The sequence below is a fragment of the Carex rostrata genome, chromosome 12 (genome assembly GCF_964058835.1).
Source record: "Carex rostrata chromosome 12, lpCarRost1.2, whole genome shotgun sequence".
NCBI lineage: Eukaryota > Viridiplantae > Streptophyta > Magnoliopsida > Poales > Cyperaceae > Carex > Carex rostrata.
The window spans coordinates 5,332,080-5,383,724 of record NC_135929.1 but is presented as its reverse complement, the minus strand read 5'-3'; the positions used below and the strand labels follow the sequence as shown (position 1 = coordinate 5,383,724).

The following is a 51,645-nucleotide window of genomic DNA, read 5'->3' as shown; positions in this document are numbered from 1 at the left end:
TGAATGATAGAAGGAGTGCATTGTACCTGATGAAGTCAATTGTTTGAAACCTGAAGAATTCAAAAGTCAAAACACATATTTTATAGGTGCTTGCAGTTGTGATTTCTCAGGTACAATGCACGTCGTTTTGTCCAGAAATCCAAAAGAACAGTTGTCAACTCCTCCAAGAAATTAAATTTGGTTTAGTTTAAAGATAAACTAATAATATACTTACTTGGAAGGGAAAATAAATTGGGGATAATATAAACAAGTGGCAATAAGGATAAGCTCAGTCTATTATATTTAAGTCAAAGTCTTCTCTCTGCCTTCGCCTGCCGAAATTTTTTGTGTTACCACCTCATTAATTCAGAATTAATCAATCACCATTCAAATTTATGAAATTCAAAAGTTACTACTCATGCGCTTTTAATCCGCACATTAAATTTGACTGGTGCGCACTCTGAGGGAGGGCACCAGTTTGGTGCGCCACTGAAGAGGGGCACCAATTGATGCCCCAACTGAGGGTGCGCACATGTTTTATTTTTTTTTATAAAAAATTTCTAGTAGAAATGAGTAGTTGTAATCATAAAAAATCAGAATAAATACAAAGGTACATGAGAATTCCTAACTTTTAGAGACATGTTGTAAGCCTCCTCTCAAGCAATATATTTTTGTATTCCTAACTTTTTTAGTTTCCATGTTGTCAGCTAACTTATTGTATATGTACCAAAAAATTTTTTTGATAAGCACTCTCAGCTGTGGCACCAATTGGTACGTATCTCCAGTGCGAGCATCAAACTGATGCCCTCCTCCAGACTGCGCAGCAGCCAAGTTTAGTGCACAGACTGAGGGTGCGTGGTTGGTAATTTTTGAATTATGTTGATTAGAATGGTGTTTAATTAATTTCGAATTAATGAGGTGGTAACTAAAAAAAATTCAGATCCGCCTGTAAACATATTTTTCAATAATAAAAAAAATTCCACTCCGCCTGTAAACATATTTTCCAACAATAAAAAATAATTGTTTGACAAGAAGAAAATAAAAAACTAATTAAAAATCTTGATCTTCTCTGATAACTTTTAACGGAAGGATGTCATTTATCGTTTCTATTTCTTAATAAGAATCGCTTATTTTGAAGAAATTGGGCAATAGTGCATAAAATTAGCCCTTTATTTTAGAGATATCATCTATATATCTCAAAAATCTAGAAATTATGTATTTCACCCTTTAAAATTCATAATATCATATTTACTGTTCTAAATTTTAAAAACTCACAAATTTATCCAATTTATCGACTTTTATATTAAAACTCATTTTAAATTGATAAAGTACCTATTTTATCCTTTATTAAAAACAGATATATATCCAGTTTGTGTAAGAAAATGTCTGGTCTTCTAATCAATTGATTTTTGAGGACAAATGATTCATTTCTCTACTTGTGGTGTATACACAATGACATTCCCTACTTGAAATATGAATTATTTGTCCTCGGATTTCGATCAGTTGGAAGACAAAATATTTTTGTTACATGGACTACATATATTTATTTTTTAATAAGACTACAATGAGCACTTCATAAATTTAAAATGAGTCAATAAATTGGATAAATTTGTGACTTTTTGAAATCTGGAAGGGCGAATATGATATTATTAATTTTGAGAAGGAAAAGTATATAATTTTGAGGTTTGTGACAGGTAGACATGAAATCCCCTGCATTTTATGAATCACTTATGTATGACATTATACAATTTAATATTTAGCTTAAAAAATAATCAACTAAGTTATTAACAGAGAAAATTTCTATATATAAAAAAATATTTAGTCGCTGCCACAAAGTACTGAATGGACGATTTTCCTCTGGTTTTAATATTCTCTTCCGTCCATATTGATACAGTTGTAATAACTAAAAAATGGCTCCATTAATTTGTATAGCGATTAGCGAGTCATGAGCTACTGGACCATATATAATATTTTACTGGGCAATGTGCCATGCTGGCATGGCACCTAAGTGGCATGAACCTTGAAGGTTTGTGATATATATAAGGATCCATTCTATTGGTTTCATGTTATACATTTATGGGCAAGAGCTCTATATATATAATTATTTACTATATATATATATATATATATATATATATATATCTGTTTAAAGGCTTTTGAATCTGAAGACATTTGGTTAACTGTGACGATGAAGAATTACAACTTGACAGACATGGCGCTTTGGTTTGTATTTCTCGCCTCCATTTTCCTGAATAATTGCGGACTAATTAGCAGCCAGGCCGATAATGCCGGTAAGCATTTGAAAAATTGTAATTGTACTTATATTGTGTAATTAAGAATATGTGTTTAAGAACTTGCATATGGCAAAACATATGACTAATACCGTATGTAAGTCCACAGATTTATCTCCGAAGATTATGCATGCTCTTAATTAAGCAGCTACATTCTTACCTTCGACGGAACGATGAGAATAATTATTACATATGTTTAGTACTGGTGATTAATTAGTTTTAGCTGTGGCTACTTTATTAATTACTGTCGGTATTTCAACATCCACCCTGTTTAAATATTATATTTACGGTTTTAAAACAAATTGTTATAGTAATATTGTCCATGATGTTAATTTAAGTTTAGCACTTTCTCAAGCTGATTCATTACAACAAATATATATCTCAGCATATAATTGAAAAAAAAAAATTCTTCTTCTTTTTGTAGCATTATTTGTGAGCATTGACTGTGGGTTACCGGAAAACTCTACTTACAAAGATGTTAGGAGCAACCTCACCTACAGCTCCGATGAACACTACACCGATACTGGAACTAACCATAACATATCTGGTGAGTACATATTAACACCGAACCTCTCGCCACATTATTTGAATGTCAGAAGCTTTGATACCGGGATTCGAAATTGCTATACCATAAAATCCTTGGTGGTGAAGGTGAAGTACTTGGTGAGAGCGACATTCATGTACGGAAACTTTTTTTTTTTAAAAAGAGGCTATAAAGCCCGTTTCATTACTGAAACAGTTAATTACAGCAATTTCTCAGTCCATTGACAGAGAGAAAGTTCCAAAAATAACTAGCACATTGAAACAGTATAATAAATGGCATAATAGCCAGCTAACATTCACATCTAAAGACCAGAAGTACTTTAACCAAGCTAAACATAAGCCACATAACATTGGGCTGAGGGGTATATTAACTACAAAAAAGTTGAAGTAATTCTTCATTCAGAGATGCATCAGATCACCATATGTTTGCTGGAGGCATGGTGTCATCTGATACACCATAAGCAACCAGCTCCATGTTGGGTGGAATGACAGAAATGGGAATGGCATCTTCTATTATTGGCATCCAGGATTGCGCCTCTGCAGCCACTGGCGTCTTCATTTTTCCTGTCCAATATTCAATTAAAATTTTAATCTGAAAAATCAAAGCTCTAACAGTTTTAGGGTGAATATCATTAAAACAAACATCATTTCTATGTTTCCATATTATCCAACAAACCGCACTAAGTACCACTAATAAACCAGTGCATTCATTTTTAGGTAAATTTAGGGCATGATGAAAAATGTCTCCCCATGTACACCAGTTTGGTAACCAGATTTGACTTTTACCAAGATAAAACCATATCTGTTGAGCTAGGTGGCAGTTAAGAAATAAATGGTCTCTAGTTTCCTGTTCCAAGCAAAAGTGACACTGTGTGTTTCCTACCCAGCCTTTTCTAGTTAAGGTATCCTTGGTCAATATTTTTTGGTGCATGGTGAGCCACATAAAAACTCTTATTTTGGGAGGGACTGGTAATGTCCACCAAATAAGTGGGTGAGAAGACAGAACTCCCTTATTGTTGAGTAATCTATAAATGGATTGAGTGGAGAACTTCCCTGAATTTTCCCATCTCCAAAGGAGAGTATCTGGTGTGTCAGGAAGGTGTGTGGAATTCACAATGGACAGAATTTGAGCCCAATCAGCTTGGTCAAGTCCCATTAAAATCCTTCTAAATTGTACAATATTTCCTTGGGAGGCAATGACCTCAGTTAATAGTACTTTTTTATTGGTACAGAGTTGATAGACTTGATAAAATCTAGTGGCTAAAGAACAGTTTTGATACCATATATCTTCCCAAAATTTAACTGTGGAATGAATTTGACCTGGTTCAAAACTAGTGCTAACTTGACCTAAATTCTCTAATTTACTGATGGCTAGCCAAAAAGAGGAAGGATGTAAAGATGAGGCAGAACAGTATTTGGTAATAACTAGATCTTTCCATGTACTAGAGTATTGAGGATTCTTTAACTTCCACCACCATTTGAGTAACAAAGAGATATTCATTTCTCGAAGATTTAGAATGCCCATGCCTCCCAAATGTTTTGCTAAACAAGCTATAGACCATTTCATCAAAATATATTTCTTTTTAGAGTGATCACTACCTCTCCAAAGGAATTGTCTTCGGATCTTATCAATTCTATTTAAAACAGTAATGGGTATTTTAAAAACAGACAATGTATACAAGGAAATTGCTGTTAGTACTGAATTAACTAAAGTAAGTTTACCACCTAAAGAGAGTAAATGTCCTTTCCAACTAGAGAGTTTGTTTTCAATCTTATCTATCAGGAATTGCCAGTCAGCTATAGTTAATTTTTTGCTACTTAAAGGAAGGCCTAAGTATAGGAGACTATGACGGGCTTAACAAGGGTCCCATATTTGACCTTCACATTGGGGTCAACTACTGGAAAACTGTTAACATCTCTGATCCTGGAAAATTCATTATCGCTGAGGTATTGTTTGTTACTCCTGTTGATTATATCCAAGTTTGTTTGGTGAACACTGGCCTTGGAACGCCATTCATCTCTTCATTGGATTTAAGGCCGATGAAGAGCAGTCTCTACCCTTCCGCAGATTCAAGTCAGGCTCTGTCCCTTGTACGCCGGCTAGATGTAGGGCCAAGAGATACACCAATCATAAGGTATATACACAAAGCTCCCATATAATTAACGGTCAAACTTTTGACTTTTCTCTTTCAAAAATTAAGCCAAACTTCCTTGAGAGTTATCATTGAAAATAAGAGTATGCGACAATCTTTATCTTTATATATCTCACGAGAGAGTCCCAAAGATCTGAATGCATGTAATTCAATATCCACTTGGTTGAGTGAATATATGGTTGTTGAGAATCTCAATCTCTTTTGCTTATCACATATATAATATTCACAAAACTACAAATTTGTACATGTATTGATCTCACAACAAACCTCTCTTACATTACTCAGTCGCTCATGTTCCAATTTCATATCCCACAATTTTATGACCGATCCGCATTCGAGTTAGAACTCAAATCCACAATAGCAGCAGAGCCCGTGATCATGACACATTGTAAGAAATAAAAATTATAATCCTCTTTATATGCATGATTGCGATATAGCTAGCTCCTTTACAAACTCAAATGACTCCACGTTCACTTTAAACCTTGCGCCATTTTTCTGCAATGAAACTTAATTTTTTTACTAAGCCAATGCATGCAACCTTGTACAAATTATTATTACCCATGAGCATCCTACCACTCGTAGGCTCATAGCTCTCAAATCAAATCCTATTTGGATTCATATGTTGATAAATTTATGTATCAATAACCCAATAATTTTTGTTATTAATATTGGTGTTTATCACACAAAGAGTATCAATTATGTCATACTCAAACACATTGGTCTCGTCATAAGAAGTACATTTTCTATAATTTTTTTGTTTATTCTTAAACTTGAAACAATCAGCCTTAATGTGTCACTTCTTCGTACAATTATTAAACACATATTATTATACTAATAATTTGAAAATGCCCTTATATCTTCTTTATTTGACTTCTTATACCTACCCCTATCCACAACAAAACCAACACTTTAATTTTCTTTTCAACATTAGCCATCTTATGCAACTTAACTTACAAATTGCTCTTAACATCTTCAAGGATAATCTTGTTTTTACTATAAATCATCATGTCTCTACAAGACTTATATGATACAGGCAATGAGTAAAACAATGGAGTTTGATCATCATCATCCATATTAGTACATATCTCCAACGGTGGCTTAACAAAACAGTAAAATCAGCAACCACCGTTGGATCAGCAATTTTCAAAGTAGCTTAATAAATAGTAAAAAAATTCAGAAAAATGTAAAATTTGGTCCTTAAGCACATATTAATATGGAGAACAAGATGAACAGTTCGGATCGACGTTTTGGATTTTAAAATTTCAAATTTGGACCGTATGCATATCGAGCCATATACATACGAATGCACATTAGTCACTCTCTCTCTCTCTCTCTCTCTCTATATATATATATATATAGAGAGAGAGAGAGAGAGAGAGAGGAGGGATCGGATGACACCGTGCATTTTCAAAGTCCAAACAGTCGATCAAAACCGTTCAACTTGTTGGATATGTTCAAATGTGCTTGCAGATCAAATTTTATATTTTTCTGAATTTTTTTACTATTAAGATGGGTACAAAAATTCAATGGTCTGAATATAGCGATTTTGTTAAATACTTAATAAATAGTAAAAAAATTCCAAAAAATGTAAAATTTGATCTGTAAGCCCATTTTAACATATCCATTATGTTGAACGGTTTGGATTGACTGTTTGGACTTTGAAAACTTTGAAAATGCACGATGTTATCCGATGTCACCAAAAAAGGGTGTCATCTGATCCCTCCTCATATATATATATAGTAAGGCTACCATACATTGCAATGCATAGGCATTTTTGTGCATTGGACTATAAATCACTGGATTCAAAGTCCAAATGATTGATCCAAACCGTTCATCTTGTTCTCCATATTAATATGTGTTTGGAGACCAAATTTTACATTTTTTGAAAAAAAATGTACTATTTATCAAGCCACTTTGAAAATCGCTAATCCAACGGTGCTGTTTGATTTTAATGTTACCGTTGGGTCAGCGATTTTCAAAGTGGCTTGATAAATAGTAAAAAAATTTCAAAAAATGTAAAATTTGGTCTCCAAACACATATTAATATGGAGAACAAGATGAACGGTTTGAATCGATCATTTGGACTTTTAATCCGATGATTTATAATTCAATGCACAAAAATGCCTATGCATTGCAATGTATGGTAGCCCTTAGTCTCTCCCCCCCTCTCTCTATATATATATAGTCTAAAATATTTAGAAACAATTTTGAGTTTTAAGATAACTCTTCAAAATATACTTTCAATAATATCCCAACAAAATTACAAAAGTAAATATGTCTAATTCTCTACTTACTTAAATTTTCCCTTTAAAAAAAAAAAAAAAACACAGGTACCCAGACGATCCCCATGACAGGATGTGGGAGCCATATATGGATCAACATCCCGGATGGGATAGAGATCAGCACTCCCTCACCCATCAAGAACTTGACCAATGACAGCTTTGAGGTACCTTCTCATGTCATGCAGACGGCCGCAACACCTGTCAACTCCTCAGTGCTCAATCTTCGCTGGGTAGTCGATCCGCTTGCCAAAAACCCCGGCTACTTGGTCAATCTCCACTTCTCCGAGCTTATAAACCTCACCAAAAATGCAAAACGCGAGTTTAACATTACACTGGACAATACGTGGTACTATGAATCGTACTCTCCACCTTATCTATACCCGGAGGTACTTTATAATTCCATACCATTGAATGGGTCCGGGGAGCATAATGTCACGCTCATAGCCACTGTGAACTCTACTCTGCCGCCGATCCTCAATGCGTTTGAGTTGTTTATTGTGCTGTCAGTTTCTGATGTTCCAACTGATAGTGCGGATGGTAAGGTTCTTACTTTCTTGCATAATTTGATTTTCATTTTAATTTGTTGACGGACCTATTGAATAATACATGTGATTTATTCCTATGTACACCAGTTAGTGCGATAAATGCAATTAAGTCAAGATATCAGATAAAGAGAAATTGGAATGGTGATCCTTGTGCTCCCAAGACCTTCGCATGGGATGGTTTGAATTGTAATTATGTTATCTTTGTCTCTCCAAGGATAACAACTCTGTAAGTTCCTTTTCTTTTCTCAATATTCTAATATATAAAATGTTATTCCTTTCCTTTTCTTTAACAATGACATCCAATTTTAAAATTAAGAAATACACCAAGTTTTGCAATTAAATATTCTTTGTAAAATTTACCTTCCGGTAATTCAATCATTTCCACAAAGCTCGCAGCGATTAATAGCTCAATTAAACCTTAGTTGTACAAATAATTGCTCAATTTAAGAAAAAACATTTGGGGTCTAGGAATTAATATGATTTGGTGATATAATTGGTTTTTTTATAATTATTTAACTTTATTTACAGGAGCCTAGCATCAAGTGGATTGACTGGTGAAATAACAAATGCCTTTGCCAACCTAAAGCAGCTCCAGACCTTGTAAGCACAGATCATATATGTACATTGCTTGTATCATCCTTTTATTTATATATTACCTTCTTTGATCGTAGTTTTATTAAATAATTCTTATGGATAGGTACCTTACAACAAGTTTTTTATATAATATTCTGCTAACATCTTATCTTCATTTCCTTTTTTAGGGACTTATCTCATAATAATTTGACTGGGTCAATTCCTGATGTTCTGTCTCAATTACCATCACTTACTCTGTTGTAAGTTTTTCTTTTTATTCTAGAAACTAAAGTCACCATTATTTGGTATTTTATTTTCTTCAAATTTCATGACTAAATCCAAATTGCTTTTCTTTAAATAGAGATTTAACTGGGAACCAACTCAGTGGGTCAATTCCATCTGGTCTCCTAAAAAAGTCACAAGATGGTTCACTTATATTGAGGTTTGTTTCAAACTTGTAAACTCAATAACTATCTTCTATATATTCTCCAACTTTTGTTTGAAATAATTTCATTCTTCAATAGAGTTGCAGATAATGCAAAACTTTGTTCTAATGGAACCTCATGCAATTTGTCCAAAAAGAAGAGCAACAATTCTAAAATAGTCATTGCTATTATAGTTTCAATTGTTGTGGTACGTGGCAATCTTAGCAGCGGTAGGGGCTTTCATCATTTACAAATTTAAAAGACAGCCAGGTACAAAAAAATAATCATTCCCATCCATACTATATAAATGTGGTTTTTGCTAAAGTTTTTTTCTGACCATGCATGTAGTTTAATTGCTTCATTGAAGCTATCTGATAGAAAAAAATGATAAACTTTGAGAGATAAGATAATTATGTCATTGAATTTTGATTGTTATTTGAAGTCTCAATACAATGACTATTTATAGACTACAAAGCCTAAAGAGCCATTGGAGTGTTTTCTAATATTATCTTCCTAGCCATTTATTAAATGTAGAGGTTTTTGTCCAAAGAGGTTTGGACTAAGTCTTATCCAAAGTCAAGTCTAAACCATTTGATTGGTGTCAAAATTCACATGACAGTTTAGATTCATGGAGCCATTTAAATTTATTATTCTAAATCTGTTTGCACGAATCTCAACACAATATCAAAAGGTCTAAGTCCGGCTTTGGATCAAATTTGATCCAAAGCCCTTTGGACAAAACCCAATTCCTTCATTAAATACCTATTTTAGCTGATTACAACAATTATTAATACAACAAATCAAATATTCTAATGAAGAAAGGTAGAATTGATATATTACCAGATTTTCAGATTTTGCTACCTGTCTCCTTATTCTTCATCTTCAACAAATTTGCTCCCCTGATGTTTCATGTAACAACATTTACTAGATCATATGTACTGATGAAGCTTTGATATGATTAATCACCAATGATAAAATCAAATTACTAACTTCATTAATTTTTTTTAAAGGTTCATCCATGAATACTATGATAAATCCGCAAAATACAGGACACTCAACTGGAACAAGTACTGTGGATACTTCTATACATTTTGAGAACCGCCAATTCACATATAATGACTTAAAGCTGATTACAAACAATTTCCAACAAGAGATTGGCAGAGGGGGATTTGGAATTGTGTATAGCGGGTTCATCGAAGGAACTCAAGTTGCGGTTAAACTGCGGCCCCAGACATCAACACAAGGGGTTAAGGAATTCATGGTGGAGGTATGAAATTTTCTGATGCTACTGTTAATTAGTAACCAAATTATAGTTTCTTTAAAACATTGAATAAAACTTTACAATACACACGTATTATGCATAAATAAGGTCCGATAAAATAATAGATAATAGATCCTTTGGAAAACCTCAGGCCTGGAAGCATAGAAAAGAGAGGGACGATGTAAGATTATATAGTCTTAGATTCTAGCTAGTAGCCTATTACATCAAAAATGATTTCAAAGTTGCGCTGATTTGATATATATATATATATATATATATCTTTTTTTCTGCTACATTTTAGATCTTGACTTGAGACCTTGTGATAATTTATTAATGAATTTTTTTAGGCACAACATTTGACGAGGATTCATCATAAAAACCTGGTATCACTTATTGGCTATTGCAAGGATGAAAATAGTTTGGCTCTTGTCCTCGAATACATCTCCAAAGGAAATTTACATGATCACTTAATTGGAGGTCTAAAGTTTATTTAGTTCATCTCATCTTGTCATTGTCACTTCCTTTCTGGAAAATAATTAGGAGATAATGATAATATTTTATTTAACAGATAGAGCTGGAGGGACCCGACTTTTAACATGGAGAGATAGGATCAGAATCGCACTTGAGTCTGCACAAGGTGCGAAGATAAATAAAATACTTAATTAGTGTATGATGGATTATTTTCTTTATTTCTGTAGTACTAAATGTAAATGATGTCGTTGGGCAGTGCACAGGAGTATAGACCTGAAGGGGACAATATGATCAACACACACTAAATGCATTGTAAATTTGTAATTTCTCACTAAATTGAATAACAATGTGCAGGGTTAGAGTACCTACACAAGGGTTGTAACCCACCACTGATTCACAGGGATGTGAAGCCAAACAACATTCTCCTAAATGCAAAATTAGAGGCCAAAATAGCTGACTTTGGCATGTCAAAAGCATTCGGCAATACAACCAACACACATGTATCGACGGATAATTTAATTGGTACACCTGGATATGTCGACCCTGAGTAAGTCACATGTCATGTCCACATAAAAAAGAAATAAAAGAACAAAACTGGACTCAGTAATTTATGGATATCTTTCAATATATATACAGGCACCACATGACATTCCGGCTAACTGAAAAAAGCGATGTGTATAGCTTTGGGGTAGTCCTATTACAGATAGTAACAGGTCAACCAGCAATTATACAAGAACCCGGACCCAAGAATGAGAGCATGCACATAATTCAATGGGTGCAGCAGATGCTTGCGAAGGGTAACATAGAGAGCATAGTGGATGCAAGAATTAAAGGAGAATATGACATCAATTCTATATGGAAAGCTGCTGATGTGGCGCTCAAGTGCACTGCACAGACGGCCCAGAGGCCAACCATGACTGAGGTTGTAATGCAGCTCAAGGAATGCATCGAGCTGGAGGCGGCAACTGGGAGAAATTACAATACCAACTTAAACTCTGGAAATAGTAGTGATGGCATACCAATGAGTATTAGCCAGAACAGCACAGAAGAGATGAAACAGAGGGTGGGAAAAGTTCCAATGGCTAGCGGCCTGGTAGCGAGATAATTTTTCATATTTCCAGTTTGATTTTTGCCTATAATTGTTACTATAAAAGTATGTAAGCATTAAGGAACATGTAGCTACGTTAATTCTTCACCTCATTTTTTGTAAATTCATGCTTGATTTCTTTTGGGGATGTACGTGTGTGTGCATTGTTTTTTACTTGAGTGTGTTAGCTCTATGAAAGATGATCTTGTGGCTACGAAAAGATAATATAGTCGAGTTTGATTGTATCTTTCAAGGAACAATACAATTATCTGTTTCTCTAAAGGTATAACAAAATTCTTGTCTTAATTTCCGTTTCCATTATAATTTCGACTTGTTATGGTATAGGCAGGGGTGGTGGTAGAATTTTAATATATGGAGGTCAATATACATATAGAGATTCATAGAACTCAACTTTTTTTCAAAACTGTTGTATGATGGGATGATCTTCTTTTCAAAAATCATGTACTATTTGTAATCAAATTTACGCATCCGTGACAATTAAATTCATATTCATTCTCCTACAGTTATTATATAAAATTATATAACGTTCAAATAGCCATTACAATGAATGTTCAAAGAATTAGCTATTACGTGGATAGCATCAACGGATCAAATATTAATTGCTATTCATGTCAATGAAATCTGTGGACTAAAAGAATAGCTATTACTGTTTATTTTTATTAATAACAATTAAAAGAATGAATGTCATTTAATTGTGTATCAATGCATCAAAGAAGTTAAGTTCTATAACTCATAAACTTTAAAAAACATTTATATAAAAATTAGTATTTATTTACATAAATTTTGAGTTTTAAAATAAATTTTCAACAGTTTGAGAATGTCCCACCGAGACAATCCATACATTGTTCTTTCCTGGTAAGTTTTGGGTACAGAGGAACAGATGCGCATCTTTGGGGCCTCATTTATTCTGGTGCTGCTACAGTTAGAGGCGGAGTTACATGGTGCATATGAGGGTCAATTAACTAACTCCTATTATTATCAGAAATTTATACTTCTTCATGATTTTCTATATATAGTTTAGTGTAAAATGTTGTGCATACCATAAATTGACCCACATAGGCATGAAAATTGTATATGATTGACTTCCATTGCTCTCGCCACAAGGCGAACATGACTACCAGCAGCGCCCCTCTCTTCTTCCTGTTGATGCCCTTTGCGATTATTGGCTGTGTTGGTGTTGGTGTTGGTGTTTCCGTGTTGGTGTTGCTGTTGGTGTTGGTGTTGTTGCCGTGAGGTCAGGTATGTCCTCCATCTGCTGGTACAAGTGGGTTGCGTACCGGCATCTGTTGAACATATGCTGTACCGAATCCACCTCCGCTTGGCATAGGACACATATGTTGACGATTGTCCAGCCTCGTATTAAGAGATTATCAATAGTTAGTAGTTTGTTCATGCTCATGAGCCATTCAAAAACCTTCATCCACGGCCGGGCTGGTATTTTCCAGATTTTGTGAATGCAAGTTTTTATTCTCGGAGCATCCTTGATTGCCTGGTATGCGATCTGTACCAAGTGTTTTATGGAGCTGCACCAACTCGAGATGATGTCATTCTTTGGATCAGTGGTTTGGTTCAGTTGGCTAATTAGATGTTGCTGCAGCATGTGAAGTTCCTGTGACTGTTGCCATAGGGTATATCTGAAAAATTATGAAATGTGTGGCTCTGTAGCGATTTGTCTATGGCATAGATGTATAAGGCCGACAGTTCTCTTTGAAGTATTCTTGCTCCCCAGTCGTGGTGCCAAAGGAATATGGTTTAGGGTTTAGGATTTTATTCATAAATTTAATCTGAATTACAAATTAAACATCTAGAGAGAGAAAAAAAATTCCAGAGGGGGCAAGATCGATCGGAACCGATAAATTACCACTAAAACTCAAAATTCAAGGGAGCAAATGCCTCCCCTGGCTCCACATGGGTCCGCCCCTGGTGCTATTAGTAATTTAGTAACTATGTCTCGGAGAAAATTCAATAGCTTAATTAAGCATCTAGAACAATGTTATTAGAACTGAACCGGATATCGACCCTGCAATACTCCGGGTCAATGATTTATTGGTCGAACCAGTGGGTCAACTGGTTCAAACGCTGATTTTTTTAATAGCACTGAATTTATTAATAAATATAAATGTTATTCTCCAAATAAAACAAAAGTATTAGCTCTTGCACTTAACTATAAAATTAACCAATTAATATATCAAATAAAAGTATAATTTGTCTAATGGCGGAGAAAAAATTCAACTACAAAGCTAAAAGAAAATTGCCAATAATTAACATGTAAAGCTTTTAATTTTTGTTCAACTGATTTTTTTATAGAATTCAATAACTAATTCTCAACTCCATATTTCTATGATAGAAAATAACCGATCCATATTAAATTGTCTGCAAATTAATTTTTTTTCTAGGAAAAAAATTAATATTATGATGACTGTCCAGGTTCAAATACATAATTATTTAGAAAAAATGTGTTGTAGCTACACAAAAGATAACATGGAGTTGCTCACATGTCTCGGAGAAAAAGGTAATTAACTATTGCATCATTTAGAGAATACTGAGCATATTAAACTGGTAAAAATTCTCGTGTGGTCTTCTGAAATCTCTGCTTGTTGCCGTACCACCCTTCCCTCAATACCGTGTGCCAGTTTACAATGCAAAATGCACAAGAAGTTATAAAAATTGGACGCCTCAATAATTAATGCATAGGTGTTATTATTTCTCTTCATAACAGAAACATTCGACACAGGATTCATGAAGCAGGCATTACATCCTCTTGACCGTACCAATAGAGGCATGGCAGGAATATCAGTTTAGTTTGACAACAATACTGTACTGGTACCAATGTAGTACCAATACTATCTTCTTGTAGCACTACATGAACATGTGATACTTGAGGGTGTCAAGCATAAGGGGGTAGCGATGCCGATGTACATGGATGCCGTTTTGGTTGCAGCTGCAGTGGGAGAATTGGGTGTGAACTTTGTGGCAGTTGCAGCCAGTGGGGTCGAGGAGGGAGAACACAAAGAGAGTGTGGGCATCGTATAGGAGGTAAAGCCGGAGAATGAGTAGAGATAATTTTGGGAGTGCGGTGCCAATACCAAAAACAGTTGTGGAAATTAAAAATACCAATGAAGGTAAAAATCTTTGTATGCTAACTTTTAAATGACAAACTGTTAACAAGAGAAATACTTACAAGACGGGGCTGTGTGGTTCACATCGAATGTGTCATGTATGCAACAGACACTCTAGAAACAAGAGACCACCTTTTTTGGCAATGCCATTTGGCTAAAAGGTTTTGGAGGGGGCTGCTGGCATCAGTTAACCTAACGGTCCCAACTAACACAACATCCATCGGGGATGCATGGTGGGAACACAGGAAGGTATTACATGGAGAGACTAGGAAGAGATGGGATGTGGTATGGGCCTCAGGAGTTTGGGAGCTGTGGAAGGAGAGAAACAGACGGATCTTCTCACAGGAGAGCAAACAAGTGTATATGTTAATTAATGAAGTCAAAATACAAGCAATTACATGGGGAGGTAATTGTTAGTAAGATATCAGATAGAGGGGCAAGGGAGACGGGCGATCATGCCCGACACTTTGCAATGTTTTTATCTATTTTGTTTACCATTTAATATAATTCTAGGGGGGTAGAAGAGTGAGTGTGTAAAAAGAGCCCTAAGGGGTGTGTAAATATTTTTCTTATCTTAATATATTGTCAGCAAGCTTCTTGCCATCTGACCTTAAAAAAAAAAGAGTAGAGATAATTTTATAGCTTCTCTAACAGAACATCCCAAATTGGGATCGAGAAGGGTGACCACGAAGAGGACACGGCTGGCTGGAGAGTGCGCGACCAGTGGGATCGAGGAGAGAGGGCATGAAGAGCGCGCAGTTGATAGGATTGAGGAGAACGACGGTGCAGATACTTTTGAATTCTCCTTTACTTTTGGCGTGAGAGAAACTTAGGGAAGACAGAAGAGTCCACGAATTAATGTATTGATACGGATATAAATCCAATTTGATTAGCGAGCATGTTAATCAAGAGAATAGCATCAGAGCAGATGCACATGAATATGGAGTTAGAGAAGGAGGAGGGTAAAATTGGAATTTATATAAAATTAATGTTAAAAATGATAAATTAGACAAATACGTGAATTATTATAATTTTGAAGGATAAATATGTAATTATTAATTTTAGATGGAGAAATGCGTAATATTGAAAGTTTTGAGAGGGATACATGAAATTCTCTCAATGAATTATAGATTAAAAGATAGAATTTGATTCTTTATTCATGACGGAAGTGAGAACCTCATCCACTTTTTCCTCCTCTATTGGTCGAAATCCATCGTTGCCTATAAGAGGCAGATACACATTTAAAATAAGGGATTAATTGAACTTCATTATTTTCAAATTTTTGTACATATATATAATTTTTTATATAATTTAAAATAAAATATTATGGATATCTCCATTCATAATATAAATTTTTTACATAATTGACTTTATTTACATTTGATCCTCATAATTTAAAAGTCTGACTTCACCTCTACTCATAATGACCTGATCGGACAAATCATTAAAGGGGGAATTTCATGTATCCCCTCAAAAACTTCAATATTACATATTTTCCCCTTAAAAGTTTGAAATATCATATTTACCCTTCAAAATTATAAAAACTCACATATTTACTCAAAATAATAAAATAATACAATTTAACACATAAATTTACCAAACAATATTTATTAATAAAAAAAGGACCATTATACACCCCTAAGTTCTCTCCGTTCTCTCTCCGTGCCTTTCAGCGCGAAACAAAATCCTCTCCAACCTAGCGCCTAATCACACTTCAATTCACTGCACCAAACAAAAACCGCTCTGATTTATTACTTGAAGTTATTGCATTAAAATTTACTTTGTTTTAATTTGAGGGGTGGAGATGGTATTAGCAGCATCGTCAATTTCAAAACGATGGAAAAAGGGAGATGAGCTCCAGCAATTGATATCCTGAATTTGATTTTTTTTTTTCTTTAAGATTTATACAACTGAATTTATAACTCAGTTACATTTTCTTCGTTACATGTGGCCTCATGGGTCAGTACACAAAGTCTGGTTGCGTTTGGCTGCAAGAATTAAAAGATCGGAAATGATGAATTTTGACACTTGGGGCTCGCTCTTCTTATCGACGTGTTGGTTGATTCGGAAGCAAAGAAATGCGACAGTTTTTTTATGGAAGAAAGCTTTCATCAAACATTTTAGCGGATGCAGCAGTTCAGGAAGGTTTTACTTTGGATTAAGCACTTCTAGGTGTTGTGCCAGTGTTGGTACCGGTAACTGGTACAATGTAGCGGTTGGATTAAAACACTGCAAGATGCCGTACCAGTGTTGGTACCGGTCACTGGTACAGGATAGTGCTTGGATTAAGCACTAAGGTGTTGTACCAGTTTTGGTACCGATCACTTGTACAGGGTAGTGTTTGGTTTGTTTTATTTATTGAAGGGGATGCTCTCATTAAGAGTTGTAAAATTGCCTTGAGGTAGTACAAATTGACAGCCATTGTCAATCTTTTAAAAAAAAAATGCAAGTTCATGTCAGAACTGATACAATTTTGCTTTATACATAGGTGTGTCACGGCAAGAGATTATAAGTGTGTCATGCATAAAAATGGAGAATTCAGGATTGAACAGATCATAATATTAACTCATTCTTGACCAAAATTCCATAATTGATTTATCTTTAGTATTACCATATTACAAATCAAGTCACTATATCAGTACCCTCCTAATACAAATCAAGTCACTATATCAGTACCCTCCTAATACAAATCAAAAGCCCCGAAAAATGCCATTGCAGTACCAACAAGTTTTTAACATACAAAATGCCAAGTATGGCCAATCGTAATCACAACCAAAAATTAAATCACATCATAACTATTAGACAATCAAACAAAATCAACTCATGGCATCACACTGCTTCGACTTCTTACTCCTACATGCTTGTGAATTTTTTCCTCGTACCCTAATAAAAAAAAGAAAAGAATGTCAGTATTTATAAGCTTGATTGTCTAAAAAATTAACCAAATAAGAACATAGACAAGTGATAACCATTTTACTAATTGATGGTTGAGAGTAACCAGATTCATATACTTGAGATGTAGTAACAAGAGGCACGTCCAAGGCATGTAATTACTTCTAAACCATGAATTATAAGCTTGATAACCTTTTACTAATTACATACTACTGTAATTACTTCTAAACCATGGAACTTTTTACTGGTACAAACGGATCGAGCCCGTCCAAGGCATGTTCCTAAAGGTACAACATGTAGATGGCAGTGGCACAAACAATGCAATAACCTAGTAATGTTCAGCAAGTATGTCCTTAAGATACAAATAACCAAATAACCGATTTCAATAAAAGAAAATGCATAAAACTAAAACTAACGTTTCAAGAAATTACTAGATAGCAGGTTATTGCATTTGTGCCAATTACATGTTTGAAAATACTTAAATTTCCAGGAAGCATATAATTAAGAAATGTCTTCCGTTCTTTCCTAATTTCCAGCAATAACCTAGTAATTTCCAATAAGCAGTGCAATAACCTGGTAATTTCCAACATATCAAGTAGTTTAGATGCCTTCCAAGATAAATTACTCAAATTTCAAAAAATCGATTTCACAAATTTCTTGATTCTAATTTCACAAGTTTCCTAATTTCAGTACTTACTCGATAGAAGATGACTCAGGCATGTTCTCCCTTCTGGGTTTCGAGGGAAAGTTGACAACCAAGTCCAGGGAATCGACACAACGCAGAGCAAACAAAAAGGAGCAATTCAAGTCTGATGCAGTATCGGAGAGGGGCAGAACAGACGAAGATAGGGGCGAGGATGTCATATGCAAGAGGAGCAATGCGCCAGGTTTTGGAGTACTTTTTGTTTGGCGCCAGGAATTGGAAGGCACAGAGAGAGAGGAGAGAACGAAGAGGGGTATAATAGTCTTTTTTTAAATTAATTAATATTGTTTGGTAAATTTAAGTGTTAAGTTTTATTATTTTATTATTTTTGAGTAAATACGTGAGTTTTTATGATTTTGAAGAGTAAATATGATATTTCAAATTTTTGAGGAGGGAATAAGTAATATTGAAGTTTTTGAGGGGATACATGAAATTCCCCCATCATTAAAATAATACAATCACCAACAAATTCAGCAAGAAGTTTCTAAGACGAAATTAACACAAGCTTGATTAAAAAATGAATTACCGTTGCGGATACTACCGTCGCTAATAGAAAAAATATCTTTATGTCGGTATACCCTCACGGATAGTTATTTTTTACCCTCGCGGATACTACCGTCACTAATAGAAAAAAAATATCTTTATTAGCTAATTGAATACTAAATAAAAAAATCAACACGACAAAAGAAATTTCGAATCTAAACATGACATACATATAAGAAATTCTATATTATCCATATAACCATAACCGTTCATGTATATGAATAAATAAATGAAAAGAAAAGAAAAAAATATAAAGCAACTAGTAAAAAATGGAGGCATCCAGTAATAAATGACCGGTGAAGAGCAATAAATAGCAAAAACAAAGAAAAAAAAGGAAAAATGAGAGGTGTGTATCACAGCTGTTGCCCACCCCTTCCTCTCTTTTATTCGGAGCCCACATATCCCAGCCAATCAGGATCATTTATTTCTTTCCTTTTTCCATGCTACACGCGGTTTATGAAAAATGAGAAGGGTAAATATCTTGGCTCATGTACTCCACATTCATACAGATGAATCGTCTCGTCTTCTCCAGAAATTTATTCGGAAACTCAACAAAAAATCACGATAAATGAAAAATCACAGAGGAGAAAAGAGAGAGGACGAAATTGACTGCCAAAACCTAATTATTTGTACAAGAAGAATGACAAATATAAACTCAACAGGGTAGGGCATTTGATTTTTTCAGGGTAGGGCAAGAGTTCAAAACTCAGTATTTCAAAATTAATTTTGAAAATTCAGGGTAGGGCAGTTGCCCTACCTGCAGTATGCTGGATCCGCCCCTGAAAGTTACCAATCTACGTATAAGAATCATAACCTAGGAAATATTGTTTAGAGGTAGTGTTGTAGGCATTAGTTCATAAAGCTAATGATTCAGGGTTAAAGACGTAGGTCTCAGAACTTTAGTCCTTACGATCTATAATATAGACATGATATAGTTAATATTATTATTAGTATTATTACTATTATTATTGATACCATTATTACTAATATTACTATTATAATTATTTTTACTATTATTATTACTACTATTTTTTTATTACTTTCTATTTTGATTTTGTGATTCTGATTAAGTTTTATTTCTGATATATCTCAATTTGTTTGAGACTAAATAATTGATTGTTGTTGTTTGAAAAAAATTTCAACCACCTGTTCGGACATCATTTTATTTGAAGATGGGATTGGATATAGTTCACACGCTTATATACTCATTTTTTTGTTATTTTGTGGGGAAACAAACATTTGATCGGATTGAATTTTTTTTTCCATCTTGTTACTGGCTGCCTCTCTCCACAAGATTATTTTTTTAATTAAGAGAAAACACTTAAAATCAATATTGGGTAATCAATTTGCTAATTTAATTTTAAATTGATTTTTCAATGATTGGATATAACAAGTTTATGAGCAAAAGTCTCATTATAAAGTAATAATTAATAAATATTATTATATTATTATTTAAGTACAATTAATAATTATTAGTAAGAATAATTGTATTGATATAAAGCAATTTAGAAAGAAAAACAATTTGTTTCACAATTATTTTTATGGTACAACCGAATACCATTTTAGTATATTCTCATAATCATTCTCGTGCATATTCTTGAGAATGAGTTCCTGCAAATTATTTTGTAAGTTTCCGTATCCATAAATTTTTATCCCGCACAATTTTGTGATATCCGAAAACATACCTTAAATGATTAGTACTCGGATTAATTACAAAAAGAACAGTTAACGTCACTATGTCAAGCCTTTTCCGACAAGTATAAGTGGATTAGAATATTAAGCGAAGAGAAAAGGTTTATGTCCACTGAGTTTTGTCCACCATCTGTCCACAAGCTTTATCCACTTGCCTTTAATAGCGATGGTCCCCACCTTCAACGGATATTCAAATCATTCGCCTATTTAAACCTTCCTGATCAGATCATGGGTTACCTTTTTTTTTAATCTCATTTCTCAAACCGTCTTCCCGATCGTGATTTCTACGGAGCTAGTCGATAACTCAAATGAAATTCAAAAAAGTTAAGCCGAGGAGCTTTTTGTTTCGTTCGCGAATCGCCAATTCAAATCCAAATGAAATTCCCGATCGCGAATCTCATTTTTGTTTCGTTCGCGTGTCTTAGTCGCAGGAACCGAGGAGATATTCACCAATAGTGAGCTGGTTCGATTTGCTTCAATCAAGTATCTCTGATCAGGGTCACAAGGGCTTCGATTAACCTAGTTCGATCTGCTTCAATCAAGCCATTCGCTCTTCATTTGTCTCTGTCCTTCATTTGCTTCAATCAAGTACTGGTTCGATTTCGGCTCGCTACTCCGAACAGTGAATGCATTGTTTCAAGCTTTGGTAAGAAATATTGTACATTTCTGATTCATTTTTCCTTTGCAATGTCGATTTTAATTGAGATTACTGACTCGATCTCGTTTTTTATACATGATCGCAATGGAACCTTCAATCATGGAGCGCGATCGAATAGAAGTTGTTTTTGTTGAAGAGCGCGGCAAAATTCAAATCTAGTAAGTCATTTCTATTGAATTTGTTGTTTTTGTTGTATGCAATAATAGATCTAGCATTTCAAATAAAATCTGGAGGAAAGAGATGATAGAGAGGCGATATGGAGTATTGATCTGTTAATTTTACTGTATTATCCCGTTAATTTTATAGTATTCATCCTGTCATTTTACAGTATTCATCTTGTGGAAATCTGGAGGAAATAGATGATAAAGAGGCGATATGGAGTATTAATCTGTTAATTTTACAGTATTGCCTTGTTAATTTTACAGTATTCATCTTGTTATTTTACAGTATTTATCTTGTGGAAATCTGAAAGAAAGAAATAATTTGTTAATTTTACAGTATTTATCTTGTAATTTTATAGTATTCATCTTGTAATTTTACAGTATTCATCTTGTAAAAATATGAAGGAAAGAGATGATAGAGAGGCTTCTTACTCATCCGAACAATGAACATAAGAGGTTTCTAATGTAAAATTTATTTGTCCATAGTTTTTTTGTTGCTATTATGCTATTCTGAATGTTGCGGTGAATATTTTTATCTTGTGTTGAACAGATGTTGTTTGTGGTGAACATATGTTGTTTTGTGATGAACATATTTTTTTGTGTGATGATGGATATATGTATAGATTTAGCAATTTTAGAGTATACATGATATTATTTTATGGTTTATATTTTGAAATTTTACAGTATACATGATTCTTTGTAGGTTGTAGTTTAAACTGAAATGTAGCATTTGTTACATTTTTATCTTACAGTATAGATGGTATTATTTTATGGTTTAGTTTTAAAAATTTTACAGTATACAAGATTCAATTGAAAATTTACAGTATTATGTGAAAATTTTACAGTATACAAGATTCAATTTTACAGTATATATTTTATAGTATACAAGATATAATTGAAAATTCTACTGTATACAATATTCAATTTTACAGTTCTGCTGATTCAATTTTACAATATACAAGATTCAATTGTAAATTTTACTGTGTAGAAGATTCAATTTTATAGTATACAAGATTCAATTGAAAATTTTACTGTATACAAGATTCAATTTTACAGTATACAAGATTCAATTTCACTGTATACAAGATTCAATTTTACAGTATACAAGATTCAACCCAGTGCGGACCCTAATAATTAACTCTAACTGTCAATAACTGCCAATAACTTCCTATAACTGTAATTTCTGAAATTACAGTTTGAAAGTACATTTATTTTGTCATGTTGTGCAAGTTGCAATCTTTTTCTAACTATCATGGGACCACTTCAAATAGTTGCTGGATGTTTTGTGATTAACTGATATGTTTTATGTGATATATTGTACAATTATACAGCATGTAGAAGTAATTTTACAGTATTCGTGCAAGTTAAAGCTGTGGACAAATGGTGGATAAAAGGCTGTGGACAATTAGACGTTTCCTTAAGCGAAAAAGTTTGACATCTTAGTTTTGGCATGTTGACAAAATTAATAGGCTCCTGGAATTTATTCCTTGCTAAGAGAAAAGAACTTTTTGGCAAAAAAAATCCAAAAAGAGGTATTCATGCACCTTGGTTCGTTGTCCGATTGAGGCACAAATGTAAAATAAGCCGTTTATTTTTCACTTTACTATTAAATAAGTGGATATAAAGGTTATTCTGAGGTTAAGTTCGTATTAGGGTTAAAAATATAGGTCACTCTTCATAAAATTCTTCATACGTATTTAATTCTCGTTGAGGACCATTTCAGGAAAGAAAAAAACATGTAATTTTGAGGTTTTAGGAAAAGAAAAAGGTAAAAGATGGTGGGTCTTCTTGCAAAATTTATAAGGTTGGTAGGTAGCAACCGGGGCCAACTTAGGAAACCGCGGTACGCGCCAACGGTGGGCGTGGCAACTGGGTTTTGCAAGGACCAAGAATAATCCGATAATACCACAGTATTATAGTACCGCGTCGCTGTCAAAGTGTTAAGGAATAAGGTTGGATAATTTATTAGACATTTAGATATTATATTATAAGTAGATATGGATAATGATAAATCTTGTCATTTCATTTCATATGCTCGTTACGTTCGCTACCTGGTCAATTGCTTATTGGTGCTTTAGCGCCTGGTATTATTGAAATTTGACCACGAACAGTACCAGACCGATTAACTCTTATCTCACTATTTGCATCGTGGGGAAGAGGGATTTCATATCAAATTAATACGGGAGTAGAATTAGGATGTTCTTAAGTTCATCAAGATTTTTAGTTAGCTTAAGTCTAAAATCCGTTAAATTGATTTTAAATGAATACCTTACGAGTGATGCATCTATATGTTAAAATTTTAAACATTCAAATTAATTTAATATAAAGTCAACTGGTCAAAATTAGATGATTAATAAATTAATTTTTGTGTATTCATTTTTTGAACTTATTTTGATCGTTTGACTTTATACTAAATTAATTCAAATGTTTACAATTTTCATATGTAGACGCATTACTCATAAGATATGCGGATTTCAACAGTTCATATTCAAAGTTGATTTGATAGATTTTAGACTTGAGTTCATTAATTAGAGCTTGGTGAACTTAAGAACACCCTAGTTCTACTCCAAATACGGTAACATAATATTTATATTTAATTCCAAACAGTTCAGAATATGCATAAATATTGGAGAGACTATGTTCTATGTGCATTAATTTCATCTTGAACTGAATTGATTTGGATCTTGATCGGACGGTCCGGATCTGAACAAAAATATTATGTTACCTCATGGGAGTGGTTATCATATCTGTCATCCGTCAAACATTAGATTTCTTTTTTAATATTATCATCCAAACGTAAAGAATCACTTTTTAATTTAGTGAAAAAAATAATATTTTGTGTATGAAATAATTTCGAAATATGATTTTTTTTAAAAATAAATATTAAACAACGGATTGATTTGAACTTCAAATTTTATTAAAATTAATAGTTCTCTCGCTACTTAACATCCCTTAAAAAAATATATAAATATACGCACCGTTTGCAGAATATTTGAAGCCTACATCCAATTATAACCATAGTTTTAAGTCATTAGAGTAGTATTCGGTACATCCTCTTTAGATCTCCTTAGATTTTTTAAATCATAAGAGACTAAGAAGTCTTAAGTTTGTTAAACACTTATTTATTTTTAAAGTTTATATTCACTTTCTTAAATTTTCTTTTGTCTATATATTTAAACTTGTTTAAATTTTTAAAGAGTCATTTTATATGACTTAAGTACATAAATCTCCTTAAAAAAGTTAAGCATCTACTTTTTTAATTTTTTGTTGTTGCTGAATATCTCTTTCTTAACAGAGTTTAAAATTTAATTCTAATCAACTTATCGAACACCCTCTAGAATATTTGAAAATTCCTTGCTTGTGAAACAAGTCAGACATCATAAAGCATGTTTATCCAAAAGAAAAATGATGCACAAGTAGTTCTGAAATGATCGACAATACGAGGATAAAGAATCAAAAGAAAAGTTGGTTTTGCGGATGCCAAAAATTCGTGCTCAAGCATCAAGTATTGTTTTGTATTCAGTGGGCACTGAGCAGAGGGCAGACGTTCGGATAATATTTCTAGAAGTTCTAAAAAAAACTGCTACATTAATATGGAAATTGTGAGAATGCCATTACAAAACCTTGAAATTGTGAGATTGCCACTACAAACTTCAAAATTGTGAAAATGTCACTATAAAACGTTTATAATTGTGAAAATGCCATTAACAGTGTATTTTTATTATATTTTTATCAAAAAATAACTGAAAAATGCTGTTTTAATATACATAATTATGTATTTCCGATTATACCCTTCATACAAAAACAGTAACACTCCAGTTGATATCGCCTCTTCAAATTAATTTTTGATAAAAATATTATAAGAATACATTGTTAATGACATTTTCACAATTATGGACGTTTTATAGTGGCATTCTCACAATTTTGAAGTTTGTAGTGGTAATCTCACAATTTCAAGGTTTTGTAGTGGCAATCTCCCAATTTTCTCTAATATGAATCCGTATCCTCTGCGTTAACTCAAAGAAATCTGTTGAGTTAATATTTCTGGACCGTCTGGTTCACTTTGAGATTCGTACGGATTAGATCCACACTAATATTAAAGGCTCTAAATTATAGACTGTAATTGGATTAGTTCCGATTAAAATCAGATTGCTGAGATAGATTAACTCAAATCAGATTGGCTCCGTCCCCACTTAGCACCTTGTTCATATTCGAAAGCTGAATTTCTAAAATAAAATATTCCATAACATTTTTAAAAAAATGACTTGTTTTCTTTGAAAACATTATAAGATTTCTAATAAAACTACATGACAATAAAAGACAATTATATCTTAATTAAAACAAACAAACAGACAAACTAGTATGCATCCTTGTTACAAGTAAAAATGTACATCAATATAATAGACAGATGTGTACATCGACACAATAAGCGTACATTTTGAGATGCGTCAAAAAAAAATTTAATAAGAATGTTTAAGCATACATTGACACTATGTATTAATCAAACAATTATTCAGTTACACAGTAAGCATACATTTTAAGTAGGCCATAAAATACTAGACTAATAATCAGCTCCATTGTTTAATTTTTTTGTCGGTGTAACTGAATAATAGGCCTACAACGGGATTTTTTATCAAAATGATAATAATTGGGCCCTAAGTTAATTAATTGAATTTGTAACAAATTATACATTAGAATTCAGAACTCAAAAAACAAGTTGTAAAATCATTATTTTAAGAAATTATGAAGAATTCAGAGGCAAGGATGCGGCGTATTCGTTGAATTTTCAACAAGGCAGTAGAAACGGTCCTTGTAGTGACTTCTCCTGAGAAGTAGGGACACAGTTACAGAGTCACTGAGCATTTCCATATATCCAACTTGAATATTAATTAACAAAAGAAAAAAGAGAAATTATCCAATCCAAATAGCTCTTTGCCAATGCCATGTACGGTGACAAACCAGAAGACCTCTGTTTTCAAAACAACAGGGTCGCATCTTAGACAACGCTATAACGCACTCTCTCGCCGTTAGATTTCGTGAGGTGCTTTTGATATCGTAACAGCGCGAATATTGACTAATTATAATCCGTTCGATCAGAAATATAATATTTCAAGCGTTTCAGGGGATACAAGCTATCAAAACAACCAGCCACACCGCTTGGACTTTTCCGAAGTCACCCCCTGATTTCTCCTTTCTCACTTTAAACCCCTACAGACTTCTCCCTCCCAAATAAATACTCGATTCCATTTTTCACTGACAATCCCTCTCTCTCTCTCTCTCTCTCTCTCTCTTTCTAGCTTACAATGGAAGCTACGTCTCCATTGGCGTCGCCAGACGCAGTCCACGTGGAAGGTGACTTCGACTCCCCGAACTCGCGCCAGGTAACGAGTAACCTCCCCTTCTCCGCCACTTGCATCAGAATCGCGCGAGATTCATACCCAAACCTCCGATCCCTTGTCTCATCGTCGACCCTTCCCGACGATGCTGTTGCTTCTAAAATCGTTGAAGGAGAATATGGTTATGTTCTAGAGGATGTGCCTCATTTCACCGATTACCTCCCCGATATGCCAGTAAGCAGCTTCATTTCAGTTTATTTTTTCGCAAATGTCCTCTGAAATTTTGATTTTGCAAGATTTCTGAATCTGAACATACTACCGAGGTCTTTCCAATTTTGTCGAGTCTCTAACTGATCTGCCACTATCCTTTCTTACGCGCGCTTGTTTTGGAGGAGTTTTCCTTTTGGCACTTTTCTAATACTAGGACCTTATGTTATGTGTACTCTCGTAGATGAGTTAAAATACACGAAGGCACTTTATTTAGCAATTGTTGTAGTACCGTATTTATTTTTCCAGAAGCAAACTTATATCAATACGGAATTCGTGCTTGTATGTCTCAATAATTCTTTTGGATCTCATCTTAGTAGTTTTGTTTGAATTAGAAACATTGCCTGAAATATGTTTAAAATGGATTTCACTAGTAGAATTATACTAACAGCAATGATTGTTTTCCTTCTTTTGCCAGACATTTACCAATCCACTACGGAACCATCCGGCCTACAAAACAGTGAAGTAAGTTTCTGTCAGCAACCTGACTTCAAATTTCCTTTTGTTATTTCTGTATTTATCAATTAAAGGTCTTGAATTGTGCGCATGATTGCCTTTTTTCCTAGAACTGTCTTTAGATCTTGGAAACAAATGAGTATGATCCCAGACAAATATGTATAGGAATAAATAATCCAAATCTTCTCGTTCCTGGCAATGCTAATTCTGCATACTAGAAGTTAGATAAAAGAAGGATAAATATGAGTACTGTAATTTTTTTTGGACCAATTATACATACCTCTGTACGCTTTCAATTGGAGTTGCAAGGTTTGATAATCTATCCTTTTTAGGCAATACTGGGTCAATGAAGAAGACTCTGTGCCTTTGCAGGTCTCCCTCTCTCTCTCCACCTGCTTCTGAATATTATAATTGGTCTATGTTTACTTATAATATTTTGGGCACTAAACTTTCTACAACCGTGGCAGATTGTTTCTCAAAAAGACTCTCCTAGAGGGGTCCACTTCCGCCGTGCTGGGCCCCGCCAGAAGGTCTCTCTCTCCCTGGCCCCCCCCCCCCCCCCCAAAGTTGTAGAATCACCCCCAGAAAATATGAAAAATGTCCTCTTTTCTACAAATTGTAGTTAGTATTTGCTTCTGCATAAATAGGGAAAATAATTAATATTTTTCTAGTTTGAATAAATTGGTATGGGGGAGGCCCCGCGGGTGTCCTCTCCTCTAGGTAGGCTGCTTCCGGTAGGGGCTCCAGACAATGTCTTTGTTTAATGGATATGTACGAGATCTTTCTTGTTTTCACAAGGAATTTCTAATATTTTCTACTGTACGGTAGAACTACTTATTTGTAGCTGAAGCTTCATCATATCAGAGCTTGATTACTCTGATTACTCCATTCATTTATAAAGCCCATTTGATGAAAACTCAAATTCAATCCAGCTAACAATTTGTTGTGACCATTAGACTTTGATTAACAAAACTTAATTAATAAATTTCATGTCTAGGTTTACTTTGAGTCTGATGAGGTGCTACCTTGCATTGTAACGTGCGGTGGCCTCTGTCCTGGCCTTAATACTGTGATTAGAGAGCTGGTGTGTGGTTTATTTCACATGTACAATGTGAACCATGTTCTTGGTATTGAGGTGACGTTCTTTATTCAATTTGCTTGCTCTAACTCTTCATCTCTTATGATCAATTTTGGACATTATTGTAGTGTTATGGATTTTCAAAACATACACATAAAAAAAGGGTATGGGCAACAGGTAAGTACTTGAATAAGGTTCCTTATATTTTTGTAGAAGCACCTTTCTAATGTAGGTGGAATCCTTCAAGTTATTTTTGAGAAACCTACTTTTGGGAAATTTTTTCTTTACTTTTTAGTAATCCTTTTGAATTCTCCAAATGTCTTCAGGACCAGAAGTAATGCTAACAGCAGAAATGGTATTCAGGAACTTAAGTGAATTAATATGAGAATTCTTGACTGTGACCAAAATTGACTGAGAATTAGGTGCAACATTTTGGGAAAGTATTATCGTTGATTTCCCTATTACTTTCTAAATTTGAGTCTCCTTTAATCTGTTGTGCAAAGTTCTGATTATCGAGCTCTTTCAGGCAGGATACAAGGGCTTCTACTCTAGAAATACTGTTGAGTTAACACCTAAAAGTGTGAATGACATACACAAAAGAGGCGGAACAGTAATTGGTACATCAAGAGGAGGTCATGATACAATAAAAATTGTTGACAACATTGAGGATCGTGGTGTTAATCAGGTAGAGTTTCAGAAGCACACATATATTAAATATGAAATTTCCACTGTGAAACCTTCAGATGAATATGATCTGTGGAAAAACATGGAAATATTTCCAAATACTCTTCAATTTTGCTCAGTGGTGAAAAGAGATAAGAGCAGGTGGGGTATGGTGGAAAGGGACAGTTTGGGCATATTTGAAAGTGAGCGCAGACTGTTTAATTTTTGGGGTGTATGTGATATCTCTGTATTATTCAAGGACTAGAGCTATTTAGCTTATATTTCTCTTAATGCAACTTGATACAGGTATACATCATTGGAGGCGATGGGACTCAAAAGGGCGCTTCTGATATCTACAAGGTACAACATGATATTTTACTAAATTCACATTATAACCTTGAAGAGTATTTTGAGAAGAGAATTTTTCCATTTTTAATTGCTTTTCCTAGGAAATACGAAGGCGTGGTCTCAAAGTTGCTGTTGTTGGGATCCCGAAGACAATTGATAATGATATAGCGGTAGGCATGCAAAATAATGAGCACAAATTTGTTTCCTTATTTTCTTCCTTTTGTTGGGATTAACTCTAATCATATTTTTATTATGTGGTTCTTCAGGTTATTGACAAGTCATTTGGGTTTGATTCGGCGGTGACAGAAGCACAGCGTGCCATTAATGCAGCTCATGTAGAGGCTGAAAGTATTGAAAACGGGATTGGGCTAGTCAAACTAATGGGTCGCTATAGTGGTTAGTTATCTTTCTGTCGTGTTTAATATTGGTATTGGAGTGACATGTCCCTCCTATTATGGTACTGCTATAAATGTGACCAAACATAATCCATCTCTCTTCTTTGGCTGTTCAGATTCAAGCCTATTTGTGTGCAAATGCATAATGGAACTTAAATAAGTTTAAATTAAGGTCAATTAAAGGTTAAATATGGATGGTTAGAGTTCTTTTAGGCATTGTTGTAACCTTTCAATAATGAAAACTCTTTTATTTTTATATGAGTTTGAAGTTTTGACATGCATTAACAATTGCACAGGGTTTCTCTCTATGTATGCCACTCTCGCCAGTCGTGACGTGGTAAGTAGCGCATCTCCAGTCTCTTTGGATTTTAAAAGATATGTGATCTAGAATTTCATGTAAATTGTTTTTTCATAATCTTCTTAGGACTGTTGCTTGATCCCAGAATCTCCATTCTATCTGGAAGGAAAAGGAGGCCTATTTGAATTCATGGAGAAACGCCTCAGGGAAAATGGCCACATGGTGCTAGTAGTTGCAGAGGGGGCAGGACAGAAGATTATTGCACAGAGTGTTCATTCTGTGGACACAATAGATGAATCAGGAAACCGCCTCCTCCTTGATATCGGCCTCTGGCTTTCTGAAAAAATCAAGGTACTTTTTTCATGGGAACTAAAGTTTTTGTCATGGTATCTTGGAAAAGGCAGCTTCTTTTTTACTTTCTCCTTTCAAGATATTTTGAATCAGGATGCAGTTTTAGGTTTTGGTAAGAATCTGTGAATTAGGAGTAACAGGCAGGACTGCAGGTGACATGTTTATTGTTTTTGAGTTTATGTGGAATGTCCTGGCAATTTAGCATTGGGATATGCAGTGTCCTGTCCGTAGACAAACCATACTTTATCATAAAGATTGGACTCGTGTTGGCCACCCTTATTGAAGAAATTGAGCTTTCTTATATTTTAATTTTTAAGTGAGGGTGATTTTTGAGTATTTTGATTCGTACTGGTTTGTATTTTGATGGGTTTGTGTATAATTGTGGGTCATGGATTGATTGTGTGATAATTTGGTTCGGACATGAGTTTCAAGCCAAACAACCAACTTAAATTGGCTTGAAGAGTCACAAAATCTGTCAGGTTCATTTGTAGTAGTCATCCCACAAGCGTTAAAAGTTTGAAACTTATTTTTTCCAAGAAAATTACAAAACTGATGAAGTAATAATTTTGAGGTTCTTCACTTAGAATTTGACAAGGGACATCAAACATTAAGATGCCAAGTATTATGAAATTGTGGGTTTTTAAAAATAACTAATACAGGAAATCAAATTATTTACATCTACAAATGAAATCTGTATTAATTCCAACTTAGTATTCATTATTTATTTTTAATGCAGGAACATTTCTCAAGGAAAAAAATTACATTGAACCTCAAGTACATAGGTAACATTAAATCTTCCTTTGGGCAATCCATCAACATTTTCAGTACCAACTGAAACTAATTGTCTATTCGTACAAATTCAATGGCAGATCCAACTTACATGATCAGGGCAATTCCTAGCAACGCGTCAGATAATGTGTACTGCACCCTCCTGGCACACAGTGCTTTACATGGGGCCATGGCTGGTTACACCGGTTTCTGTGTTGGCCAGATCAACGGCCGGCATGCATACATCCCCTTTAATGTAAGTTAATTGTTTGTTTCCGTGTCATTTAGCTCCACAAGGGATTCAGTCATTATGGTATCAGATGGGACTGGGTTAGTGTTCGCCAAACCCTTGAAAATTGTAAAATGGTTTACTATGTTAAAAAAATAAAGGTGTATTGGATAAGAGGCCAAACTATTACATTACATCAACACAAGGTACATTTGGATAGTTCACTTTGGTTTGTACTTGTTTCTTGGGGTAATAACCATACCAACAATCCTATTTACATGTTTGCTTTTGGTTCGCACCTGATGTGTTTATGCATGTTTTCACTGTTTTTCCATACTTCTGGTTACATACCCTTAACCAAAGACCATAGTAATAATTGTAGTGAGAAATAGTGTAATATAAATGTGAAGATGTGTCATGGGATTAAATTAATGATGAATGCAGAGGGTGACAAACAAGAGAAACAGGGTTTCAATACAAGACAGGATGTGGGCTCGTCTCCTCTCCTCAACCAACCAGCCAAGTTTTATGGAGAAGAAGGATGTGAAACCGGCCTCCAACAATAGGCTAAAACCGCCATCTCTTTTGAGCAAGCCGATGAATGGTGAGAAACATTAGAAGCTGATACATATGATGGTTTGTTGTTAATTTATTTTTGTTACTTTTAGTACGATAGAATGGAACCCTCTATGGGATTTTGTTCTAGTGAGATTTGTTCTACTGGTTTCTTGGTTGGTTTCATATGAAGGTATATACATGCTATATATGATCAGAAATCTTCTGTGTGTTTCTATCACAGTATGTTGCCTGTATATGATTTTGCCCATGGATTCTCTTGTGGTATTCTCAAAGTATCATTATTAGGCATCTAAGCTGGGAATTGATAAATAGCGGAAAACAAACAATAATCAACCCATGTTTGTGATGATATAATGGATGGCAGCAACTTGATTGAAATTGGAAGGTCTGAATTAGATCGAACCTGATGGCTCAGGTTGAAACTCAGCTCTTAGAAATTTTTTGGAGGGCAGGGAAGTGGGGATGCTGATCCAAGCTGTCAGTGTTTGGTTGGAGATGAAAAAATGTGTGATGAAAATTTGGACTATGTTGACCTCAAGAGTTGAACTGATCAGACCTGGATCTGATACTAAACCTGAACCCGTACCTGAACCCCAAGTCCCAGACTCCCAGTGGGTCTGCGCTGCCTGATGTGTTTAGCATACTACCCATGATCTCAAATATCATGATTATCAGGAGGTGTATCTGAACTGACGACATTTTCACAATGCTGTTTACTGATATTAAATTTCCCAATAAAAAAGTATAATGTAGTTTGCGTTCTTTTAATACTTTCAGAGATGTTGACATGAAAGGGTTTGATTGAATTTGAGATTAAGCCTGTAGACGTGGTCAGGACTAGTTCAGCTATTACCCATCGTGCTTCCTTTTTCCAAAGGAAAAGGGGAAGGAAACAAAATTATTGACAGACAAAATAAAAGGGCGGATGATAGATTGGTTATCTTTCAATATAAAAAAAAAAAAAAGAATATAAAAACTAGGTAAAAAGGTCGTTGCAAGACGTGCGTCTCTGCTTCTCCTAGCAAACAAATCGAAGTCGGCCAATAGTGACAACTAGAAAAAAAGTCTTCTCCTAGTTGGGAATTATTCCAAAATTCCAAAGGCCTACACGTAATTCCACTCACGTTTTGACATATCAAAATCAACAACAAAATTTCTCTGAACTAAATCTCTTCTTCTTTTTTCAATTTCATGTAGCTGAACCAAGCGTACAAACCTCCATTAAACTGCCCCCAAAATCTCCAAATACCCCAACAAAACCAGTTCTGATTACTGAAAACCAACAACCCCCAGAAGAGAAAAAATCACCTATTACAGATATCATTGAAGAAGCGCCGCCAGCAGTCAACACCACAGCAATCGAACTTAAAACATCTGACTCCGACCAATCACCGCCGCATGCCTCAGAGTCGGACACGCAGAGTGATACCGGGACCCGAAACTCATCACATGAGAAGAAACACAGGGTTAGATCACAGTCTCTATCATCATTTGGTCGGCATTCAATGAAACACAGGGGATCAGTAGAGTCGCCAGTGGCCACGCCGAGTTCAATGTCTTCGCCATCACAGCCTTCGACTCCAACTGGGAGAGGTGCAGAGGGGCACAAGAAGGCGAAGCAAATGTCAGGGCGGAACCCATGGAGGTGACTTTCTAAGGTTTATTACAAGTTATTTTGTTTCTATGAGAGAGCTTGATTAAATTTTTGTGTTTAGATTAAAAATTGGCCAATTGAGGAAAGTGGTGAAATGAGATTGCATTCCATGTGTAATGAGCTGTTATCATTAAATTCTTGATTTCATTAATTGTTTTTTATGTGTTAATGAAAAATATTACATTTACATGTATGTAGTATTATGTGAAACTGAATTGCGTTTGAGTCATGTTTAGTTCGTCGCATCTTTTGCTACATGAACATGCATTTTTCCATAGTAAATTGTTTAAACCAGAGGAACTAACCTAGCCATCTTCTTTCCAATGCTGATCACATTGAACAATGTTGTTATTCCAGGTTACACAGGATATTTTTGAAGCGATCACCTTCAACGAAGTAAGGCCCTCAAAATTTGTCAGTGTATATGGTACATTATATGAGAGAAACAATGGGAACATGCAATAAATTTTGAGTTTTATCTTCTTCTTTTTCATATTTTTCTGTTGGGAATTTGACATGTGAGGTGCTTGTAATCGAGTTTGCGAACCTTGTAATAATAAATAAAGATGGTACATTTTTGCGATTTTCTCGGTTGCATATTAATTCATGTCAGTTCCTACATTTTATTAAGGTAACTCTAGCAAAGATTCAATTTTAAGGTACATTTTATTTTAGCTTATATCGTTCATAATAATAGATTATTTTTAAAGAATAGATTACTGTAAAAATTAGTTTGTACTAAATAAAAAAAGTACCTTAAATATTATGCAAACAAAGTTGCCAGAAATGCAATTTTTAGTAACTAAAAATAATTTAAAGAGTACTAAATTATTTGTGAATCTCAGTTCATAAAGTTACCTAGGTAAATTCTAAACAATGTTTTTATAAATAAGACGGTTATCTTTAATCAAACAATGATTGGGACTTAATATATATCAAGCAATACGATGTCAAGCCTAGGTTTATTAAGAACGCTAATATATCTAATAATAGTACTAAGTATGCTAATAATACTAATCATAGATTTTAGTATATCTACATTACCCAGCATTTCTGCAAAATAAATATGATGAAATGCAATAACTAAATAAGAACACAAATAAATTCTTATCTTAGAAAATAACGTATATTATAACTTATAGCACTTGAAAAAAAAATGGAAGGTGAGGGCATGAGCATGGAATTCACACCGGCTGAAATCCTTTCAGAATTTTCAGTGACCCTGAAATCCCTCTCCTCTTTCTTCTTTCTCTCTCCTAAACTTTTTGGAGAGAAATTTTAGGGTTGCTAAAATTCTCTCATAATTTCAACAGGTGCGGACTCATGAGCACGAGCTAGCTACTTCTAGGGCGTACTTGTTGAGTCCTCGCTTGATTTCAGATCCTCTATATTACCTCACCATTTGAGTTTAAATTCTGTTTGTTGGATAGGGTTTAAAAAATATAACCGGTCAAATTATAAGTACGGTTACAAAATTAATAATTTAATATTCGATCTGGATCCGAACCAGAACCGATATTGTAATGCATAGGATATGGGTTTGATTTGGTTATCCGACCCATAACCGAACCCGACCCGATACCCGTATAAATACCCAATAAAACATATATTAATAACTATGAAAATACAATTTTGCATATAATCAAATCAACAAAATATCATGCCAATAATCACATTTTACATATTAATTTTTTGAATAAAATTTATTGCTATGAATATATCCTTCAATATTTGCCTTGTATATTATCCGCATAATCATGGAAATTTATTGCTCTCATTGATATGCCCTTCGTAATAAATCTAATTGAAATCAAATATCTATCATATATCTGTCTTTTTACAATAATTATTGAAATTTATATGAACAAGAACAATAATATAATTTTTATTTTGCAGCAGCTTTTAATTTATATTATAATGATTTATTATGTGAGATGTTTAAGAAATTATAATTATATTTAAATGTAAATGATTTCTCAAATGCTTGAGAATTGTGATATATACCTACTCCGAATCCGGAACCGCCCCCTATCCAAACCAGGTCCAATAATTTACAAGCAAGTTATGGATATCTATCTACCCGGAAATAAAATAATGGATCCGAAATACCTACGGGTAAATAGGTATCTGGATCCGATCCGATTTAAAACAAATAAGTATATGGATCGAAATTCGGACACGGACACTTTTAGAGTATGGGTCCAAATATAATAGTATCCGGACCACCCGACCCGATAGCACCTCTAATAATAGCTGGAATAAACAAGTATTTTGTAAATATTATTATATACATTCTTGTTATTTTTTTGTGAAAAAAATTATATATTAATTGCTATGTATGAAAATTGCTGGATGAATTTAAAACACATTGCGTGTGTCTATATAGGTTTTAAGCAATAAGGAAAACAATCAATTCATATATAGTTACACGCAAAATTGACAAATAATTCTTAGATATTATCGCGCACTCATAATTTTGTTGTGCTAAAATGAAGTGATAAATTAAATATTATTTATGCAGATATGTGATAAATATTGCGCTAAATAAAAAATACATTAATATTTAGACATCTAAATTTGTCGGAATGCATTTACAATTTTACACCATATTATGTGTCTTTATTAATGTTTTGATAAATTATGACCATGTATTTAGCCATACGACAACCAAAAATAACAAAAATCATCAAATGCATGCTTGTATTTTATTTGCGCTAGAAACAAAAAACTAGGACAAAAATGTTGTCATGATTTATCTCACATGAAATAGATAATTACATAAATATAGACATGCATTCCAAAATCACAACAAATTAAATAATAATAATGCAAAAAATAGGAAGAAACAATTTATAATTGAACACTGGAGAAAATAAAATAGACAGTAAACCATTAATAAATAGTTAATTATAAACATGTTAAAATTTCCTTACTGATTAGTCCTCAAATACATTACTTTTTTTTTTGACGCGACTGTTTTACTAAGTTTAATGTGTATTTATTATATCTCCATTCTTATATTATGTACGTAGTTGTCATGATCCGTCAACGGTTGAGATTGAAAGATGAATTTTTGAATTGAATATCAACCCTCCAATCACATAATATGTATTTTTTTGATTAAATATATCTATTTTATGTGTAGAAGTCTAAATTTAGTTGAAAACATACTCGCTACACAAACTGCTACATGGTTTGTCACAATTAAAATTGAATGAATCTTTAGCAATCTATTTTCTTATTTCTTCTTAGAGCTATCTTTTATTCTTGCAATTAAATTATTTCCTTATTTTTTTTTTTTTCTCCGTTTCAATTCTCCTCTATCACTTGGGTGGGGCAACACCAGTTGGAGGTGTGTCGAGTCTTGATTATGATTTACTGAATTTGGTTTGGACTGAAGAAAAGTTGCAGAAACATATTGATCTCATTGATCAGAATTGGGAAAGGTGATTTGTACCGACTGTTAACATGAACATTCATGTTTTATTGCACAAGCGATGGCTAATTAAGGCTCACATGCACAGTCGATTGAGTCTTGATTGCAAAATGGAAAGAACCAGCCAGGTCCAGTGCCAGCGTGCACTGATTGAAAGATTCATCTATCAGTCAAAATTGAAATTCATGGTTCCTTCAAATGATGGTTGCATTTGTAAGTTGTTGGTTCTGCGTCTCCCAAACAATGCTGTTGCATTGTAGCATGCTAACAAACTAGTTGTTCTACTAAAAGCTTAAGCACATGGAGATAAGAAATAAAAAAGATGTAGTCAAAAAACACTAAACAAAAGCATCTTCTGATGTGAAGCTCAAGAAAAAAAGCTATAGAGTACTTCAAATAAGGCAACAGAAAAGCTGCTTTGAGACACATAAGAAGGTATAAATTGCTGTCAGAGAGCCGGCATAAATCCAGTCGCATGCTAGGCTCTAACATCTTCTTCGCCTTCTTGCTGATGCTTAATCTACCTACAAGGTACCTTTGTCAAGAACTGAAGTATTATGCCATGAAAATGAGAAACTAGGATAGCAAGTTGTTGTGAAAACAAAACCCGGCCCTCTTTATGTTTTTTGCTCTCTATAGTTTCAATAATAAAAATGGAAACCATCATATCTTTTCGAATTATATTTAGGGCTACTGTATCTTTGTAAATAGATGAATAGCAGATATTGTGCTGATGTTTACATAAAAAAAAAAAGATTTTGTGCTGATGGAAACAATCATTTCTTTCCAATTTGAAGAGAAAATGAAGAATATGAAATTATCTGTAGATAAATTTCCATTGTTAAAATAATTTATATCAAGAATATATATAGAGAAAATTCTTATTTGAATCATTTAATCATATATTTTCCAATTTTGTTTCTTTACAGATTATTTCTCCTCTAAATCGTTTAATGACATTTCTTGTTTGTGAAAAAAATTAGATATTAAATTGTAATGATACTTCAATAAATTTTTTCATGTTATATTTGATCCATTTTTTTATTTGTTGTGTTTTATTTAATTGTTATTTAAATATATTTTTTCTTAATTTTATGTGAATGTCAAATAAAAATGTATCTTCATATTCTATTCAATCTTATAATATATCCCCGTTGCAACGTACGAGCAAGATGCTAGTAATTACTTATATTCCTTCTAAGTTCCAATATGATCACCATTGAAATTATTTCTATTAAATTCCCCCCGACAGTTATTTTATTTCTATTTTTTTGTAAAGTTCTACCCTTTATTCCATATCAAAGAAAGCGTCAGATTTAAATAATTTTCAACATTTTATATTTATATAACTGTATGTATATCTGTTGACTGCCAAATGACCAATTAGGTGCCACGTCAGATTCCTAAATGCAAAAATATATGCCACGCACTAAAAAAAATTAACAACCAAAGTAATGCATGAAAAGCTCCAAGTCAAATTAATAGAGAAGTCCTAAATTAATAACAGATAAAAATTGAACTAGGGGACGGTTCGATGGGCGTCATACCAAATTCTGTCCTCAACTAGTATAAACCATCCGATCAGCATCAAGAGTCGTGTTGACAAGCTTTGAGAGAATTTGAAATTGTCCTCACGAATCATAATGGAAAATTAACGGTTCCGATCAGACATCGGATAGAATTTGGTCCTGTGCCCATCAAACCGCTCCGATTCCAGATAAAAATACACAAAGAAAAATAGAAGTCCTAAATTTTCCCTGTTCGTGTCGCCGGACCTAAGCAAGTCTTTGGTTTTGTCTCGTACGATTTTTCGATCATTTATTTTCTCTCTCCTCTCTTTTTCTCCCGACCTCTCGCCGATCGCCGCCACGTTCTCCGTTCGTCGATCTCGCCTTCTCCTCGTTCCTCCGCCGATCTTCTAATCCAAGGTCAGATCCTGTCTCTCTCTCTCTCGAGCGTGGCTGCTCCCTCAATAGCCATTGTGGCACTTAGTGACGAGAGAAGGGAGGGGTTAAGCGGTTTAGGTATAAACCAAACAGATTTCACTAACGGTCGAACTTTAATTTTTCCATTTTTGATGGCTTGTGTGGTGTTTACTTCCAATATCGACTGCTAATTGCTTCCAATTTAGCATCAAAAGACAAATTCCCTTTTAAACGGGCATCAAAATAGATTAATCAGGTCATAAAACAATAAGTCCGGTAACTCTTGGTTGAAAGTACCTCTAATTATTCTGTTTCTCGTGGTTAGTTAGAGATGCATCGGGTCGGTAGTGCTGGCAATACAGCTAGTTCAACTCGGCCTCGAAAGGAGAAGCGGTTTACTTATGTACTCAATGATGCTGATGACACCAAGGTCTGTTTCTCGCAAATATACCTCCGCATAGTTAGAAATGTCTCTTGCTTATATGGTAAAACATCATGTTTTCCCCTAGAAAATAAGAAATATCCCTTCCAACCCCTGCAAGACATGGGAAGTATCTTGTTAATATTTTAATCCAAATAAATTGCATAGACTGTAACTCCTCCCCAACTTATCATTGAGGATAGGACTGAGCAAGGATTTCTCAAGTAATGGGGATGTGAAGATTACATGAACCATATTCTCCCTTTTTTGTATAGTTATATGCAGCTGCGGTCTTTTTTGTCTGTGTATGTGATATTTTAGGGGTTTATAAAGTTCAAATGCGATACTGGTACAAACATGCTACCAGCATGTATCGCTGTTTTCAATTGTATTGTCGGTACACCTGATTGTTTCCAACCTGTACTGTGTCCCCCATCAGTAGTTACTCTTTGCTTTTTCATATTTCAGCATGTAGCGATGTTAATCAAGTACAATGCTTGTCGTTTAATCGATCTGTATTTTCTTTAAATGTCAACCTTTGTGTCTTTTGAGTCTAAATTGAGTGATCTGCATATTTTCTTTCAGCATTGTGCAGGAATTAACTGCTTGGCTTATTTGAAGGCTTCTACATCTGACAGTTGTGACTATCTCTTTAGTGGAAGCCGAGATGGTACATTGAAAAGATGGGCTTTAAAGGACCAAAACCCTACCTTTTCTGGCACATTTGAGTCGCATGTTGATTGGGTATCACAATTTTTTAGTTTTTCCTTAATTTTCATGATGATTGAATAAGATTGATTTATCCTACTTTACTGGATGCAAAATAAATTAGGGGCTACTTTGGTTTAGAATGACTGCAGGAAATGGTTTAGTGAATTTTTGTTAGGATATACATTATTAATCGACACATGCAAAAATTCCTCTTTGCATGGCAATACCGAGATTAAATGGGGATGAGTTGATGTATCTACTGGTATTTTATGTTTTTTGGGATATTCTTGATATCTTTCTTAATGATGATAGCTTTTTGTTTATCCAATGTTATTATTTATAGGTAAATGATGCCATCATTGCTGGTGATAGTCTTGTCTCTTGCTCTTCAGATGCTACCATCAAGGCATTCCCCTTTTTTACCTCAGAATGAAAGAGATGAGAGGCTTTTGCTTCTTTTGTTTATTAATTTTGCTAATAGGGTACAAATTTTTCCTACAGGCGTGGAATTGCTTGTCAGATGGTGTTTGCATCAGAACCTTTCGTCAGCATTCTGATTATGTCACCTGCCTTGCTGGAGCTGAGAAAAATGTTAAACATATCTCTCTATACCTCAATTAACATAGATTTTATGTAATACAATGCTAGACTCATTTAAAATATATAGGTTTTAAATATACAAAAGTTAAAGATTATCTTTGCAAATATGCTGATGATCTTTTTCTCAAAGTGTAAGAAGAAATCTAATGAGTAGACAAAATATAAAATAAAATGTTTGCTTAACAGTTCACTGACTTGAGAACTTCCACTGAAATATATATTATTAAAACTTCTTGTTTCCTAGAGTTAAATAAAGAAATACTGAAGTCAATGATGAGATTGCATAACCATTGTTCTTAACTAGCCTACTGGACTATTCTAATGTATTGCTACTTTCAATTGCCTTGCTCAATTTGTTTTTTTATTTTATTTGTCAGAAAAATATGGTTGCATCTGGTGCTCTTGGCGGAGAAGTCTTCATATGGGACATTGAAGCAGCTCTTTCTCCAGTGATCAAGTCTAGTGACACAGTTCCAGAGGATGAAAATATGACTAATGGAAACTTAGGGGCTCCCATGTCTAGTTTGCGAGTAGTAAGTTCGACTAATAATATTACAGGGAGTAATAACCATGTCAATCCAAATGGGTATAGCCCAATCTCAGCCAAGGGGCACAAGGATTCAGTTTATGCGCTTGCAATGAATGATGCTGGTACCATACTCGTTTCTGGTGGCACCGAGAAGGTATGATTTGACTGTACTCTTCGAATATTCTTCTTTTGTATTGGCACATATAATGGTTTTCAGACTTGGAAGTTTACGGGGATATCAGTTCTGACTAACTTATAGTCATTAACACGCCAGGGGACCTACAACAAATTCTGCAATCATGCTGTATTTTATGCTCGTGCTATTAAGCACACAGCATTCCCAGATAAACAAATTTTGAAATAGTCAGTCCATGCCAACAAAAGGGTTCACCCTAGTGTACTAATAATTTAAAATTTTTTGTAAGTCCTGGGTCTACTTCTTCTAAATTTGGTTTTATTGTCGTCAGGACAAAAATACATATTCTGCTCTTACTAGGTTGCATATGACTAAAGTGTGCTTGATTGATATAATGTGTAGGTCGTACGTGTATGGGACCCTAGGACTGGTTCAAAGAACATGAAATTAAGAGGGCACACTGACAACATCAGAGCTTTGCTTATAGATTCCACTGGGAGGTTTGTATTCCTACTCCATTGTCTAAGTTATTTCTTAGATATACACTTTTTAGTCCTAGTATGTTATATTGGTTGACATGTTAATGGGTTTTGCTTTCTTGCAGATATTGTCTGTCTGGTTCATCTGACTCCATGATTCGGTACTATTTTTGACACTTACCAATTGTCCTCTATTTGATTCCAAAACTTGAAATATTTTTACCTTAAGTAATTCAAGCTTTACCTTAAAAAAAGAGGGGTTTTTTAAGGGAAAGGTACGCCTTTTGTCCTTGTATGGAGGTGAATAATGAGTTTCTATTAATAAAGTTGTGCATTATTTGCTTAATTTACTTTACTCCTTGAATATTGTGGTGTAGATTATGGGACTTGGGTCAACAGAGGTGTGTGCACTCTTATGCTGTACATACTGACTCTGTTTGGGCACTTGCAGCCACTTCATCCTTCACTCATGTTTATAGTGGTGGGAGGGATCAATCGGTAATTTTTCTTCTTTTTTCTCAATGGATATTATAGCAACGTGTTTTGTAAATTGTACTTGTTATCGATTCACATTTGCAAGTGCTATGCAACTAGTGTTGTAAATCATTATTGTGGGGATGCTGTTAATGTTGTAAAGAATTGTTTCTTTTACTTAATTAATTTACAGGATATAGCTGACATTGTCACATAATTAAAGACAAGAAAAATAAAAGAGAGAGAGAGAGAGAGAGCCTCCTAGCAGTATATGTTGTACTTGTATCTACATTTTATTTGTATAGAAAAGGACGGACTCTGTATTGCAAAATGGTTTAATTAAGAAAGTACCCAAATTTTAGTAGAAAACTTGAAAAGGGACAATCAAGCCCCCATTTAAAAGAAATCATTGTTCCACCCTGGTTCATCTACAGTGCTATAAGTAGAAACAAAAGGAAGCAGTTTTCCAAAGACTTTTAACTTGTACTGCCCTTGTGTTACAGCTTTATCTAACAGACCTGTCAACAAGAGAGAGTATTTTGCTATGTAACAATGAGCACCCTATTCTTCAACTAGCTTTACAAGACGAGACGATCTGGGTCGCCACTACTGACTCATCGGTGTATGGGTGGCCTGCTGGGGGACAGGCCCCTCACAAAGTTTTCCAAAAAGGTGGCTCCTTTTTGGCTGGAAACTTGTCATTTTCTCGGGCTCGTGCTTCCCTAGAAGGATCTGCCCCTGTATGTGGTTTATTTGCAGTTTTACCTTTTTGTCTTTTACTGTGTTAATAATGCATTTTTTGGCCACATCATGATGTTAAAACATTAATTGAAATTCTTGCTGAGCATCATTGGTGCATTTAGTGAAGAAAATACAATGTTTAAAGTTTCAATAAATTGATAGATAAACTCAATTACTTCATTTGCGAGCTTGTAGTTTCTTTTAGTTTTATGTTTTTTCTTTCTTTCTTTTTTCCCTTATTTTTGTCAAGGTTTCTTGGATTATGTTTATTTGTTTGAGGTTTCCTGGGTTGGCACTACACTGAGACATGGCATACACCATTAAATTCACCTAAACTGGCACATATTTTTGGTGCTGTTATCGATTCAGTTGGGCATATGGGGTCTTCCATCTTATTTTTCTTAGTCTGAAATGCTTTGCCATGCCAGGAATATCTGATTCATTGCTACTGTGTTGTTATTACTTATAGTGTACTCTTTTTTTAATATTTGTATTAAAGGTACCTGTATACAAAGAGCCATCCTTTACCATTCCAGGGCATCCCGCAATTATCAAACACGAGATCTTAAATAACCGTAGGCATGTTCTCACAAAGGTACAGGGTTCTACTATTTTCATTTTCTGTACCTGACAGGTGCTATGTCATTTTCTGTACTAAAAAAACCTCTCTTACAGGATACTGCTGGTTCAGTCAAGCTTTGGGATATTACAAAGGGAGTTGTAATTGAAGACTACGGCAAGGTTCTTTGCATGAAATATAAGACTTAAACCTTTAGGTTCTTTCACAAATCATGAGAAATATCAAATATCCCGTATTACTCTTGTTTCACCAATTAAATAATCAACGCTTAGTGTAGTCCAATTATTAAAAGTAGGGTATTTCGGGTTCCTGTTTTGCAAAGGATATTTCAACAGGATACTGTATACATTTTCATTTGTAGTTAGTGTGTGTGTGGGGGGGGGTAATTTCAATTTTTTTGGGTTTGCAGGATTGTTTGATATTTTTTATTGATACCACAGTACATACACAGCAAACATTTCTTAGAAGAAAATTTATTCAATGCATTTTCTCCTCTCCCTGGCAGGTTTCTTTCGAGGAAAAGAAGGAAGAGTTATTTGAAAGGGTATATTCTCTAGAATATGACTTCCTTTTTTTTTTTTGTATAGATGTTTTGTGGAAGTTCTATTTATATATATATTCTTTCGCTGTTAGGTGAGCATACCTGCATGGTTTACCATGGATACACGAATGGGATGCTTGTCAGTTCATCTTGACATGCCTCAGTGCTTCTCAGCTGAGATGTATGCAATGGACTTGAATTTGTCTGGTTTTAATGAAGATGCAAAGGTTACGACCAATTTTTCTTATTATTTTACAGTATACCCTTGAAGAACATGACTGGTACCAAATATGTTGTTTATACCATTTTTGAAGTTCTGTTTATCATGGCAGTGTAATGGTCTAATGATTGTTCATCTTGTTACACAATGAAGAAACCTAGACTGGTTTAATTGACCACCCAAAAAAAATCAGTCAATTATTGGTAACGCTGGAATGCAATGCCTTTTTATTTGGTTATTTACTAGTTTCATCTTTCCTTGAACTTTCTAATCGAGCTTGTATGCCTTTTTTCTTTTAGCCTTTCCCAGTACAGTGTTATTATGTTTTTCCTTTCTCATTCCTATCTTAAAAACTCAAAACAGATCAATCTAGCTCATGAGACTTTGAAGGGCTTGCTATACCACTGGTTGACTAAAAGGAAGCCAAAATCAGGCGGCAGCGCAACCCACAATCTATCAAACGGGGGTGATGGAGTGGTTGGGAAATCTTCCTCCACGGACCCAGCTGTTAGGAATATTCCCCTGATGAGGGTAGAGTCATCTGATGCTGATATGGCAGACCACTCCCAGCTGAACGCCTCCACATACTCTGTTTTTGACTTCCTGACCGACTCACCTCCTTCAATTATTACCGAGGGAGCCCACAGTGGACCCTGGAGAAAGAAGTGTGTTGATCTGGATGGCACCGAAGATGATAGGGATCTCCCTTGGTGGTGCATTGAGTGTGTTGTCAGCGGCCGTTATCCAAAAGAAAATACAAAGTAATTTTATTTCCTCTTTTTATTCTTTCTTGTTTTGATATGGCGTGCAGGACAGCACCAAACAAAGCTTGTGTTCTCCTGTTCAAAAGTTTGAAAGTATCACAATTACACATCAAAATGAGAACCATCTTGCAAGTTTCAATCATTCTAGGTACCTCGTATTACCAAATCTATGAAATCAAAAACAAAATTATCTAGGTCTCCCTTTTTTTTCATTTGGAAATTTTTTAATCTACCTGACTTCCTCTTCTGGTCAGTTTCTCTTTAGACGAGTGAGGGAAAGAAGAGTGGGTACTTTGACTATTTTATTTAAAAAAAAATAGAAAACAGTGGCGTTGATGATGCTTTAGCATGGGTGAGGCCAATGTGCCTTACATTTATTGTTGCAGGTATGTTATTTATATCTGAAGCTAGGATCGAGGCACAGGAAAGTTAAGAGAGATACTCAAGTGCAACTTATTAAAATTACAGTATGATTTTCAGCACCTAAGAAGAGTAAAAAGGGTTGGCATGTTAACATGTTAGTGAAATGATTAGCAGTATATGGAAAGCTAATATCTCTTTATCTCTATCTGCAGGTGTAGTTTTTATTTGCAACCCTTGGAGGGTTCACCTGTGCCATCTGTCACACAAGGGAAGCTCAGTGCACCACGTATATTGCGTATTCACAAAGTAAGCTTTAAAGTGTAAATTTTCAATTTTTGTACATTTTAGTTGGATAAGCTTTATGGTTGTGTTGAGTTTGTTGTCCCATTTTGGTCCCTGAAATTTCTTTAGTTCCAGCCTACAAATTTAGGACTTGGGGCCAAAGCGTTTCTTCTGAAATTTAAAGACCAATGTATTGGCCTTTAATGTTTTTAATCCCGCCGATTTCTGTCTTTAATTGTCTTCACTTACTGTTTAACATACTTGGTCTTGCTATTTCCTTCATTGTTTAATCTTAATTGTGGTAGCATTGGTCTTTTCAATTCCTTAGGTGGTTAATTATGTTGTTGAGAAATTTCTCTTGGACAAACCATTGGATCCTGCAAACAATGATGGGTCATTTGGGTTAGGTACTGGACAAGTCCAGTTCCCTGCCTTGGGAGACAACTCTTTGCGGGCAGGTGTGAAGCCATGGCAAAAATATAAGCCCACTATAGAAGTTCTTTGCAACAATCAGGTACAACCTCCATACCACCTGATATCTCTTTGATCACTATTTACTCACTCCAGGATTAAATATTATTATGTGGGGAAATGCTGAACTGTTAATGCATCATACTCCATACATCATCTTATTCTATACTAGCAAAAGTTTCCGAAATTTATGGTGGAAACTAAAACCAACTCTTTTCCTTTATTGACGATGCCTTAACTTTTAATGTTAGGTATTGCCACCTGAGATGAGCTTGGCCACTGTACGGACTTACATTTGGAAGAAGCCTGAGGATTTGGTTCTCCAATATAGAATTGTTCAATCCAGATCATGATTCAAGGAAAATTTTGGGCTTTTGTGCGGAAAGATGATATGGGTTCTTGATGGAATGAACATCTCTAACATGAACAGCTGAAGAAAGAGCAAACAAGAAGGCTTTCTTGTATAAAAATGAAAAAAATAAAAAAAAAAATATATAGATGTGTTGTAGGAAATGGAGGTAAGTGAATTTATTTTAAAGTGTTTTTCGCGGGATGTATCATACAAAAGTACAGCTTATTGTAAAATAGAAGGATTTCTCTGATGGCTTCCAATTTCTATCTAGTTTGACAAAAAATAATATTATTTTCTTTGTAAATTTCATTAAGTTGATGTTTTGGTAGATTTACTTCTCAGTGAGATCAAAGCAACCTTAGTTTCATGCATTCATAGTGATAAAAACGGTTCATGTAGAAAGTCTTAGCACTAGGAAATTGTAATTTAGTCAGGTGTATGTTTAAAATTATTTTGTGCACCTGAAAGCGGGCCATGATTCAAACAGCATATGGGATTTTATCTTTTTATTCATTCAATTTATGAAAGTACTGCTTTAGCGCAGTTCCACTTATTATTGTTGCTTTAGCGCAGTTCCCCTGCTCCATAGTCCTGATAGCAGATTTGTGCCATAATACAATGCTGTGTGGAGTGTTTTTAACAGAGCGTCAATACGACGAGACTTTGAGGAGAAATGTAATTTAAAATTTCTCTCCAAAACCACAAATAATTGTTGGCAAATGCTTCTGTGCATACAAGGACCTATTTGTAAAATGAACATATTTTTATTTTCAAAGTTCAAACAGTCGATCCGAACCGTTCAACTTGTTCTCCATATTAATATGTGCTTGGAGACCAAATTTTACATTTTTCTGAATTTTTTTACTATTTATTAAGATGGGTACAAAATTCAATGGTCTGAATTTGATATTTTTTGTACTCATCTTAATAAATAGTAAAAAATTTCAGAAAAATGTAAAATTTGGTCTCCAAGCACATATTAATATGGAGAACAAGATGAACGGTTCGGATCGACTGTTTGAACTTTGAAAATAAAAATATGTTCATTTTACAAATAGGTCCTTGTATGCACAGAAGCATCACTAATTGTTTTTATGTATGGTGCCCCACATTGTCGATTGTCGACCACGTATGGAAGTGACTACCACGTTGTCGTGGTGTGGATCCAGTGGGGTCTAGGGTCTAGTGCCACTACAGTTCATCCGTGCTCTAAACAGAAAGTTGTGGAGAGAATTATAATGATTTCTTGAAAGCTCTCTCGTTTTTAATGTTGTTGTTGGAGAGATTAAATAGAATTTTTGAAGAAGAAATTTGTAGTGTGAAATCAATACATATACACAGAATTACGCTACTTATTATTTTTTTTTGCCAAAAAAAGTTTAATAAAATGTGGAGGGTCAAAATCAGGGTTCTAAATAGCTAGCTGTAGCGGCGCTACAGCTACGCTATAGCTTTTCTGGACCAAAAACACTAAGCTATGAGATAAAATTGCGCTAACTCAGCTACGACCGCTATAGCTATAATAGCTGACCGCTATTGCCGTTATATGAGACCCGCTATAGCTACCGCTATGCTACATGTTTTTTTTTTTTTGCAATTTATATGAACTTTTGTACTTCTATTCTTATTTCTAATGCTACATGGTCTTCTACGATAAGTATACTAAACCAAACTATATGCTTCTATTTTTATTTGTGATTTATTATATTATTCTATATCGAGAAATATTCAAATACTAATTTTTCATTTTGATTACTCTTTTTATAGTATTCATTTGTAAAATTATTATCGTTCGTTTTAATTGAAAGCTGATTTTAATTATCATTATAATTATAAAATGTTTAAATATGTATATTGACTTCATTTACCTTATAAAATTAATTGCTCTTTGTCTATTATAATATGTAATGCCATGAAGTATAAACTATTAAATAATATTACTTTTTAGATTTTTTTTTTCTTCTTATTTGTGTAATTGATAAAAAATATAGACTTAAATTAGTTGTCATTTAGTTGTTACATCAATTCTCTAATATTGATTATGTTGATAATTAGTAGAAATATATAATATAAAGTTTGAAAAGGAAAAATTGCTATGTGTGATAGCTTCCGCTATAGCTACGCTATTCGCAATAGCTTTTTTTTTTGTCTCCCCGCTATGCCGTTATAATCGCTATTTAGAACCTTGATCAAAATTAATGTGCCCGTTACAATTTAATTGGAGTACATTTTTGTAAGAAGAATTTGAACGTATGTCCGCCATCGTTCTAAAACACTTTTAATCCCTATATATAATTAAATGTGGAAGTACATCCAAATTTGTCCTTGCAAACTTGCAAAAGCAAGTACTGTTCGAAAAATGATTGGGTGACACTTTTAAAGTTATATAAAAGATAACCTGAATACAACTTTATTTACGGCTGTTAATTATTTTAAAAAATTTATCGTATAAATTTCAAACTTATCTTCAAACTTCAATCTAAGTAGCTCAGTAAATTAGTTATATAATAAATTTTTAGAATATCAATTTTACTATTTTTTATAATTTATAATTTACGATTTTTAAGTCATTTTTTATCATCTTTCATAAATCATAAATATAGTTCAAAGTTTTCAAAAATGATAAAAATTGATATTCTATAAGTTCATTATATAACCAATTTACTAATCGACTTAGATTGAAATTTGAAATTTATTCAATAAATTTTGAAAATACACATAAGACCTTATGCTATCCATAGCATCTAAATCTTACTCTATTTTAAAAGAATTAAATGCGTGTATTGTTAAGATCTCCATCATATCTTTACTTTTGAAACTTTAATGATTCAAAATTAACTAAAATATCAAAATAAAATCATAACATATGATATGTAATTTCCTTTAGGGAGCTGATATACAGATATTTTAAACGGTACCAACCTAGAGTTGACCGCTCAACTCTGCTTCGTGTTTAGAATTTTTTTTATAAACTATAAATAATTAAAAAAAATTAACGATAACAATATAATAAATTTTTTTTTAAAAAAGCATAAGGACCGGACGGTCCGTCCGGTCTCACAAATCGGCTTTTCTCCAGATTGGACGGACTGCTCAACTCTGCTTCGTGCGTAAAATTTTCGGACGGACCGTTCGGTCTGGAAAATCAAGAATTTTTTCGCTTTTTCTCCAGAGTGGACGGTCCGTCCGGTCTTAAATTTTTGTTTTTTTCTGTTTATTTTTCGCTTTTTCTCCAGACCGGACGATCCGTCCGGTCTTAAATTTTTTTGTTTTTCACCGTGGCATTCCCTCATTCTGTTTTTTACCGTGGCATTTTTTAGTACACTATCAAAAAAAAAAATTTGATTTTTTTTTTGTTTTTTTTTCTATTTTTTACCGTGACATTCCCTCATTCTTCAAATAATTTTTTTAGTACACATTTGCCACGGTATACATTTGCCATGACATCACAGAAAAAAAACAGAAAAAAAAACAAATTTAAGACCAGACGGACCGTCCAGTCTGGAGAAAAAGCGAAAAATTTCATGATTTTCTGTGGCGGATAATAAAAAAAATGCAGCAAAACTAAAAAAAACGAAAAAAAAATTCCAGACCGAACGGTCCGTTCGGTCTGGAGAAAAGCCAATTTGTGAGACCGGACGGACCGTCCGGTCCTTATGCTTTTTAAAAAAAAAATAATCATATTGTTATCGTTAAATTTTTTTAATTATTTATGGTTTATAAAAAAAATTCTCGTGTGTATACACAGCACGAAGCCACGAACACTTCTCTAGTTTGATCAGTTTGAATAACGAAGCAAATAATTCAATAATAAGTCACCTAACATGAATAATAAAACAAATCAATAGATGTGAATAAAAGCGAACAAGCTAAATAACAACACGATCAATATGAAACTTAAAATACAGACAGAATAATAAAATAACACAACAATTTTATCTGTATCAATAATCAATTTAATTTTATATTGGATTGGTACCGAGTCATCAAGGACCTTGAAACTTATTTTTTTATTCATCTAGATGAGTAGTAGAACCTGCAGGGTGTTTTAAGTTCATTAATTTTTTTTTTTTAACTCAACGCTTAATATATCGGATTGACTTCAAATAATGAATCCAAAGTTTCAAACTGTTGAAACCCATCTACATTTTTAAAGTCAAGCAGTTAAAATTAAAAGATTTATAAATTAATTTTAATACATTTATTTTTTGAACATTTTTTTTACCACTTGAATCTATACAAAATTAGTTTGAAAATTTTAAATTTTCATATGTAGACACATCACTTGTAAAGTAGATGAATTTTAAAAATTTAGATCCGTTATTTAAAAATAATCCAATATACTTTACAGTTGAAATTAAAAAAAAAACTAAATAAACCTAAGAATACCCCAGTTCTACTCCATCTAGAATACTTGCTCCGAACGTGTGTCTTACCATGATACTGACAAGCACCAAGTAAAACAAAATTTCTACTTGGACAAGGGTTTAAAATCAAGAATAGAACAGCTCCTGTAATTATTTTGCACGGCATCGAGTAACAAAAATTAAAATTTTGAGAAACGAACAAAACAAACTACTTTTACATTGAAAAATAAAACAATCAATGCGAATAGTAAAACATCCAACATAAACAATAAAATAAAATCTATATGAATAATAAAGCTATCAAGCTGAATAATAAGACAATCAATGTGAAAAATAAAGGACGGACTAACTACTTAATTAATATAAAACAACTGACATATGGGACATAAACGAGGGAGATGACAGAAGCAAGAACACCTGACAGCCTTTGTC

The 51,645-nt window shown here is 33.9% G+C and overlaps 2 protein-coding genes and 1 pseudogene across 10 annotated transcripts; all 3 read left to right on the top strand.

Annotated features, from left to right (window-relative positions):
• Positions 1-2,191: 2,191 nt before the first annotated feature.
• On the top strand, positions 2,192-11,628 carry LOC144563030 (putative LRR receptor-like serine/threonine-protein kinase At1g05700; annotated as a pseudogene).
• Positions 11,629-26,596: 14,968 nt separating this feature from the next.
• Positions 26,597-34,405, top strand: LOC144563062 (ATP-dependent 6-phosphofructokinase 6-like). Of its 5 annotated transcripts, none has more exons than XM_078312431.1 (16): positions 26,597-26,969; positions 27,421-27,467; positions 27,791-27,830; positions 27,926-27,988; positions 28,456-28,593; positions 29,063-29,221; positions 29,506-29,559; positions 29,649-29,717; positions 29,814-29,943; positions 30,239-30,279; positions 30,367-30,591; positions 31,328-31,373; positions 31,461-31,615; positions 32,033-32,192; positions 33,365-33,812; positions 34,179-34,405. In XM_078312431.1, exons 1-16 carry the CDS (start codon positions 26,703-26,705, stop codon positions 34,219-34,221), a joined length of 2,085 nt encoding a protein of 694 aa, XP_078168557.1. In that variant the 5' UTR covers positions 26,597-26,702; the 3' UTR covers positions 34,222-34,405. The 5 variants fall into 5 exon arrangements, with proteins under 5 accessions (XP_078168557.1, XP_078168558.1, XP_078168560.1 ...); XM_078312432.1 differs by having other exon boundaries at positions 33,365-33,825; XM_078312434.1 differs by lacking the exons at positions 33,365-33,812; positions 34,179-34,405 and adding an exon at positions 32,620-32,756.
• Positions 34,406-38,996: 4,591 nt separating this feature from the next.
• On the top strand, positions 38,997-47,137 carry LRS1 (Transducin/WD40 repeat-like superfamily protein). 5 transcript variants are annotated; one of them, XM_078312427.1, is made up of 18 exons: positions 38,997-39,185; positions 39,512-39,612; positions 40,189-40,347; positions 40,658-40,720; positions 40,816-40,905; positions 41,292-41,597; positions 41,982-42,079; positions 42,184-42,219; positions 42,436-42,556; positions 43,036-43,272; positions 43,773-43,868; positions 43,949-44,014; positions 44,359-44,397; positions 44,487-44,621; positions 44,978-45,375; positions 45,954-46,047; positions 46,352-46,537; positions 46,746-47,137. In XM_078312427.1, exons 2-18 carry the CDS (start codon positions 39,514-39,516, stop codon positions 46,845-46,847), a joined length of 2,325 nt encoding a protein of 774 aa, XP_078168553.1. In that variant the 5' UTR covers positions 38,997-39,185; positions 39,512-39,513; the 3' UTR covers positions 46,848-47,137. The 5 variants fall into 5 exon arrangements, with proteins under 5 accessions (XP_078168553.1, XP_078168552.1, XP_078168556.1 ...); XM_078312426.1 differs by having other exon boundaries at positions 39,000-39,185; positions 39,508-39,612; XM_078312429.1 differs by lacking the exon at positions 38,997-39,185 and adding an exon at positions 39,239-39,281.
• Positions 47,138-51,645: the final 4,508 nt, after the last annotated feature.

Bases quoted from the DNA above. Each gene is read 5' to 3' on its own strand.
- LOC144563062 (XM_078312431.1), top strand. From the start codon at position 26,703: ATGGAAGCTACGTCTCCATTGGCGTCGCCAGACGCAGTCCACGTGGAA. The intron at 26,970-27,420 runs GTAAGCAGCTTC...TTCTTTTGCCAG, and splicing joins ATTACCTCCCCGATATGCCA to ACATTTACCAATCCACTACG. The intron at 28,594-29,062 runs GTGACGTTCTTT...GAGCTCTTTCAG, and splicing joins ACCATGTTCTTGGTATTGAG to GCAGGATACAAGGGCTTCTA.
- LRS1 (XM_078312427.1), top strand. From the start codon at position 39,514: ATGCATCGGGTCGGTAGTGCTGGCAATACAGCTAGTTCAACTCGGCCT. The intron at 43,273-43,772 runs GTATGTGGTTTA...TTTGTATTAAAG, and splicing joins CCCTAGAAGGATCTGCCCCT to GTACCTGTATACAAAGAGCC. The intron at 44,398-44,486 runs GTATATTCTCTA...TTTCGCTGTTAG, and splicing joins AGGAAGAGTTATTTGAAAGG to GTGAGCATACCTGCATGGTT.